This window comes from Rhinoderma darwinii, chromosome 1 (assembly GCF_050947455.1).
Source record: "Rhinoderma darwinii isolate aRhiDar2 chromosome 1, aRhiDar2.hap1, whole genome shotgun sequence".
In the NCBI taxonomy this organism is placed as follows: Eukaryota; Metazoa; Chordata; class Amphibia; order Anura; family Rhinodermatidae; genus Rhinoderma; species Rhinoderma darwinii.
This window is the reverse complement of record NC_134687.1, coordinates 246,231,669-246,303,757: the sequence shown is the minus strand read 5'-3', so window position 1 is coordinate 246,303,757 and position 72,089 is coordinate 246,231,669.

Genomic DNA, 72,089 nt, shown 5'->3' with positions numbered 1-72,089 from the left:
GCTGGTATTGTATATAAGTGCTGAGCTTGGTTCTGGTGATGTATTTATGTACTGAGCTTTGTTCTGGAGCTGTATATATGTACTGAGCTCGGTTCTGGAACTATATATGTCCTGAGCTTTATTGTGGTGCTGTATATATGTACTGAGCTTGTAAGGGATCATTAGCATGTATATTGTTTGCAAAAATATTATCCTTACATACATATTTACACTACCGTTCAAAAGTTTGGGGTCACCCAGACAATTTTGTGTCTTCCATGAAAACTCACTTATATTTATCAAATGAGTTGCAAAATGACTAGAAAATATAGTCAAGACATTGACAAGGTTAGAAATAATGATTTTTATTTCAAATAATAATTTTCTCCTTCAAACTTTGCTTTCGTCAAAGAATGCACCATTTGCAGCAATTACAGCATTCTAGACCTTTGGCATTCTAGCTGTTAATTTGCTGAGGTAATCGGGAGAAATTTCACCCCATGCTTCCAGAAAGCCCTTCCACAAGTTGGATTGGCTTGATGGGCACTTCTGGCGTACCATACGGTCAAGCTGCTCCCACAACAGCTCTATGGGGTTGAGATCTGGTGACTGCGCTGGCCACTCCATTACAGATAGAATACCAGCTGCCTGCTTCTTCCCTAAATAGTTCTTGCATAATTTGGCGGTGTGCTTTGGGTCATTGTCCTGTTGTAGGATTAAATTGGCTCCAATCAAGCGTTGTCCACAGGGTATGGCATGGCATTGCAAAATGGAGTGATAGTCTTCCTTATTCAAAATCCCTTTTACCTTGTACAAATCTCCCACTTTACCAGCACCAAAGCAACCCCAGACCATCACATAACTCGACCACGCTTGACAGATGGCGTCAGGCACTCTTCCAGCATCTTTTCAGTTGTTCTGCATCTCACAAATGTTCTTCTGTGTGATCCAAACACCTCGAACTTCGATTCGTCTGTCCATAACACTTTTTTCCAATCTTCCTCTGTCCAATGTCTGTGTGCTTTTGCCCATATTAATATTTTCCTTTTATTAGCCAGTCTCAGATATGGCTTTCTCTTTGCCACTCTGCCCTGAAGGCCAGCATCCCGGAGTCGCTTCTTCACTGTAGACGTTGACACTGGCGTTTTGCGGGTACTATTTAATAAAGCTGCCAGTTGAGGACCTGTGAGGCGTCTATTTCTCAAACTAGAGACTCTAATGTACTTGTCTTGTTGCTCAGTTGTGCAGCGGGGCCTCCCTCTTCTCTTTCTACTCTGGTTAGAGCCTGTTTGTGCTGTCCTCTGAAGGGAGTAGTACACACCGTTGTAGGAAATCTTCAGTTTCTTGGCAATTTCTCGCATGGAATAGCCTTCATTTCTAAGAACAAGAATAGACTGTCGAGTTTCACATGAAAGCTCTCTTTTTCTAGCCATTTTGAGAGTTTAATCGAACCCACACATGTAATGCTCCAGATTCTCAACTAGCTCAAAGGAAGGTCAGTTTTATTACTCCTCTAAACAGAAAAACTGTTTACAGCGGTGCTAACATAATTGCACAAGGGTTTTCAAGTGTTTTCTAATCAGCCATTAGCCTTCTAACACAGTTAGCAAACACAATGTACCATTAGAACACTGGAGTGATGGTTGCTGAAATGGGCCTCTATACACCTATGTAGATATTGCATTAAAAACCAGACGTTTGCAGCTAGAATAGTCATTTATCACATTAACAATGTATAGAGTGTATTTCTGATTAATTTAATGTTATCTTCATTGAAAAAAACTGTGCTTTTCTTTCAAAAATAAGGAAATTTCTAAGTGACCCTAAACTTTTGAACGGTAGTGTATATATATCAGTATATTACACAAAGAACTTGAATGTATGTAAAAATATGGAGTCTGCATAAGGAACACACCTATGGAAGACACCGCCCCTGGAATGCAAGAGGAGTGTACAGATGAACTCACAGCTGAATAGAGCCAATGGGGCTTAAGTACGTCCCACCTTCCTACAGAGAAGATTTTTTTGTAACCTCTTTGTATAATAAAAGTTTAGTTGTACTTCCTACTTCACTGAGGGAGGATCTCTACCAACATTTGTCTGTCTGGTATATCTCTTCCACGCATGCTGTAATGACGGGGTAGGGAGACAGACAGGTGAGCCATAATCAACCCGCCACTCAGTCCCTGCCTACTTGCACGGCCCATCCTAGGCGACGGCGTGCAACTGGGTGACGGTCCCTGCGCTCAATATGTGTACGACAGACAAACAGACAAGGGTACACAGAAGCTAAGGGAAATGGGGCAGTTGCCCACGGCAACACCGTGAGCAACAGGAGTAGTGAACGAGCCGAGTCAAACCAGGAGTGTACGAGGTACCAAGTGCAGAGCAGGAGCGTAGTCAGTAAAGCCAGGGTCAAAATGAAGCAAGGTCAATAATAATAGCAGGAGCAGCAGAGCCAGGAAACAGGAAAGAATCACAGGCAAAGACAAGCAGGAAATAAAGGTATAAATAGGCCGAGGGCGGAAGCTAGAACCGTCTGGCCAGGCTGTGATAGGTTCTCCCACTCCTGAGCCTACCAGCCTGAGTGTAAATACTGGAAAGACCCCAGCAGTTGGCAGGCACATAGTGAGTACAAAAAGAAACAAATGTGCTTGAGGCACACTGGAAGCCAATTTCCCAACTGCTGACTTGTGTTGTTAAAAAATAACTTTTATTAATTTTGCCGCTAAGAATGTCCATATGGACATGAACAATAGACACGAACGGTTAAAAGTTGTAGCCTCAGTTGCTTTAGCACACGCTGTGATTACACTCTATCTGCATGTATTGCCAAACAGAGCATAGAGTGCCAGAATTTATCAGGTGACAGGTCAGCAGCTGCAGACTGCCGAGCTATGTCAAGTTCAAAGTTAAATTCAAAGTTAAATTCAAAGTAATGAGCGTGCTAGGATTGCTAGTCAAACCAGGCTGTTTAAAACAATTTCAAAGGGGAGAGAAAAGACATGGACCGCACATCCACTGTATACTATGATAAATGCGGCTAGGCAAAATATTTAAATATGAACGAGAGGTTCTTAGTAACATTTTGATCAAATTGTATGCAAGCCCACTTGCCACTTCACGGCGACCTCTAAAAGTGGGTCCCTACTCTAGCGGTTACAGCACCGCATGGCGGCTACCGCCACCGCAGCACCGCTCCTGCAGAGGGAGCAACCCAGGGGCCCAAAAGCACCCATGCCTTCAGACCGTTCCAAGCCTCCTTGGCTCTGGGCCACGTCCCCCCACAAGTGCAGCACTACAGCAACAGACACCACCACACAGCACCACAACATGTGAACAGATGGAATGAGCTCACCTTGCCATGCACCCCCAGTGGCCGACTGAGAGTACAAGCAGGAGCAGGAACACTTATGAGGTCATTCCTAAATTAAAATCAGCTGGGCCAAAAGTGTGGAGTGCTGGTACCAAGTAAAACAAAACAACAGAGGGGATAGACTCTGTATAATATCAAAGGGGAGAGAAAAGACATGGACCGCACATCCACTGTATACTATGATCAATGCGGCTAGGCAAAATATTTAAATATGAACGAGAGGTTCTTAGTAACATTTTGATCAAATTGTATGCAAGCCCACTTGCCACTTCACGGCGACCTCTAAAAGTGGGTCCCTACTCTAGCGGTTACAGCACCGCATACCGCGTACTTGCATACAATTTGATCAAAATGTTACAAAGAACCTCTCGTTCATATTTAAATATTTTGCCTAGCCGCATTGATCATAGTATATAGTGGATGTGCGGTCCATGTCTTTTCTCTCCCCTTTGATATGATACAGAGTCTATCCCCTCTGTTGTTTTGTTTTACTTGGTACCAGCACTCCACACTTTTGGCCCAGCTGATTTTAATTTAGGAATGACCTCATAAGTGTTCCTGCTCCTGCTTGTACTCTCAGTCGGCCACTGGGGGCGCATGGCAAGGTGAGCTCATTCCATCTGTTCACATGTTGTGGTGCTGTGTGGTGGTGTCTGTTGCTGTAGTGCTGCACTTGTGGGGGGACGTGGCCCAGAGCCAAGGAGGCTTGGCATGGTCTGAAGGCATGGGTGCTTTTGGGCCCCTGGGTTGCTCCCTCTGCAGGAGCGGTGCTGCGGTGGCGGTAGCCGCCATGCGGTGCTGCAACCGCTAGAGTAGGGACCCACTTTTAGAGGTCGCCGTGAAGTGGCAAGTGGGCTTGCATACAATTTGATCAAAATGTTACAAAGAACCTCTCGTTCATATTTAAATATTTTGCCTAGCCGCATTGATCATAGTATATAGTGGATGTGCGGTCCATGTCTTTTCTCTCCCCTTTGATATGTTTAAAACAATTGATTTAGCCCCCCCCCCCCCCCCCCCCCGACATGTTTCGCTGTCAACACAGCTCACTAGCCCCGTTTTGATCCCCTGAGGACGCTGTGTTGACAGCGAAACATGTCGGGAGGGCTAAATCAATTGTTTTAAACAGCCTGGTTTGACTAGCAATCCTAGCACGCTCATTACTTTGAATTTAACTTTGAACTTGACATAGCTCGGCAGTCTGCAGCTGCTGACCTGTCACCTGATAAATTCTGGCACTCTATGCTCTGTTTGGCAATACATGCAGATAGAGTGTAATCACAGCGTGTGCTAAAGCAACTGAGGCTACAACTTTTAACCGTTATTTTTTAACAACACAAGTCAGCAGTTGGGAAATTGGCTTCCAGTGTGCCTCAAGCACATTTGTTTCTTTTTGTACCAGCCTGAGTGGTAGCAGATCGAGTCACTCTATCAGACCTAGGAGCAGGTGCAGACTGATTAACCACGGGCGTCGACACAGAAGCTGTGTCTGGCAGATCCTTTACACATGCCCTCAGTTTCCAATTTACAGAGGTGGTTATTCGGTGTGGAATAACAGGGAGAAGGAAGGAACCCTGACAAGCTCTGTTCTGGCGCTGTATATATGTACTGAGCTTGGTTTTGGTGCTGTATTTTATGTACTGAGCTTTGTTCTGGTACTGTATTTATGTACTGAGCTTGGTTCTGGTGCTATAATTTTATAGGATATTTATATAATAACAGAATTGCAGGGCAGATGGAATTGTTGCAATTCATTGTACATTTAATGGGAACCTGTCAAGTAGTTTTAACGCTTTGAACCGTCACCATGCGGTAATACATGACCTGACAATATTTTCAAACATTGCCATGTATGTTTTTTCAGATGCAGGAAAATCTATAAAATCAACTTTTTTTTTTTATAATTGTATGTTTTTATTTTCATTTGAGTCAACATAGAAATACAAAACAGTAGCAAATACAGACGTGTAGGTACGACGTGGATGAACAAAAGAAAAATTTGTACATTACATTGATCATCCATACATAGGTCAACACACTATTACCCCAATGTAGTACAAGGACTCAATGGGCGGACTGTCCAATGTCTATTTATACATTATGAAAACATTAATGAGGCTACTGTCCGCTCGGAATATGCAGTAAGTTATACGAAGCTTAGCTTTATGCCATTTCACTTCTGCATCCACCGCCTACACGAGTTAAGAGAAGATTCCAACAATAATAACATGACAATAGACAGATACACTAGGGTAGGGAGAAGGTAAGGTAAAGATGGATCTTAGGAGATATCATATTCTATACATTAGGCTTAAATGTACTTTGAGAGCAATGATCCCTATCATGGTGGTCTAGAGGAGTCATACATGTCCCAAAGCCTCCACACACTTGTAAAGCGATCTACGCAATTATTCAATGAGGCCGTCAGTGATTCCATTCTCTTGACTTCCCTAATTATGTTATGGAGGGTATTGAACGTAGGAGGAGTATTGCGTTTCCAATTGGCCGCAATAAGACACTTCGCAGCTGTAAGTATATGGAGAAGCAATCGGGACTGGACCTTCCCCCATCCCTTCGGTGGCACATTTAGAAGATAGGTCAAAGCTTGCCTCGGGGGTTTAACCCCCAAAACGCCCTGAATAAGGTCTCCCACTTCCCCCCAGAAGGGTCTTATTAGTTGACAGTCCCAAAAGATATGAGGAAGTGACCCCACGTCGCTGTGACATCTCCAACACCTATCCGATACCAAAGGGAAAATGCGATGGAGGAATTCCGGTGTATGATACCAATGCATCAAAATTTTATATTGGTTTTCTTTATAAGCCGCACATAGAGATGATTTCGCTGCCTGGGACCAGATGATTTGCCACAGCGACATGGGGACCTCCCTGCACAGGTATGCCTCCCACCTGGCCATATATCCATGTCTGGCCGTCTCCCGAAGAGGCGAATCAGCAAGAATAGCATATATCCCCGATATTAACCCCCTAGTTGAGACAGTCGTTTTACAGAGCCTTTCAAAGGCTGTGGGTTTAGAAAAACACGGTTCCGCTCGCATAGAGTTAGCAAAATGTGTGATTTGCATATAACTGAAGTAGGAGTTTTTTGGTAAGTTATATTTAGCTTGCAACGTCGAGAACGGTAAAATCGTTCGTTGACAGGGATCTACTATATCAGCAAAGTAAAATAAACCAGCTCTCGACCATGGCTGGGACATTTTTGTAGTAAGGCTCACAGGTAGGGAAGGATTATATAGGAAGGGTGTCATTAGGGATTTTGAGGAAGACAGTGCATACTTTGCTTTAGATATCCTCCAAATATTCCTAGTGAATGCCATTGTGTGTAGGAGGGGGGCCGCCAGGGTGTCCGCCGTTCCAGACCACAACAAAGCATTTGGGTGTGTAGGTGCGATCCATAATTTCTCAATCTCAGTCCATTTATTATATGCCCTTAGTGAGGTCCATCATGGGATCCTTCTCAAATGTACCGCCAGGTAATACCGATAAACATCTGGGACAGCCAATCCACCTGCCGTAACAGATGAGAGCATGACTAAGCTTGGGATTCTATGTCGTCTACCCGCCCAAATGTATTTCAAAAGAGTCGTTTGAAATTTGCACAGGTCTTTTCGTGGTATAGGGACCGGGAGGGTTTCCAAAAGGTATAGATACTTTGGTAGGATAGTCATTTTAACCGCCAATATTCTGCCGAAGAAAGACAAGGGCAGGACAGACCATCTGGATATGAGTTTGTTTATGTCTTGAAAGAAGGGGACATAATTATGTTTGTACAGGGAGGCATATGAACTAGAAATCTGAGTGCCTAAGTATTTTATTGTGTCTGTCTTCCAAGTATATTTAAAGGAAGACTGCAGGGTCGCTATAAGTGATGGGGCCAGATTAATCGGTAAGGCTTCTGTTTTAGAGTTGTTGATTTTATAACCCTAACTCTAATCGATCAAATGCTTTCTCAGCATCCAGACTCAAGAGTAGGCCCGATGTTTCTGATTTATTGAGAACATCTATCAGATCTATAGTTCTTCTAGTATTATCCCCCGCCTGTCTATGAATGACAAATCCCACTTGATCCTTTTGGATCAACCCGGGCAGAAGGGAACCCAGCCTATTGGCTAAAATCTTGGTGAATATTTTTAAATCTGCATTCAGCAGCGATATCGGTCTATAGTTAGAACAATCAGAATGGTCCTTCCCCGGTTTAGGAATAACCGTGATAAAAGAATGAAGCATTGAGGAGGGTATCCGCTCCCACAACAGGAAGGAATTAAAGAGGTCTATCATGTGTGGAGTTAGAGAATCTTGAAAGACTTTGTAGTAAAGATAAGAGAAGCCGTCAGGACCCGGCGATTTACCATTAGGGAGTTCTTTGATCGTGTCCTGTAATTCCTCTAACAAGATGGGTGCGTTGAGCATGTCAATGTCCGATGTTGTAAGAGTGGGGAGAGAGCAGGATTTTAGATATTCCAAGAGGCACTGGGTTCGGGCAGTGGGGTCGGTAGGGAGTTGAGACGGGAGGGAATATAGCTTTGTATAATATTGGTGGAATAGATCAGCCTGTTGCTTAGGGTCAAAGAGGAACTGACCTTGTGAATCTTTAAGCGCCGATGGGGTCGAGTGTAGTTGGTTGTTACGTAATTGCGCTGCCAGTAGTGAGTGTGCCTTATTTCCCCGCTCGTAGTACTTCTGTTTAGTATATAATAATAATCGTTCCACCTTGGCTATGGAGGGATCCTTCAATTTACCCCGCGCATCAATAATGCGACGGAGAGTGGATGTAGAGGGAGACATGGCCATTCTACGCTCTAGGGCAGTAAGAGTCGCTGTCAAGTCTATCTGTTGTTGTTTCGTGTCTCGCTTGAGATGGGAGGAAATGGAGATACAATGCCCCCGGAGAACTGCTTTATGGGCTTCCCATATTGTAGATAACGTAGGGACTGAGTTCCTGTTAAGGGTAAAATATGAGTCAATGTGGTTCTTAAGAGCATGCCTATGTATTGGGTATTTAAGCAGCCTTTCGTTTAGTCTCCAGTGGCATTGTCTTGTAGTCCGTAAATCTGAACGGAGGTCAAGCATGATCGGGGCATGGTCTGACCATGTGATAAGGCCAATGTCCGTTACCCAGAAAGAGGTCTATCCGTGTATGAGTATTGTGTGGATGGGAATAGAAAGTGTATTGTTTAGCCGAAGGGTTAGCAACCCTCCATAGGTCATATAGATTATATTTACGGATCAGGCGACGAAAGGCTAGGGTATGTCTGCGTTGGTATGATGATGGTGTGGGCGTAGTGAGGGATTGTCTGTCCCTTATGTCGGACACAGGGTGATTAAAGTCCCCACCTATGATGAGAGTGTTAGACGGGAGGTGTGAGAGTTTGGCAAACACTTTCTCTAGAAAAGGGATCTGCAAGGTATTCGGGGCATATATATTACATAGCGTGAGAGGGACACCTCTCATTGTCCCTACCAGGATAACATACCGACCCATTGGGTCCATAATGGACTTACTAACTTGCAGGGGGCAATCTCTAGAGACCAGAATCGCAACTCCCGCTTTTTTCTTATTTTGTGTCGCCGTGTATATCATAGGAAAATGGGGCAGGGCAAATTTAAAGGAGCCAGATCTGTCATGGTGCGTTTCCTGGAGAAATGCAATATCCGCTTTCAATCATTTTAATTCTTTGAGAGCTAATCTCCGTTTGACATTAGAGTTCAGGCCCTTAACATTTAGAGAAACTATGCGCGCCATGACAGATCTAGAGTCAGCAAATCAAACATGAATATAAACCCCCATGAGGGGCCCAACCTGCATCTATAGCGGGACGGTAAGAGACCGTAGTTCCTCTCCATCTCTCCAGAGCCATGTTCCCGAAGATATCTCCTAATAGATGACCAGATTCCAAGGAAAGAAAGGGGAGGATAGGGGAGACATAGACATAAAAACACGTAAAGTAAAAGCAATAAACATATACAGTAACAGTGCGCTATCAAGTCATACGATTGACTATGAATGGAAAGTACCTCCCATATGGAGACATAATAATTCAAGCGATTGTTATGCATAACGAACAGTGAAAATACTAGGTGCATAAAATGCACTAGGAAAAAGAGTCGTCTCCGTAGGGAATAAGTGCCCCTAGAAGTCGACGTAGCCGGAACCCATCCTAGCAACTTCTGCTCCAGGGTCAGCCAAATCTGGTGATTCGGTCTGGTAGCCCCCCACCACCACCTATATGGGTGTAATACAGTTTAAAAGAAATTAACACATAACATAAGAATAAAGAAAAAATTCTATGCGGCTTGTGCACTAGACAGTGCATATATACGAGTAGTAGCCTCCCGCAACAAACTCTTTTATCTTCGGATTGGAGACTTGCGACCTCTGTCGATAATAGGGTTCCCCGGTGTGGTGGATCTCTTTTTTTGTAGGACTTTGTGCCAGACGGGTGGAGGAGGTGGAGGGGGTAGAACAAGATCCCAACTAGGCAATTTCGGTGAAGGAATATCCAGTATGGCACAAAATGCTTGTACATCCATAGGCGACCTTAGGACTGCGGAGCGTCCATCTCTTCTGGCTGTAAGACTGAAAGGGAATCCCCAGCCGTACAGGATGTTAGCATCCCTCAGGATGGAGAGTAGCGGGCGCAGTTGGCGCCGCTTATGTAGGGTAATCCAAGATAGATCAGGTAGAAGTTGAATCGTAGCATTTCCATATTCAATGGCCCGTTGGGTTCTGACCTTGGTCATTATGGTTTCCTTCAGCTCAAAGTCCGTAACACAGCAGATGATATCTCTTGGCAGGGTGTTGGCCCCTTTTGGTCGTAGGGCTCTGTGAGCTCTGTCTAATTTAATAGGATGATCCATGGCTGCGCCTATAACTTTGTTAAAAATGGTTGTCAGGATCTGTTTCACATTTTCGTCTTGTTTAGGTTCAGGTACACCCCTGATTGTAATGTAGTGGCGTCGACCCCGATTATCAAGATCTTCCAGATGGTTATGGTAATCGCTGAGAGCCGTGTTTTGAGCCACTACCGTAGACTGTAGCTGGGAAATATATTGGCGGGTGGAGTCGTGATCGTCCTCTAACGTCTCCACTCTATTTGCTACATATTGTATGTCCTGCCGTACAGCTGCAATGGCGGCACTACATGTATCTTTTACCTCCGCTATAAGAACCTTAAAGTCCTCTCTAGTAGGAAGCTGGCAGAGGATGGAATGCCGGTCTGCCCTTTTAGGTGTGGGGCACTCGGAGTCAGAAGATGAGAGCTCTGCCTGGGAACCCAGGCCTCGGTCACACGAGGGTGATTGTGTCAAAATGGAGGGAGCTTCCAGCTCCGCGTCACGTGTCTCCCTTCTCCGGTCTCTAGAAAGTTTCGAGGAGGGGGAGGGGATCTCGTCCCTCAGAGGCCTCGGAGCCTTGGGTAAGAGCGGGAAATTCTCTAGGGTGAAAGGTAAGTCACCAACATGTGAGCCTTTATGCTTTGGAGAGACACTCGTCAGGAAAGCGTGCTGTCTCTCTGGGTGCGGTAAGGAGGTATCCAAAGATGGCTGGCTGTCGTCCACGTGTCTGTCTTCCCCTGGTCATGGCGTTGGTCAGCGGATACAGAGCCAGGTAGCTCCGGTGTCAGGGACTGTACCTGATCGGCAAGCGGGTCTCCCTCCAGGGATACTGATGGGCACCAGGAAGCCTGTGATGCTGTGTCTAAGGAGGGTGCCAATGATGGCACTTGTTCCGCCTGTGTATCTGCGCAAAGGATTGCGTCCAGATTCCCGGGATTCGGCACGCCGGAAGGTGCCAGTTTATTCTCTAGCTTCTTGGACATACATTTCACCATCTTGCGGGTGTATTGGGAGGCTAAATCCAAGATCAACCGCAGTTAATAGGGTGGTTAGTGGAGGAGCTCTGAACCGTGCGTCCTACTCCATCGACATCCGGTCACGCCCCCCCTAAAATCAACTTTTAAACTGGCGCACACCATAGGCTAATTACTCATTAAAGGGTCATGGGGCGGTGCCGCTATCCTGAAGAGTCACACAGTCCTGAATCCAAACCCACCTTTCCATGCTTGTTTGGCATCCCCCTGGCTGTTCTACATCACTACCAGTCTCCTCCAACTTTCTCGGATGCGCCATTGCCTTGTACTCCATGGGCATGCAACGTGCATGCAGCGGGGTATACTCTGCCCAGCTTTATTGCTGCACAGTGCATGCCAGGGAAGTACCAGACAATGGCGCATCCGCAAGACCTGGATGAGGCTGATAGTGATTTAGAACAGCCAGGGGGATGTCAATCTAGATCTGGGTGGTGCCATTTAAATTTTCACCTCAGGTGTCAACAGTCAGATGGGGAAAGGAGCATGCTGGGAGTACATGATATGTGTCCTCCCAGCATTCCTCTGTATGCAGATCAATTATAATAGTGATCCAATGGCAAGCAGGCATCAGATCACTATTGTCTGTGATCTGCATACAGACGAACACTTGGATAACACACATTGTGTTATTCCAGCTTCCTCTGTGGGGGCAGCCAGCTTTATTTTTATTTTTCATACTGCTAATTTTTGTTTTGCAGGTTCCGCTGGACCATTTGGACTATGTCGTAGATTCGTTGGACTACTTCGCTGATTTAAGCTTTATTTCTTTTTTTTTTTAATAAAATGGTTAAAGTGGATTGTGTGGAAGAGTTGTCATTTCAATAAAATAAATGTCTTTATGTCTCTGTTTTTTAATACTTCATTACCGCCTTAGTAATGGCAGCTGTCTGATTGAGAGCGTCCATTACTAAGAAGGGGCTTAGTGTTAGCCAGTAATAAGGCTATCACTAACCCCTATTATTACCCCGGTACCCACCGCCACCAGGAGTACCGGGAAGAGCTGGGTACGATCCAGCACCCGACTGTCTGAAGAGAAGGACGGGCACTGGCGTGGCCACAGGCTGGTACTATCAGGCTCGGAATGGCCAAAAACCATGGCCCTTCCCACCCTGGTAATGCTAGGCTGCTGCTGCTTTATTGTATCTGGCTGGTTATGAAAAATGGAGGGGATCTCACGTAATTTTTTTTTAAAGACGTGGGGTTCCCGCTATTTTTCACAACCAGCCAGATACAATAAAGCAGTTGCAGCCTAGCATCCCCAGGGTGGGAAGGGCCAAGTTTTTTATCCCTTCCCAGCCTGTGACCGCCCTGCTGCCTTACCGTCGCTTCAGATGGTCGGGTACTGGATCGTACTCCCCTCGCGGCAGTGAGAACCAGGGTAATAATAGGGGTTAGTGATAGCCTTATTACTGGCTAACACTAAGCCCCTTCTTAGTAATGGACACTCTCAATCAGACAGCAGCCATTTCTAAGGCCATAATAAAGTATTAAAAAAAACAGACAAGAAAAACTTTTATTGAAATCTAAACTCCCCCATGCAACCCTCTTTCACCATTTTTATTTTTTTTTAAAAAGTAAATCATCGGAGTAGTCCAATGAATCTACGACGTAGTCCAAACGCTCCAGCGGAACCTACCAAAAAAAAGAAGTATACAAATTTTAAAAACTTCAATTTGCCTCAATAGTCACTCAATATAACTATACTGTAATCACTTATATGGTCTGCAGATATCTTGTGTATAACTGGCAACTACCTCTATAAGGTGGTAATATTGGTCTATATATAGTGTGATTTATTCACTAACAGTATGGTGGGTTTTTTCTGACACAATGTTGTAGTAATATGTCATCATGGTTTGGTAGTTTTATTCAGTAACAGTATGAGTGTATTATTCAGTAACAGTATGGGGTATTATTAAGTAACAGTATGGAGGTATTATTCAGTAACAGTATGGGGGTATTATTCAGTAACAGTATGGGGGTATTATTCAGTAACAGTATGGGGGTATTATTCAGTAACAGTATGGAGGTATTATTCAGTAACAGTATGGAGGTATTATTCAGTAACAGTATGGAGGTATTATTCAGTAACAGTATGGAGGTATTCTTCAGTAACTGTATGGAGGTATTATTCAGTAACAGTATTGAGGTATTATTCAGTAACAGTATGGAGGTATTATTCAGTAACAGTATGGAGGTATTATTCAGTAACAGTATGGAGGTATTATTCAGTAACAGTATGGGGGTATTATTCAGTAACCGTATGGAGGTATTATTCAGTAACAGTATGGGGGTATTATTCAGTAACAGTATGGAGGTATTATTCAGTAACAGTATGGTTGTATTATTCAGTAACAGTATGGGGGTATTATTCAGTAACCGTATGGAGGTATTATTCAGTAACAGTATGGAGGTATTATTCAGTAACAGTATGGGGGTATTATTCAGTAACAGTATGGAGGTATTATTCAGTATCAGTATGGGGGTATTATTCAGTATCAGTATGGGGGTATTATTCAGTAACAGTATGGGGGTATTATTCAGTAACAGTATGGAGGTGTTATTCAGTAACAGTATGGAGGTGTTATTCAGTAACAGTATGGAGGTGTTATTCAGTAACAGTATGGGGGTATTATTCAGTAACAGTATGGGGGTATTATTCAGTAACAGTATGGAGGTATTATTCAGTAACAGTATGGGGGTATTATTCAGTAACAGTATGGGGGTATTATTCAGTAACAGTATGGGGGTATTATTCAGTAACAGTATGGAGGTATTATTCAGTAACAGTATGGGGGTATTATTCAGTAACAGTATCGGGGTATTATTCAGTAACAGTATCGGGTTATTATTCAGTAACAGTATGGGGGTATTATTCAGTAACAGTATGGGGGTATTATTCAGTAACAGTATGGGGGTATCATTCTGTAACAGTATGTGGATATTATTATTCAGTCACTGGTTATGGTATGGAGGTATTATTCAGTAACAGTATGGGGGTATTATTCAGTAACAGTATGGGGTATTATTGGTAATGTTGGTCTTACAATCTATGTAAATTACTGTGGTGGGGGCTGTGGGGAAGTGTGTGTGGCAGCAGATGATCAGGCTAAGAGACAGTCTGCAGAGTGGCATGTGATGTACTTTGACATGTAGGTGATACTTACGTGTAGGTTGTGGGCACATAACTTGTGTATAGCCCAGGGCCTAAGATCATATAAATCCACCACTGGCATCGAGCCAGCACAGGCAGCCCACAACAATACAGCAGGTAGAGCAAAGAAACATGCCGATGATGTGCCGCTTCAAAACAGCGCTAAGCGCGATCCGTCCTGGACTGGCCTGAATGTAATTGCAGAGAGTGACGGCGCAAATGAGACTGGCTGCCGAGGACATATATGGGGCCGTGCAGTGCAGACCGGACTATTTGCACTACACTGATTGGCAGTAAGAATAATTCCTTAAATATTTTCCATACTTCAAACAGCACTTTAAGGCTATGTTCACACGGAGTATTTTGCAGGAGGAATATCTGCCTCAAAATTCCGTTTGGAAGTTTGAGGCAGATTTTCCTCTCCCTGCACGCCGATTTTCGCGAAGTTTTTCCCAGCGTTTTTCGCCCGCGGCCATTGAGCGCCGCGGGCATAAAACACCATGAAATACGCTTTCTCTGCCTCCCATTGAAGTCAATGGAAGGTCAGAGGCGGAAGCTCCCGAAGATAGGGCATGTCGCTTCTTTTTCCCGCGAGGCAGTTTTACTGCTCGCGGGAAAAAGACGGCGACGCCTCCCATTGAAATCAATGGGAGGCATTTTCGGGCCGTTTTTGCCGAGTTTTGCGACGCGGTTTCCGCGTCAAAAAACTTGGCAAAATACTCCGTGTGAACATAGCCTAAGGCTATGTTCACACTGAGTTTTTTTGCAGGAGGAAAATTCTGCCTCAAAATTCTGTTTGGGATTTTGAGGCAGATTTTGTCCTTCCTGCACGTCGTTTGCCGCGATTTTCACAGCGTTTTTTGCTCACGGCCATTGAGTGCTACGGGCAAAAAACTCTGCGAAATTCCCTTTCTCTGCCTCCCATTGATGTCAATAGGAGGTCAGAGGCGTAAACGTGCGAAGATAGGGCATGTCCCTTCTTTCTCGGGAGGCATTTTCGGACGGTTTTTGCCGAGTTTTGCGGAGCGGTTTTCGTGTCCAAAAACTCGTCAAAATACTCTGTGTGAACAGGGCCTAACAAATAAACATCACACCAATGTTACACCATCACACCAATATCATCACCCCTTTGATATATTTAGCACAACTGTTGCTTCCTTGAAAGATACTGCAGAAACATCTCCAATAGTAATCTCCTAATCATTTTTTACAGTATAGACATCTCATTTTGCCACATTTAAAGCTCCCTTTATTCAGTGGCGTAGCTAGGTTCTCCAGCACCCGGGACAAAGATTCAGTTTGGCGCCGCCATCAACCTCTTTCCCGACATCTCCTTCCCCCTCGCCGTGTTTGTTTTCTCTACCAATCAATGACGTGTCATTTCTCTTCCACATTTCTTTTTATGTAACTCGAGCATAAAAACATTTGTCGATTTTACAAGCAATATAGTTCTATACACAAGACCAGAACCAAGCTCAGTACATATATACAGCACCAGAACAAAGCTCAGTACATAAATACAGCCCCAGAACCAAGTTCAATACATATATACAGCACCAGCACAAATACAGCTCAATTTAGTGCAACCCCTGCTGTACAGGTTTGTACGGCGTAAAACTACAGCTCCCAGCATGGCCCGAACAATGGTAAGGCTATGCTGGGAGTTGCTGTTTCACAAAAAATAAATCATATCATAATCATACCACCCATCATCTCGTTGCAGATCATACAGTGACTACAGTGCTGATTGAACATTTACATTAAGTGACTCACCGGTGACGTCTCAGATTCGAGTTCTTTTTCTCCATCCGGTCCAGACCTATATGATGACTTCTCCCGGTCACAGCACATTTCTGCAGTTTGCCGCTCAGATGTCTTCAGCTTCTCACTTTTCCAACATTTCTACACCTATAAATAAAGATAAAGTTATCATTATACCACACACTACGCCCCTAAATATAATAGCGCCATACACTGCACCTCTAATTATAATAGCACCATACATCGTGTCCCACACACACACACTCTGCCCTCTGTAGATAGTGTCTGCCATGGAGCCCCCAGTAGATAGTGCCCCCATAGAGCCCCCTGTAGATAGTGCCCCCATATAGCCCACCCCTGTATATAGTGTCCCACAAATAGCTCCCCCTATAGTGCTCTACAGATAGCCCACCCCTGTATATAGCCAAAATGATAGTTTTTTACCGCTCAGACGGTTGTAGATGTACAGTCTGAAGTGTCCATCAAGGGTTTGACCTTCCCCTCAGCTAGCATGCAGAAAGAATGATCCAAATTTCCACTGGTGTGTATATCTCGCTGGTACTTGTGGTTCCACACAGAAGTGAAACTGCAGAAATGCAACTGCTTGCTGTGTATATCCTCGTACGTGATGTTCTAAATCTCCAACAAGGGAGAAAAAGGAGATAGTGGACTACCTTTTGGAAACTGCAAATTCCACGACTTTATTCCATACTTACAAAAATGGATATAGATAAAAGCATAAGATAAGCTCTTGTAACACGCCAAATAATGCAACCCGACCCTGAGTTTCGCCCTTCTGGCTTCCTCTGGGGCATATGGGTGTGTACCATACATGTGTTTAAATAGCTGTTAGTCTTCTTAACATACAATAGTTTTAAATTGCTTATGTATATAAAACAGCCAATTTTAAAAACAACAATGATAAAATGACATGAAAAATAAAATCATTCACACAATAAGTGTAGTTTATAAATAAATTGAATAAAAAAATCTCATTATTTGTTGTAAAACTACGCTGCAGCATAATGAAATCTAATTGCATGACTCGTCTATGCTACTTAACTAAAAGCTGTGTGAATAAGGTTCAATCTCTCCAAGACATATACAAAAAACTACATAGAAGTACAACCAATACGATGCATTTTCCATGATGATCCCCACATTCCTTCCACCTATATGAATAACTATGCTCGATTATATAAAACACAATGATCCCCCTTATACAAATGACAATTTTGAAATATAGGTTATTACAACATTATGTGTTTATCTTACAATATTATATACCAATCTTACATCTAAGGGTATGTGCACACACACTAATTACGTCCGTAATTGACGAACGTATTTTGGCCGCAAGTCCCGGACCGAACACAGTGCAGGGAGCCGGGCTCCTAGCATCATACTTATGTACGATGCTAGGAGTCTCTGCCTCGCTGCAGGACAACTGTCCCGTACTGTAATCATGTTTTCAGTACGTGACAGTGGTCCTGCAGCGAGGCAGGGACTTCTAGCATCGTACATAAGTATGATGCTAGGAGCCCGGCTCCCTGCACTGTGTTCGGTCCGGGACTTGCGGCCGAAATACGTCCGTCAATTACGGACGTAATTAGTGTGTGTGCACATACCCTTATACATGTGGGTAAAATACCCTTTTTATTTTCTTTTTTCTTTTTTGGTTAGAAGGTGGCTACAAAAAAGAAAAAAAAAATTGATGTAGATGTGATTAGAGCTGTGATTTAGAGAAAACATTTTAATTCAAAGTCCAGGTTTAATCCCAAAGGGCATAGTGTTTTTAATTGATAGATCCAATAGGATTCTCTTTGGCTCATTTTTTTTAATATAATTATCACCACGCCAATGATTTTCAACAGATTCAACTCCATAGAATTTTGTTCCATTAGGATTTTTATTATGAAACTTCGCATAGTGTGCGGATACGCTATGGTCAATTTTTCCTTTTCTAATGTTGTTGCAATGCTCATCTAATCGTGTTTTCAGTTTTCTAGCAGTTCTTCCCACATACATAAGTCCACACGGACAGACTAGCATGTATATGACTCCTTTAGTGTCACAGGTAATAAAATTTTCGATGTTAAATTCTTTGGTCATGTTGGAATTAGTGAATTTTTTGAATACGCCTTTCACTTTGTTGTAGCCAACTTCTTTACATGCCTTGCATTTATTGCAGGAAAAAAAACCTTTTGCAGAAATAATTGCTCCCTTGCTAGATTTTATATAGCTATTTGTTAATGTGTCCTTAATGTTTTTAGCTCTACGATAAATGACAATCGGGTCTGATGGTAACAATGGTCCTATTGCAGGATCACTTTTTATAATATGCCAATTTTGTTTAAGAATATTTTTAATTTTTACTGCCCCTGAAGCAAAGGAAGTAATAAAAGGGACATGCATAAAATCTCCCTTTCTTTTATTTTCTTTTTTCTGGGTATCGGATTCTCCCCCATTGCAATCAGATTCTTCTTCAACCTCTTTTAATGCAGAGTTTACAATTTCAGGACTATAATTCCTTTCCTTGAGGCGTGATCGGATAATATCAGACTGAATATGAAAATCTGTTGGATTAGTGCAGTTCTTTTTTATTCTTTTAAACTGTCCTTTAGGGATGTTATTAAGTCATGGTTTATAATGGCAGCTAGTATATTCAATGTAACTATTGCAATCCGTTTTTTTAAAGAAATTTTTTGTGTTCAATTTATTTCCATCTATAAAGACTTCCAGATCCAAAAAACTGATTTTTTTATAGCAATGTTCCGAGGTAAATTTGAGATTTTTAGTATTTATATTCATGTATTTGATAAATGACACTAAATCATCCTCGCTTCCTTCCCAAATGATGAAAATATCGTCTATATAGCGTTTGTATATTTTAATAGACTTTGAAAATACATTTTTATTTTAATATATATGATCATCTTCCCAAACGGTTAGATATAAATTGGCATAGCTGGGAGCGAATTTAGCTCCCATCGCCGTGCCTGCAATCTGTAAATAATATTGAGAATCGTACCAAAAATAATTTTTTTCCAGACCAAATTTTATCAATTTTAAGATGAAATCTTTTTGTTCTATTTTCATCTCATTATCTGCATTAAATATGTTTTGTATTGCATCTATACCCAAATTATGTGGTATGCAAGTGTATAAGGACTGTACATCACATGTGCAGAGAATGGTTTTGTCATTAACATTTAAGTCCTTTAATTCATTTATGAGATGAGTGGAATCTCTGAGGTACGACTTACCATTTATTACAAACTTCTGTAGAAATGAATCGATATATTCAGATATGCGACTTGTTACGGAATCTATGCCTGCAACAATTGGGCGTCCTGGTGGATGTACTTTGTTTTTATGTATTTTGGGTAAATAATATATCACCGGAGCTTTGGGGTATTTAATGTTCAGGTATTCAAATTCTTTTTTATTTAATATGCGTGAGCTGTTAGCCTCTGTTAAGGGACAGTTTAATTGTTTTTTATATGTTTCTACTGGATTGTTCTTTAATTTTTTATATGTATTTTCATCTGATAATAACCTCTTCATCTCAGTATTATAATCTGTCAAATTATCCCCCCCCCCCTTTGTCTGCTGATTTTATAATTATATTTTTGTGTTTTTTTTAAATCTTTAAGTGCCATTTTTTCATCAAAGGTAAGATTATTTTCTCTTATATTTTCCCATGATATGCTATCTAATTTATTAAGTATAATTTTTTTAAAAGTCTCTATATAATGATTATTACCAATAGTCGGCATGAATGCAGACTTTTCTCTCAAACTTGTGTGAAAAAAGGGATCTATCTGATCTGCAATGGGTATAATACTCTCTTTTTGTCCTATTTCTTTATTTGCAGAAAATAATTTTTTTATGTTCAATGAACGAATATTTCGTTTTTTATGTTCAATGAACGAATATTTTGTTCATTGAACATAAATCGATTCATTTCTACAGAAGTTTGTAATTGATAAAATTTGGTCTGGAAAAAAATTATTTTTGGTACGATTCTCAATATTATTTACAGATTGTAGGCACGGCGATGGGAGCTAAATTCGCTCCCAGCTATGCCAATTTATATCTAACCGTTTGGGAAGATGATCATATATATTCAAATAAAAATGTATTTTCAAAGTCTATTAAAATATACAAACGCTATATAGACGATATTTTCATCATTTGGGAAGGAAGCGAGGATGATTTAGTGTCATTTATCAAATACATGAATATAAATACTAAAAATCTCAAATTTACCTCGGAACATTGCTATAAAAAAATCAGTTTTTTGGATCTGGAAGTCCTTATAGATGGAAATAAATTGAACACAAAAAATTTCTTTAAAAAAACGGATTGCAATAGTTACATTGAATATACTAGCTGCCATTATAAACCATGGCTTAATAACATCCCTAAAAGACAGTTTAAAAGAATAAAAAAGAACTGCACTAATCCAACAGATTTTCATATTCAGTCTGATATTATCCGATCACGCCTCAAGGAAAGGAATTATAGTCCTGAAATTGTAAACTCTGCATTAAAAGAGGTTGAAGAAGAATCTGATTGCAATGGGGAAGAATCCGATACCCAGAAAAAAGAAAATAAAAGAAAGGGAGATTTTATGCATGTCCCTTTTATTACTTCCTTCTCTTCAGGGGCAGTAAAAATTAAAAATATTCTTAAACAAAATTGGCATATTATAAAAAGTGATCCTGTAATAGGACCATTGTTACCATCAGACCCGATTGTCATTTATCGTAGAGCTAAAAACATTAAGGACACATTAACAAATAGCTATATAAAATCTAGCAAGGGAGCAATTATTTCTGCAAAAGGTTTTTTTTCCTGCAATAAATGCAAGGCATGTAAAGAAGTTGGCTACAACAAAGTGAAAGGCGTATTCAAAAAATTCACTAATTCCAACATGACCAAAGAATTTAACATCGAAAATTTTATTACCTGTGACACTAAAGGAGTCATATACATGCTAGTCTGTCCGTGTGGACTTATGTATGTGGGAAGAACTGCTAGAAAACTGAAAACACGATTAGCTGAGCATTGCAACAACATTAGAAAAGGAAAAATTGACCATAGCGTATCCGCACACTATGCAAAGTTTCATAATAAAAATCCTAATGGAACAAAATTCTATGGAGTTGAATCTGTTGAAAATCATTGGCGTGGTGATAATTATATTAAAAAAATGAGCCAAAGAGAATCCTATTGGATCTATCAATTAAAAACACTATGCCCTTTGGGATTAAACCTGGACTTTGAATTAAAATGTTTTCTCTAAATCACAGCTCTAATCACATCTACATCAATTTTTTATTTTTTTTATTTTTTGTAGCCACCTTCTAACCAAAAAAGAAAAAAGAAAATAAAAAGGGTATTTTACCCACATGTATAAGATGTAAGATTGGTATATAATATTGTAAGATAAACACATAATGTTGTAATAACCTATATTTCAAAATTGTCATTTGTATAAGGGGGATCATTGTGTTTTATATAATCGAGCATAGTTATTCATATAGGTGGAAGGAATGTGGGGATCATCATGGAAAATGCATCGTATTGGTTGTACTTCTATGTAGTTTTTTGTATATGTCTTGGAGAGATTGAACCTTATTCACACAGCTTTTAGTTAAAGAGGCTCTGTCACCAGATTTTGCAGCCCCTATCTGCTATTGCAGCAGATAGGCGCTGCAATGTAGATTACAGTAACGTTTTTATTTTTAAAAAACGAGCATTTTTGGCCAAGTTATGACCATTTTCGTATTTATGCAAATGAGGCTTGCAAAAGTACAACTGGGCGTGTTGAAAAGTAAAAGTACAACTGGGCGTGTATTATGTGCGTACATCGGGGCGTGTTTACTACTATTACTAGCTGGGCGTTGTGTATAGAAGTATCATCCACTTCTCTTCACAACGCCCAGCTTCTGGCAGTGCAGCACTGTGACGTCACTCACAGGTCCTGCATCGTGTCGGCACCAGAGGCTACACTTGATTCTGCAGCAGCATCAGCATTTGCAGGTAAGTAGCTACATCGACTTACCTGCAAACGCCGATGCTGCTGCAGAATCATCTGTAGCCTCTGGTGCCGACACGATGCAGGACCTGTGAGTGACGTCACAGTGCTGCACTGCCAGAAGCTGGGCGTTGTGAAGAGAAGTGGATGACACTTCTATACACAACGCCCAGCTAGTAAAAGTAGTAAACACGCCCCGATGTACGCACATAATACACGCCCAGTTGTACTTTTACTTTTCAACACGCCCAGTTGTACTTTTGCAAGCCTCATTTGCATAAATACGAAAATGGTCATAACTTGGCCAAAAATGCTCGTTTTTTAAAAATAAAAACGTTACTGTAATCTACATTGCAGCGCCTATCTGCTGCAATAGCAAATAGGGGTTGCAAAATCTGGTGACAGAGCCTCTTTAAGTAGCATAGACGAGTCATGCAATTAGATCTCATTATGCTGCAGCGTAGTTTTACAACAAATAATGAGATTTTTTTATTCAATTTATTTATAAACTACACTTATTGTGTGAATGATTTTATTTTTCATGTCATTTTATCATTGTTGTTTTTAAAATTGGCTGTTTTATATACATAAGCAATTTAAAACTATTGTATGTTAAGAAGACTAACAGCTATTTAAACACATGTATGGTACACACCCATATGCCCCAGAGGAAGCCAGAAGGGCGAAACTCAGGGTCGGGTTGCATTATTTGGCGTGTTACAAGAGCTTATCTTATGCTTTTATCTATATCCATTTTTGTAAGTATGGAATAAAGTCGTGGAATTTGCAGTTTCCAAAAGGTAGTCCACTATCTCCTTTTTCTCCCTTGTTGGAGATTTAGAACATCACGTACGAGGATATACACAGCAAGCAGTTGCATTTCTGCAGTTTCACTTCTGTGTGGAACCACAAGTACCAGCGAGATATACACACCAGTGGAAATTTGGATCATTCTTTCTGCATGCTAGCTGAGGGGAAGGTCAAACCCTTGATGGACACTTCAGACTGTACATCTACAACCGTCTGAGCGGTAAAAAACTATCATTTTGTCTCTGTTTTTTGTGGTGTTGAGGATTTCACCTCTTTTTTTCCCTGCTCCAGTTGTTCATCTCCTTGTTGAGATATTTCAGTGAGTAGAGAGCTGAGTTGCATATTTGCCTGTATATAGCCCCCTGTAGATATAGCCCCTGTATATAGTGCTCCACAGATAGCCCACCCCTGTATATAGCCCCCCTGTAGAAATAGCCCACCCTGTATATAGTGCTCAACAGATAGCCCACCCTTGTATATAGCCCCCTCTAGATATAGCCCACCCCTGTATATAGTGCTCCACAGATAGCCCACCCCTGTATATAGCCCCCTGTAGATATAGCACACCCCTGTATATAGTGCTCCACAGATAGCCCACCCCTGTATGTAGTGTTTCACAGATAGCCCACCCCTGTATAAAGCCCCCCTGTAGATATAGCCCACCCCTGTATATAGTCCCCCTGTAGATATAGCCTACCCCTGTATATAGTATCCCACAAATAGCTCCCCCTATAGTGCTCCACAGAAAGCCCACCCCTGTATATAGCCCCCCTGTACATATGGTCCACCCCTGTATATAGTGCTCCACTAGATAGTCCACCCCTGTATATAGTGCTCCACAGATAATAGTGCAGTACTATATAGTGGAGCACTATATACAGGGGTGGACTATATGTACAGGGGGGGGCTATATACAGGGGTGGGCTTTCTGTGGAGCACTATAAGGGGAGCTATTTGTGGGATACTATATACAGGGGTGGGCTATATCTACAGGGGGACTATATATATTCAAACTCACCTTCATCCCGTTCCCACGCCGGCCGGCAGCAATGGAGACCTGCTCTCTCCTGGGGGGTTGAACGAAGCATCTATGAAAGGCGCTAATTGGCTGGGCAGGATGACTTTGCCTGTCATTCAGCGCCTTTCAGCGACGGAAGCTTCACTGGTACAAAAGGTATCAGTCGCTTCACTGGTACAAAAGCGCTGAATAGTGGTATGATTATGATATGATTTATTTTTTGTGAAACAGCAACTCCCAGAATAGCCTTACCATTGTTCAGGCCATGCTGGGAGCTGTCGTTTTACGCCGTACAAACCTGTACAGCAGGGGTTGCACTAAATTGAGCTGTATTTGTGCTGGTGCTGTATATATGTATTGAGCTTGGTTCTGGGGCTGTATTTATGTACTGAGCTTGGTTCTGGTGCTGTATATATGTACTGAGCTTGGTTCTGGTGTTGTGTATAGAACTATATTGCTTGTAAAATCTACAAATGTTTTTATGCTCGAGTTACATAAAAAGAAATGTGGAAAAGAAATGACACGTCATTGATTGTTAGAGAAAACAAACACGGCGAGGGGGAAGGAGATGTCGGGAAAGAGGTTGGAGGGGGGCGCCAAACTGAATTTTTGCCCCGGGTGCTGGAGAACCTAGCTACGCCTCTGCAGGGGGCCAATACATTTTTCAAAGTGGGAGCTCATCGAAATGTCACTAGGGGTTTAGTGGGAAGTGTATCTTCCAGGTATGGATCAAGTTGCAAGACATGCCAGTGTTTCATTAGAGTATTACGTATTTTACTGTGTGCCATATTAAATGTGGTTATAAAATTCAGTTTCTCCTCAATTTTTGGGGAGTTCTTCTAAATTACATTGATTAGTTAAGGATTTCTTTGGGGCCAGGCAATCTTCCTGAGTTACATTTTTTGTTTTATTTATAGCATCAGTTAGTAATAATCGGGGATAGCCCTTCTCTTTGAACCGTTTTTTGAGAATTTCTGATTGTAACTTGAAATTGTTGTCTCTAGTGCAGTTTTTTCTGATTCTTTTAAACTGACTATAGGGGATGCTTTTTATCCATTTGTGGTGGTGGCCACTGGAAAAATCAAGGTAATTGTTAGTGTCTACTTTTTTTTAAGAAAGTCTGTGTGATAAAATTATTTCTTTCATAAGACACATGAAGATCGAGAAACTCTATTTCTACCTGGATTATAGTGCTGGTAAATGTGAGACCCCAACTATTGGAATTTAATGATTCATAGAAAAGGGTTGCTTCCTGCATACCCCCCTTCCATAAAAGGAAAAGGTCATCAATATATCTTTTGTACAGAAAAATGTGAGATTCCCACTAAACCCCTAGTGACATTTCGACGAGCTCCCACTTCAAAAAATTGATTGGCCCCCAGTAGAGTCCGACAATGGACTAATCACCCTATGACATCAAATAAATGGAGTTTTAAATGTGGCAAAATGAGATGTCTATGCTGTAAAAGTATTAAGCACAAAATTACATCCTTTTCTTCAGTTCATTCCGGGAAAACCTTTGATATTGAGCATAAACTTACATGTAAATCTAAATTTGTCATTTACCTATTACAATGCTCCTGCCCATTTCAATATGTTGGGAGAACAACACAACCGCTACACTGCAGACTAAATAAACATCGCTCAAACTGCATGAAAGGGTTCATGCAACACAGTGTATCGAGGCATTGTATACTGCAACATGATAAAGACTTCCACTGTTACACCATCACACCAATAGACTATGTGGACCCAACTACAATTAATAGCATGGACACCCTAAACAAACGTGAAGTGTTCTGGATGTATAAATTAAATACTTTTAGTCCTATAGGTCTCAACATTATTACAGAAACTATTATCTAGCCCCTATTATCTAGTTTAATTATTAGATCACTTCAGTCACGATATATCGTCCTACTATCTGATTGACAAGTTCAACCAAATAATTAAGCATTATTTTTGTATATGTTAAATGCTGACATCTGTATTTAACAGAGTATACCAATCAATGATCACTCCTAATATATTTGTGTCCCGTGTTGCCCTACAGTAATTTGACAGCGCAAGTAATACTACAGAGGAATGTGTTTTCTCTCTCACTTACCTACCTTAGCGACAGGTGCTCTATCTTGGAAAGACAGCTCCACCTTGCTTTAGTTTTTAGATGTCCAATTGACTATATTCTCCCCTTCCATATATTTTTTTCTCTGTCTGAGGTGCCTCCCGTAATGCCATATTATGTACTCTGGAGCCAATTGTGGCTCGTTTGAGATAACTTATGATCTATATCTCTGTTCAGTAAGTGGCTGAGATAACGCTGTGTCCCCTTTGATATATTTAGCACAACTGTTGCTTCCTTGAAAGATACTGCAGAAACAACTCCAATAGTAATCTCCTAATGATTTTTTATCGTTGATATAAAGTTCCCCCAGAGACGCTGGGATCTCTAAACTGATATAAATTTAGTTAGCTCATGTATATCCTTCCATTATGCTAGTTGAATATAATTCCTTTTATCTTAAATTATAGATTTTAGAAAATGTATTTATTATGACTTTCTATTTTTACGTAACTCATTCTATTACCGCATGCTAGTATGTATAGTTCACATAGAACGCTTTCTATATGTTAATATCTAGACCTCCTGTTTAGCCACTCTGAGAAAATCAAAATGGCTCATAATGACGTATGCTTTCACCTAGCTTTTCTAATACTATTTTTAATCACAGTGTCGGCTGGTGTAATGGCAGGAAGGAGGTGAAGGGAAAGTGAGCCCTAATCTACCCACCGCCCTGTCCCTGCCTACTTGCAACGACCCGCCCTAGGCGACGAGGTACAACTGGGCGGCGGTCCCTACACTGGCTAAGTGCACAGGAAGACAAACAGGGAACACGCAAGGGAAGGGGCAGTAGCCACGGAACGCCACGAGGAAACGGGGCGGCGAACGAACAGTCAGGACCAGGACGAAGTGAGTACACCCGAGCAGGCACAGAGACAGAAGCAAGCCAGGGCAAGCAAGCAGGTCAAGCAGAACTGCAGCAAGGCAGAAGCACGGCAGAAGCAGGCTGGAGCAAGCAGCAGAGGCCAGGAATCCAAAAGAATTACAAGCACTGAGGGAGAGCACAGGGCAGGTAATAAAGGGCAGGGGGCGGAGCTAACTCCGAGAGACCAGGCCGCGATAGGCTCTCCCACTCCTGAGCCTGCCACCCTGGTTGGTGGGAGATGGTGTCAGTCGAGCAGGTCTGGCCTCTGGTGTGGATTGATTAATCCCAGGAGTATAGCTAGATGAAGTACCTGGCAGATCCCTAACAGTACTCCCCCTTTTATGAGGGGCCACCGGACCCTTACTAAGGGGACCCGGTTTAGTGGGGAAGAGGAGGTGGAACCTCCTGATCAATACCCCAGCATGAACATCACGGGCAGGTACCCAAGTCCTCTCCTCCGGCCCGTATCCTCTCCAATGGACCAGGTACTGGAGGGAGCCCTGGACCATCCTACTGTCCATAATCTTGGCCACCTCGAATTCCACCCCCTCAGGGGTGAGAACGGGAACAGGAGGTATCCTCGAGGGGGACCAGGACGGGGAGCAGCGTTTAAGGAGGGAGGCATGGAAGACGTCATGTATGCGAAAGGATGGGGGGAGCTCCAGACGGAAGGATACAGGGTTGAGGACTTCAATGATCTTATAAGGTCCAATAAATCGGGGAGCAAACTTCCTGGACGGGACCTTAAGGCGCAAGTTCCTGGACGACAACCAGACCAAATCCCCGACGACAAACCGGGGGTTAGCAGAACGTCTACTATCCGCCTGAATCTTTTGTGCGCTCTGGGACGCCTCTAGGTTCTTCTGAACCTGGGCCCAGACAGTGCACAGTTCCCGATGAACCTCCTCTACCTCAGGATTATTGGAACAACCAGGGGAGACGGAGGAGAACCTTGGGTTAAACCCGAAATTACAGAAAAACGGGGAGACCCCTGACGAGTTACTGACCCGGTTATTCAGGGAAAATTCAGCAAGGGGAAGGAATGAGACCCAATCGAATTGACAGTCAGAGATGAAACACCTTAAATATTGTTCCAGGGATTGGTTGGTCCTTTCCGTTTGGCCATTAGTTTCGGGATGGAAGGCGGAGGAGAAGGACAGATCAATCTCCAACTTTTTACAAAAAGCTCTCCAAAATAAGGAAACAAATTGTACCCCTCTGTCAGAAACGATATTGACTGGGGCCCCATGGAGACGCAGGATGTGTTTCACAAACAAAGAAGCTAACGTCTTGGCGTTAGGTAGCTTCTTAAGGGGCACAAAGTGGCACATCTTGCTGAAGCGGTCGACTACCACCCACACCACCGACTTGCCCTGAGATGGAGGCAAATCGGTGATAAAATCCATGGAGATATGGGTCCAAGGTCTCTGGGGAATGGGCAAGGAACATAGTAGGCCCGCAGGTCGGGACCTAGGGGTTTTGGACCTAGCGCAAACCTCACAAGCGGCGACGTAAGCCCTAACATCTTTAGGCAACCCAGGCCACCAATAGTTTCTGGTAATGAGGTGCTTGGTGCCCAAGATGCCAGGATGACCAGATAGAGCGGAGTCATGGTTTTCCCTGAGTACCCTCAGCCGGTATTGCAGGGGAACAAACAGTTTGTCCCCAGGGGCGTTCCCGGGAGCTGCACCCTGATCAGCCGCGATATCAGAAGCTAAATCAGAATCCGTGGCAGAGACGATTATACCAGGGGGTAAAATACAAGCGGGATCCTTCTCGGAAGGAGGATTGGCCATGAAACTACGTGACAGAGCGTCAGCCTTAATATTCTTGGACCCAGCCCTATAGGTAACCAAGAAATTAAATCTGGTAAAGAATAGTGCCCACCGAGCTTGTCTAGGATTAAGCCTCCGGGCCGATTCTAGGAAAACCAGATTCTTGTGATCCGTAAGGACCGTTACCTGGTGTCTGGCCCCCTCCAGGAAGTGCCGCCACTCCTCAAAAGCCCATTTAATGGCTAGAAGTTCGCGGTTACCAATATCATAGTTACTCTCCGTGGGCGAAAACTTCCTAGAGAAGTAAGCACAGGGGCGGAGATGGGTGAGGGAGCTGGTACCCTGGGACAAGACGGCCCCTACTCCCACCTCGGAAGCGTCAACCTCCACAATAAATGGCTCCTCTTGGTTGGGCTGAATCAGCACGGGGGCCGAGATAAAGCACTTCTTGAGAGTCTCAAAGGCCTGGACGGCCTCAGGGGGCCAATGGAGGACATCGGCACCCTTGCGGGTAAGGTCCGTAAGAGGCTTAGCGACGACCGAGAAGTTGGCAATAAATCTCCTGTAATAGTTGGCGAACCCTAAAAAACACTGTAACGCCTTAAGGGAGGCAGGTTGGACCCATTCCGCCACAGCTTGAACCTTGGCAGGGTCCATGCGGAATTCATGAGGAGTGAGGATTTGCCCTAAAAATGGTATCTCCTGTACCCCAAAGACACATTTTTCAGTCTTAGCAAACAGATTATTCTCCCGAAGGACCTGGAGCACCTTCCTGACATGCTCCACGTGGGAGGACCAGTCCTTGGAAAACACCAGTATGTCATCAAGGTACACAACAAGAAAATTACCCAGGTACTCTCTCAGGATTTCATTAATAAAATTCTGGAAGACAGCAGGGGCATTACACAACCCAAAGGGCATGACCAGGTATTCGAAATGACCCTCGGGTGTGTTGAACGCAGTTTTCCACTCATCCCCCTCTTTGATGCGGATAAGGTTATATGCCCCCCGTAGATCGAACTTAGAAAACACATCGGCGAAGTCCTGAACAAACTCAGGAAGCGTGTTTACCTCCTCCCGGGGAGAAATAGAGTTAACAGAAAGACATGACATAAGACATTCATTACCCCATTTGGTGAGATCCCCAGTATTCCAATCAAATGTGGGATTATGCAACTGCAACCAGGGAAGACCTAATACCAGATCAGACGATAATCCCTGCATCACCAGTACAGAGCACTGCTCCAAATGCATGGAGCCAACCAGGAGTTCAAAAACAGGAGTATGCTGAGTAAAATAACCATTAGCAAGGGGGGTTGAGTCGATTCCTACTACAGGGATGGGATAAGGTAAATCAATACAAGGCATCTTTAGAGACATAGCAAAATCCACAGACATGATATTAGCAGATGAGCCAGAATCCACGAAAGCACTGCCCGTGGCAGACCGGCCAGCAAACGAGACCTGAAAGGGAAGCAAAATTTTATTGCGTTTCACATTAACGGGAAATACCTGTGCGCCCAAGTGACCTCCCCGATGATCACTTAGGCGCGGAAGTTTTCCGGCTTCTTATTCTTGCGCCTGGGGCAGGTGTTCAGTAGATGCTTGTCGTCCCCACAGTAGAAGCAGAGACCATTCATTCTGCGAAACTCTCTACGTTGTCGAGGGGACATGGAGGCCCCGAGTTGCATAGGTACCTCCGAGTCCTCCGTGGAGGGGCGAGGAGACGGGACCTCGGGGGGAATCACAGAAAAGTCAGAGGGGAGCACACTGAAGCGTTCTAGCTTACGTTCCCTGAGACGTCGGTCAAGTCGTACTGCTAGGGCCATAACCTGGTCAAGGGAGTCAGGCGAGGGGTAGCTAACCAGCAGATCCTTCAGGGCGTCAGATAATCCTAACCTAAACTGGCACCTTAGGGCCGGATCGTTCCACTGAGAAGCTACGCACCACTTCCTAAAATCAGAACAGTATTCCTCAACCGGTCTCCTACCCTGACGTAAGGTCACCAGCTGACTCTCGGCTAAAGCAGTCCTGTCAGTCTCGTCGTAAATGAGTCCAAGGGCAGAGAAAAAACGATCAACAGAGGAAAGTTCAGGGGCGTCAGGAGCCAAGGAGAAGGCCCACTCTTGGGGCCCTTCCTGGAGTCGGGATATGATGATACCCACCCGCTGGTTCTCGGAACCTGAGGAGTGGGGCTTTAGGCGGAAATACAGTCTGCAACTCTCCCGGAAGGAGAGAAACGTCTTACGGTCCCCTGAAAACCGATCAGGTAACTTGAGGTCGGGTTCTAGAGGTGAGGTGAGGGGTACTACTAAAGCAGCGTCACCCTGATTGACCCTTTGGGCCAGGGCCTGGACCTGTAGGGAGAGGCCCTGCATCTGCTGGGTCAGGGTCTCAAGGGGGTCCATGATAGCGTCAGCGTAGGAGAAATGGTAGACTAGGTAAGGGCTTGTAATTATGTAATGGCAGGAAGGAGGTGAAGGGAAAGTGAGCCCTAATCTACCCACCGCCCTGTCCCTGCCTACTTGCAACGACCCGCCCTAGGCGACGAGGTACAACTGGGCGGCGGTCCCTACGCTGGCTAAGTGCACAGGAAGACAAACAGGGAACACGCAAGGGAAGGGGCAGTAGCCACGGAACGCCACGAGGAAACGGGGCGGCGAACGAACAGTCAGGACCAGGACGAAGTGAGTACACCCGAGCAGGCACAGAGACAGAAGCAAGCCAGGGCAAGCAAGCAGGTCAAGCAGAACTGCAGCAAGGCAGAAGCACGGCAGAAGCAGGCTGGAGCAAGCAGCAGAGGCCAGGAATCCAAAAGAATTACAAGCACTGAGGGAGAGCACAGGGCAGGTAATAAAGGGCAGGGGGCGGAGCTAACTCCGAGAGACCAGGCCGCGATAGGCTCTCCCACTCCTGAGCCTGCCACCCTGGTTGGTGGGAGATGGTGTCAGTCGAGCAGGTCTGGCCTCAGGTGTGGATTGATTAATCCCAGGAGTATAGCTAGATGAAGTACCTGGCAGATCCCTAACAGCTGGGCTCTTTGCCCTCTCTGGACCGCTTATATCTAATATTGATAAACTGTTATTATTATAAATGTCATTGTTTTTATGCATATATAGAAATTATTTTTTATTGTTTAAGTTTAACCTCTGTGTGAACTCTGACCCAAAGCCTCTTAGTGGACTCATAATGGGTTATATAGCTGCTGTCAAAGCAGTTGATCGTAATTGTGTTTTTTTCCCTAGCCTGATGAAGAGACCGGTCCGGTTTCAAAACACGTAGCAGTTACTTTCAAATGTATTATTTATTTTAAAAAAACCACAATAAATAATCAAGATTTACCTTGCATCCGTCGTGGATTTATCAATGCCCAGCCAGAGGCTTTAGATCCAAGGAGCTTGCCTTTTCTTTGATTTCACAGTCAGGAGGATCAGCGCCGTACAGTGGGAATCTTTTACCTTCATCGTACATCTATAATTCAAACAACGAAACCCCACGGGTCACTGGAACTATCCCGGGCTGCAGATCCTCTCCACTACACTGTCTACCAGGACGTTGTGCTCCTAGCACAACGCCACCAGGTGAGCACTGTTCTCATCATATAATCCAGTTTGAGTACCTTGGCTGATGCACCATGTGCGCCGTGTATCTTTTTTCTCTTTTCACAGTTAATAATCAGCGACCCTATTGAGTGGGATTCGCTCGGGTTTGTTCCATAGATCCCTTCCGTGGCTGCAACTGTGGGCATCTCCTTCAAAGAAATTCGTCAATCTATATCTATGAGATTGACTGCTTCACTCAAGAATTGACGTTAATTCTGATTTCAATTTTAATTTCAACCTTGCTTTCTACCTTTAATTTATTGTCCACCAGTGTCCCTATCTAATTATGGATCACTTTAAACATAGAAAAGAATCAAGAGACAGACTTGTTATGCAATATACATCTAGCAACATTTTTTCCAAATACCCTTTTGGAATACTCAGAAGAAGATTCTAAATGCATGTCTACTATTTTCAATGAACTTGAAAATAATCTCAAGAAAGAACTTCAGCATCATATTGATATCATTTTTTTAAACATTTATCTCAATGAAAATATCTCCCCCAGGGGCCTAGGGATGACTTTTGAGTCTCCCTCTAAAGAAGATATCGCTTTTACAAGTGATTGGGAGAAATATATGGAGGAATGCTCCAAAGGCATAATAACTAGACTCCTTCACAAACGAGAGCATTGCTGCCGAGAGCTGGTAGAAGACATTGAAAAAATAATATATCGACTTCATATATATAACCAACACCCAGATTATCGGCATATAAACCTCAACATTACCAATAGTATCTTTAAAATCGAACAAAAAAGACAATCCTAAGACCGAAGGGGATCTTTCAGAAGATTCAATATCTCAACCCCCCCGCCAATGCTAACAAAGTACAGAAACCACACTTCAGAGCCTACTTACACCTAAAACTGTGCGCCCAAAGACACAGATAACGGGCAATAGATTATTTTTGAATAGTAAATTGTAATGACAGGGATAGGGAAACAGACAAGTGAGCCCTAATCTACCCGCCACTCAGTCCCTGCCTACTTGCAACGACCCCGCCCTAGGCGACGGGGTACAACTAGGCGACGGTCCTTACACTCAATAAGTGCACGACAGACAACAGACAAGGAAACACAGAACAAAGGGAAACGGGGCAGTTGCCCACGGCAACACCGTGAGCAACAAGAGTAGTAAACGAGCCGAGTCAAACCAGGAGAGTACGAGGTGCCAAAGGTAGAGCAGGAGAGTAGTGAACAAGCTGAGTCAAACCAGGAGTGTACGAGGTACCAAACGCAGAGCAGGAGAGTAGTCAGTAAGCCAGGGTCAATACGAAGCAGGGACAAGTAGTTCAAGAAGCTGCAGCAGGGCCAGGAAACCAACAGAGAAGAATCACAAGCAAGGAGGAACAGGAAAGGCAGGTATAAATAGACAGAGGGCGGGAGCTAGCTCCGTCTGGCCAGGCTGTGATAGGCTCTCCCACTCCTAAGCCTGCCATCCTGAGTGGTGGAAGATGGAGTCAGTCTCACAGACATAGAAGCAGGTGCAGACTGATTACCTATGGGCGTGGATACAGAAGCTGTGCCTAACAGATCCTTAACATAAATACAATAAATCCAAAGCTATATCTGAAACTGTACCTAATAATCTAATTCTGCCCCTGACAACACTTGGGGACTCCCCTAATTGTCTTTCAAAGGACCCTGTAAAATATTTAGCCAATCCAAAACAAATAGAGCTAACTATTTCTAACACATCATGCATTGGAGAGGACAACCACTCTATTACCCAAGTACTTTAATCCGCGACACCGACAGACTTGTTAGAGTTGTCTATATTTACAGTACATGAAGATCCCTCCCCAGACTCATCCCCCAAACTAACCATAGGAACTTTACTGTCTCTCTCTACCACCTTCAAGTCCCATTCTTATTGATAATACCAATGTTGATAATACAGCTTTAGTTCCATTCCTAACATCTTTAGTTGCGCCTACCCATGTCGTGCAGGATGCAGAAACATATCTATCCAATTCAAACGGTAATCCTTTTTTAGAGAAAGGCTCCGTCGATCACAATATCTTGCTATTACCACCCAAGAAATTCGTACACACCCTTTCCCAATGAGATCAGACAATGAAAGATTTCTTTCCTATAAAGAACTGGAAAAAAAGAAAAAACTAGGAAATAGAGGAGGCAAAAAGAAAAAAAGAGTAAATCAGTCACCCACTGATAATATTCCGATTTTTAATCTATCCAAACACACTATCAAACCTGAGGAACTGTCACTATTATCTAAAGGTGTAAAGGATCTGCCAGGCACAGCTTCGGGGTTAACGCCCATAGATAATCAGTCTGCACCTGCTTCTATGTCTGTGAGTCTGACTCCATCTTCCACCACTCAGGGTGGCAGGCTTAGGAGTGGGAGAACCTACCACAGCCTGGCCAGACGGAGCTAGCTCCCGCCCTCTGTCTATTTATACCTGCCTTTCCTGTTCCTCCTTTGCTTGTGATTCTTCTCGTTTGGTTTCCTGGCCCTGCTGCAGCTTCTTGTACTATTGTCCTTGCTTCATATTGACCCCGGCTTGCTGACTACTCTCCTGCTCTGCGTTTGGTACCTCGTACACTCCTGGTTTGACTCGGCTTGTTTACTACTCTTCTGCTCTGCATTTGGCACCTCGTACTCTCCTGGTTTGACTCGGCTTGTTCACTTCTCTTGTTGCTCACGGTGTTGCCGTGGGCAACTGCCCCTTTCTCCCCCTAGCTCTGTGTACCCTTGTCTGTTTGTCTGTCGTGCACTTGTTGAGCGTGGGGACCGTCGCCCAGTTGTACCCTGTCGCCTAGGGCGGGTCGTTGCGGGTAGGCAGGGACTGAGTGGCGGGTAGATTTGGGCTCACTTGTCTGTCTCCCCACCCCCGTCATTACATAATCACAAGCCCATACCTAGTCTACCCTGGTCCCTGACACCACTATGGACCCCCTTGAGACCCTGGCTCAGCAAATGCAGGGTCTCTCCCTACAGGTCCAGGCCCTGGCTCAGAGGGTCAACCAGCCTGATGCTACCATGGTAGTCTCCCTCACCTCACCTCTTGAACCCCACCTCAAGTTGCCTGACCGGTTCTCAGGGGACCGGAAGACTTTTCTCTCCTTTCGGGAGAGTTGTAGGCTCTATTTTCGTTTAAAGCCCCACTCCTCAGGTTCTGAGAGCCAGCGGGTGGGTATAATTATGTCCCGGCTCCATGAAGGGCCCCAAGAATGGGCCTTCTCCTTGGCTCCTGACGCCCCTGAACTTTCCTCCGTTGATCTTTTCTGCTCTCGGACTCATCTATGACGAGACTGACAAGACTGCTTTTGCCGAGAGTCAGCTGGTGACCTTACATCAGGGTAAGAGACCTGTTGAGGAGTATTGCTCTGACTTTAGGAAGTGGTGCGTAGCTTCTCGGTGGAATGCCTTAAGGTGCCAGTTTAGGTTGGGTCTGTCGAACGCCCTGAAAGATCTGCTAGTTAGTTATCCCTCTTCTGACTCCCTAGACCAGGTTATGGCTTTAGCGGTACGACTTGACCGACGTCTCAGGGAATGACGACTTGAACGTCTTGATGTTTTCTCCTCTGACTCCCCCATGATGCCTCCCGAGGTTCCGTTGCTTCGTTCCTCCCCGGAAGACTCGGAGGTACCTATGCAACTCGGGGCCTCCGTGTCCCCCCAACAACGCTGAGATTTCCGCAGGAAGAATGGTCTCTGCTTCTACTGTGGGGATGACAAGCATCAAGTGAACAACTGTCCTAAGCGTAAGAATGCAGCCGGAGAACTTCCGTGCCTAAGTGATCATCGGGGAGGTCACTTGGGCGCACAGGTATTTCCCGTAAATATGAAACGTAATAATATCTTGCTTCCCTTTCAGGTCTCTTTTGGTGGTAGGTCTGCTACCGGCAGTGCCTTCGTGGATTCAGGGTCTTCTGCTAATATCATGTCAGTGGAATTTGCAATGTCTCTAGCTATGCCTTTGATTGATTTGCCTAAACCTGTCCCGGTAGTGGGTATCGACTCCACTCCTCTTGCTAATGGTTATTTTACACAGCATACCCCTGTTTTTGAACTCCTTGTTGGCTCCATGCATTTGGAGCAGTGCTCTGTACTGTTAATGCAGGGATTATCGTCCGATTTGGTTTTAGGCCTTCCCTGGTTGCAGTTGCATAATCCCACGTTTGACTGGAATTCTGGGGACCTTACCAAGTGGGGTAATGAATGCTTGAAGTCATGTTTTTCTGTTAATTCTATTTCTCCCCCTGAGGTGGTGAACACGCTACCTGAGTTTGTTCAGGACTTCGCCGATGTTTTCTCTAAGGAGGCCTCCTCATAGAGAATATGATTGCGCAATCAATTTGGTACCAGGAGCTAAGCTCCCTAAGGGTAGGATATTTAATCTCTCTTGTCCCGAACGTGAAGCCATGAGAGAGTATATCCAGGAATGCCTGGCCAAGGGTTACATTCGCCCCTCTACTTCTCCGGTAGGTGCTGGCTTCTTCTTCGTAGGGAAGAAGGATGGTGGTCTTAGGCCATGCATTGACTACCGAAGCTTGAATAAGGTCACTGTAAGGAACCAGTATCCCCTTCCTCTGATTCCTGATCTCTTTAATCAGGTTCAGGGGGCCCAATGGTTCTCTAAGTTTGATCTACGGGGGGCGTATAACCTTATCCGCATCAAAGAGGGGGATGAGTGGAAGACTGCGTTTAACACGCCCGAAGGTCATTTCGAATACCTCGTCATGCCCTTTGGGTTGTGTAATGCTCCCGCGGTCTTCCAGAATTACATAAATGAGATTTTAAGAGACTACCTGGGGGTATTTCTTGTAGTGTACCTTGATGACATACTTGTGTTTTCCAAGGACTGGTCCTCCCACATTGAGCATGTCAGGAAGGTGCTCCAGGTCCTTCGAGAAAACAAACTGTTTGCGAAGACCGAAAAATGTGTGTTTGGGGTGCAGGAGATACCATTTTTGTGTCAAATCCTCACTCCTCATGAATTCCGCATGGACCCCTCCAAGGTCCAGGCTGTGGCGGAATGGGTCCAACCTGCCACCCTGAAGGCGTTACAGTGCTTCCTGGGGTTCACTAATTATTACAGGAGGTTTATTGCTAACTTCTCGATCATCGCTAAGCCTCTTACGGATCTCACTCGCAAAGGTGCTGATCTCCTCCACTGGCCTCCTGAGGCTGTCCAGGCTTTTGAGGTCCTTAAGAAGTGCTTTATCTCGGCCCCGGTGCTGGTTCAGCCCAACCTAATGGAGCCATTTATCGTGGAGGTTGACGCGTCCGAGGTGGGAGTGGGGGCTGTCTTGTCCCAGGGTACCAGGTCCCTCACCCATCTCCGTCCCTGTGCCTACTTCTCCAGTAAGTTTTCACCCACTGAGAGTAACTATGATATTGGCAACCGCGAACTCTTAGCCATTAAATGGGCATTTGAAGAGTGGCGCCACTTCCTGGAGGGGGCTAGGCACCAGGTAACGGTCCTTACCGACCACAAGAATCTGCTTTTCCTAGAATCTGCCCGGAGGCTAAACCCGAGACAAGCTCGTTGGGCGTTATTTTTTACCAGATTCAACTTTGTGGTTACCTATAGGGCTGGGTCTAAAAATGTTAAGGCTGATGCACTGTCACGTAGCTTCATGGCCAGCCCTCCTTCGGAGGAAGATCCTGCTTGTATTTTGTCTCCAGGTATAATCATTTCCGCTATTGATTCTGATTTAGTCTCTGAAATTGCGGCTGATCAAGGTTCAGCTCCCGGGAGCCTTCCTGAGAACAAGCTGTTTGTTCCCCTGCAATTCCGGCTAAGGGTACTTAGGGAAAATCATGACTCTGCACTATCTGGCCATCCAGGCATCCTGGGTACCAAGCACCTCATTGCCAGAAACTATTGGTGGCCTGGGTTGCCTAAAGACGTTAAGGCCTACGTCGCCGCTTGTGAAGTTTGTGCTAGGTCCAAGACTCCCAGGTCCCGACCAGCGGGCTTACTATGTTCTTTGCCCATTCCCCAGAGACCTTGGACCCATATCTCCATGGATTTTATCACCGATTTGCCTCCATCTCAAGGCAAGTCGGTGGTGTGGGTTGTAGTAGACCGCTTCAGTAAGATGTGCCATTTTGTGCCCCTCAAGAAACTACCCAATGCTAAGACGTTAGCTACCTTGTTTGTCAAACACATCCTGCGTCTCCATGGGGTCCCTGTCAATATTGTTTCTGATAGAGGGGTACAATTTGTTTCATTGTTTTGGAGAGCCTTATGTAAAAAGTTGGAGATTGATCTGTCCTTCTCCTCTGCCTTCCATCCTGAAACTAATGGCCAAACTGAGAGGACTAATCAGTCTCTAGAACAATATTTAAGGTTTTTTATCTCTGACTGTCAATATGATTGGGTCTCATTCATTCCCCTCGCCAAATTTTCCCTTAATAACCGGGTCAGTAACTCGTCAGGGGTCTCCCCCTTTTTCTGTAATTTTGGGTTTAATCCATGGTTCTCTTCCGTTTCACCTGGTAGTTCCAAAAATCTCGAGGTAGAGGTCATTCATCGAGAACTGTGCACAGTCTGGGCTCAGGTTCAGAAGAACCTAGAGGCGTCCCAGAGCATACAAAAAACTCAGGCAGATAGAAAACGTTCTGCTAACCCCTTGTTTATGGTCGGGGATCTGGTGTGGCTATCGTCTAAAAATTTGCGCCTTAAGGTCCCGTTCAAGAAGTTTATATGGCCGTACAAGGTCATTGAAGTCCTCAATCCTGTCTCCTTCCGACTGGAGTTGCCCCCATCTTTTCGAGTACACGACGTGTTCGATGCCTCCCTCCTTAAACGCTGCTCCCCGTCCTTGGCTCCCTCGAGGAAACCTCCGGTCCCTGTTCTCACCCCTGAGGGGGCAGAATTCGAGGTGGCCAAGATTGTGGACAGCAGGATGGTCCAAGGCTCCCTCCAGTACCTGGTCCATTGGAGAGGATATGGGTCTGAGGAGAGGACTTGGGTACCCGCTCGGGATGTTCACGCTGGGATATTGGTCAGGAGGTTTCACCTTCGTTTCCCCAGTAAACCAGGTCCACTTAGAAAGGGTCCGGTGGCCCCTCATAAAAGGGGGGGTACTGTAAAGGATCTGCCAGGCACAGCTTTGGGGTTAACGCCCATAGATAATCAGTCTGCACCTGCTTCTATGTCTGTGAGACTGACTCCATCTTCCACCACTCAGGGTGGCAGGCTTAGGAGTGGGAGAACCTATCACAGCCTGGCCAGATGTTGCTAGCTCCCGCCCTCTGTCTATTTATACCTGCCTTTCCTGTTCCTCCTTTGCTTGTGATTCTTCTCGTTTGGTTTCCTGGCCCTGCTGCAGCTTCTTGTACTATTGTCCTTGCTTCATATTGACCCCGGCTTGCTGACTACTCTCCTGCTCTGCGTTTGGTACCTCGTACACTCCTGGTTTTGACTCGGCTTGTTTACTCATCTTCTGCTCTGCGTTTGGCACCTCGTACAGTCCTGGTTTGACTCGGCTTGTTCACTTCTCTTGTTGCTCACGGTGTTGCCGTGGGCAACTGCCCTTTTCTCCCCCTAGCTCAGTGTACCCTTGTCTGTTTGTCTGTCGTGCACTTGTTGAGCGTGGGGACCGTCGCCCAGTTGTACCCCATCACCTAGGGCGTGTCGTTGCGGCTAGGCAGGGACTGAGTAGCGGGTAGATTGGGGCTCACTTGTCTGTCTCCCCACCCCCGTCATTACAAAAGGACTATCTTTCTGCCCTGACTCCACGGCTATTTGTTTTAATTTGTTTTTAGATCTCCACAAATTTACTAGAAAACTCACCCTGAAAAGACATTTTAAACTATTATCTACAAAAAGAAATGTAGCTATAAGTACTGCTAATTATCTAGCCTCCCCGACCAAAGAAATGGATTATTTCAGACACACTGACCTCAAACCTAAATCTAAGTTCTATCCGATAGAAAACCAAAGCAATTTAATTTCCACCGTTCACCAACCAGTAGCTAAGGATCTAGACCAACTTGAACACTACAAGATCCCACACAGGGATAACCTTACAAAAAAAGAACGTTCAGTCATTAAATCCCTTAAAAATAATAAGAATATCATCATTCAATCGGCCGATAAAGGAGGGGGTACGGTTTTACAAAATACTACAGATTATGAAAAAGAATCCCTGAGAATATTATCAGATACAAATTATTACACTATAATATCTAATGACCCTACAGGCACAATTACAGATAAAGTGAAAACCATGGTCAATTCAGTTCACACCACTTCGATTTTGAACAAAAAAGAAAAAAATTATCTTGTTCCCTGAAACACGCAGATACCGTTTTTTTTACCATCTACCAAAAGTACACAAAACTCTAATAAATCCGCCTGGCCGACCAATCATTTCAGGAATTCATTCCCCTACCTGCCGTTTATCCCACTATCTAGATTTACAACTACAGAAATACGTGATAGAATTACCCAGCTATCTCAAAGATTCCACCTAACTGATCAATATACTCAATAAACTCAATTATGAATCTGATCTAATTTTCATTACTCTGGATGTAGGAGTACTCTAATATAAAACATGATCTAGGGTAATCCAGTTTAAAAGCTATATTGGCCAGAGACCCTGAGATGAAAACTCCACAATCTGAGTTTATTCTCAACCAGTATGAAATTGATTCTTGAAAATAATGTTTTCACCTTCAAAAACACATTATATCATCAAACTAGGGGTACAGCCATGGGGACAAGGGTAGCACCTAGTTATGCTAACTTATTGATGGGAGAGTTTGAAAATTCCCATATCCTCAACTCTACTTGGGCAAAATCTCACATTTTTCTGTACAAAAGATACATTGATGACCTTTTCCTTTTATGGAAGGGGGATATGCAGGAAGCAACCCTTTTCTGTGAATCATTAAATTCCAATAATTGGGGTCTCACATTTACTAGCATTATAAACCAGGTAGAAATAGAGTTTCTCGATCTCCATGTATCTTATGAAAGAAATAATTTTATCACACAGACATTCTTCAAAAAAGTAGACACTAACAGTTACCTTGATTTTTCCAGTGCCCACCACCACAAATGGATAAAAAGCATCCACTATAGTCATTTAAAAAGAATCTGAAAAAAATGCACCAGAGACAGCGATTTCAAGTTAAAATCAGAAATTCTCAAAAAACGGTTCAAAAAGAAGGGCTATCCCTGATTATTACTAACTGATGCTATAAATAAAACAAAAAAATGTAACTCAGGAAGATTGCCTGGCCCCAAAGAAATCCTTAACTAATCCATGTAATCAGAAGAAATCTCCAAAAATTGAGGAGAAACTGAATTTTATAATCACATGTAATATGGCACACAGTAAAATACGTAATACTCTTATGAAACACTGGCATGTCTTGCAACTTGATCCATACCTGGAAGATACACTTCCCACTAAACCCCTAGTGACATTTAGACGAGCTCCCACTTTGAAAAATGTACTGGCCCTCTATAGAGCCCTACAATGGACTAATCACCCAGTCCCTAGGACATCAAATAAAGGGAGCTTTAAATGTGGCAAAATGAGATGTCTATGCTGTAAAAGTATTAAAGAGGCTCTGTCACCAGATTCTTAAATCCCTATCTCCTATTGCATGTGATCGGCGCTGCAATGTACAAGGTGGGCCATTTATATGGATACACATAAATAAAATGGGAATGGTTGGTGATTTTAACTTCCTGTTTGTGGCACATTAGTATATAGGAGGGGGGAAACTTTTCAAGCTGGGTGTTGACCATGGCGGCCATTTTGAAGTTGGCCATTTTGTATCCAACTTTAGTTTTTTCAATGGGAAGAGGGTCATGTGACACATCAAACTAATCGAGAATTTCACAAGAAAAACAATGGTGTGCTTGGTTTTAACGTTACTTTATTCTTTCATGAGTTATTTACAAGTTTCTGACCACTTATAAAATGTGTTCAAAGTGCTGCCCATTGTGTTGGATTGTCAATGCAACCCTCTTTTCCCACTCTTCACACACTGATAGCAACACCGCAGATGAAATGCTAGCACAGGCTTCTAGTATCCGTAGTTTCAGTTGCTGCACATCTCGTATCTTCACAGCATAGACAATTGCCTTCAGATGACCCCAAAGATAAAAGTCTAAGGGGGTCAGATCGGGAGACCTAGGGGGCCATTCAACTGGCCCACGACGACCAATCCACTTTCCAGGAAACTGTTCATCTAGGAATGCTCGGACCTGACACCCATAATGTGGTGGTGCACCATCTTGCTGGAAAAAATCAGGGAACGTGCCAGCTTCAGTGCATAAAGAGGGAAACACATCATCATGTAGCAATTTCAGATATCCCGTGGCCTTGAGGTTTCCATTGATGAAGAATGGCCCCACTATCTTTATCAGAAACTTGTAAATAACTCATGAAAGAATAAAGTAACGTTAAAACCAAGCACCATTGTTTTTCTTGTGAAATTCTCGATAAGTTTGATGTGTCACATGACCCTCTTCCCATTGAAAAAACTAAAGTTGGATACAAAATGGCCGACTTCAAAATGGCCGCCATGGTCAACACCAAGCTTGAAAAATTTCCCCGCTCCTATATACTAATGTGCCACAAACAGGAAGTTAATATCACCAACCATTCCCATTTTATTTAGGTGTATCCATGTAAATGGCCCACCCTGTAGATAACAGTAACGTTTTTGTTTTTTTTAAATGTTCATTTTTGGCCAAGTTATAAGCTATTTTATATATATGCAAATGAGGTTTGAAATGGACAACAGAGCGTTTTTTTTTTTCGTTATGTCCAACTGGGCGTGTATTGTGTTTTTAACTGGGCGTGTTTACGTGTATGACGTTGACCAATCAGTGACCAGTTAGCATCATACACTCCTCTACATTTATTTACACAGCAGCGATGTGCAGCCACATAAACAGAGATTAACGTTAATCAAGTGTCCTGATGATCAAAAAGGCCCAAATGTCAAATAATCACATTTCTGATAGTGAAATTGAAACATTTAAAGGCAAGTTAAAGTGTATGTTCACAAATGCCAGAAGTCTAGCAAGCAAAATGGGGGAGCTGGAGGCCTTAATACTGGAAGAAGATATAGATATAGTTGGTGTTGCTGAAACATGGCTGGACTCTTCACATGACTGGGCTGTAAATCTACAGGGTTTTACACTGTTTCGGAAAGACAGGGCAAATAGGAAAGGTGGTGGTGTATGTCTGTATGTGAGAAGCGATATGAAGGCGAGTGTGAATGAGACATTAGAGGGTGAAGATTGTGAGGAGGTTGAAACCTTGTGGGTGGAATTACAAAGGGAAGTAAACACTGAAAAAATTACTTTTGGTGTAATCTATAGACCCCCCAATATAACTGAAGAGATAGAAGGTCAAATATATAAACAGATGGAGCGGGCTGCACAGGCGGGTACTGTAGTGATAATGGGAGATTTTAATTTCCGGGATATTAATTGGTGTCATGGTTCGGCTTCAACTGCAAAGGGGAGACATTTCCTCAACCTGTTGCAGGAAAATTTTATGGGCCAGTTTGTGGAAGACCCGACTAGAGGTGAAGCTCTGTTGGATCTGGTCATTTCTAATAATGCAGAGCTTGTTGGGAATGTCAATGTTCGTGAAAACCTCGGTAACAGTGATCATAATATAGTTATATTTTACCTATACTGTAAAAAACAAACGCAGGCTGGGAGGGCAAAAACATTTAATTTTAAGAAAGCCAATTTCCCCAGGATGAGGGCAGCAATTCAGGATATAGACTGGGAAGAACTAATGTCAAATAATGGGACAAATGATAAATGGGAGATTTTCAAATCTACCTTGGGTAATTATAGTGCAAAATGTATTCCTACAGGTAACAAGTATAAACGACTAAAATTAAACCCCACATGGCTTACACCTTCTGTGAAAGGGGCAATACATGACAAAAAAAGGGCATTTAAAAAATACAAATCTGAGGGTACATCTGCAGCCTTTGTAAAATATAAAGAGCTTAATAAAATCTGTAAAAATGTAATAAAATCAGCAAAAATACAAAATGAAAGGCAGGTGGCCAAGGATAGTAAAACAAATCCTAAAAAATTCTTCAAGCATATAAATGCAAAAAAGCCAAGGTCTGAACATGTAGGACCCCTAGATAATGGTAATGGGGAGTTGGTCACAGGGGATCAAGAGAAGGCAGAGTTACTAAATGGGTTCTTTAGCTCTGTATATACAACAGAAGGAGCAGCTGATGTAGCCGGTGCCAGTGCTGTTAATATATCAGTTGATATACTGAATTGGATGAATGTAGATATGGTCCAAGCTAAATTAAATAAAATAAATGTACACAAGGCCCCGGGACCAGATGGGTTACACCCTAGAGTTCTTAAAGAGCTTAGTTCAGTTATTTCTGTCCCCCTCTTCATAATATTTAGAGAGTCTCTCATGAGTGGTATAGTGCCAAGGGACTGGCGCAGGGCAAATGTGGTGCCTATTTTCAAAAAGGGCACTAGGTCTTCGCCGGGTAATTATAGACCAGTAAGCTTAACATCAATTGTGGGGAAAATGTTTGAGGGGCTATTGAGGGACTATATACAGAATTATGTGACAATAAATAGTATTATAAGTGACAGCCAGCATGGTTTTACAAAGGACAGAAGCTGTCAAACCAACCTGATTTGTTTTTATGAAGAGGTAAGCAGAAGCCTAGACAGAGGGGCCGCTGTGGATATAGTGTTTTTGGACTTTGCAAAGGCATTTGACACTGTCCCTCATAGACATCTAATGGGTATATTAAGGACTATAGGTTTAGAAAGTATAGTTTGTAATTGGATTGAGAATTGGCTCAAGGACCGTATCCAGAGAGTTGTGGTCAATGATTCCTACTCTGAATGGTCCCCAGTTATAAGTGGTGTACCCCAGGGTTCAGTGCTGGGACCACTATTATTCAACTTATTTATTAATGATATAGAGGATGGGATTAATAGCACTATTTCTATTTTTGCAGATGACACCAAGCTATGCAATATAGTTCAGACTATGGAAGATGTTTGTGAATTGCAGGCAGATTTAAACAAACTAAGTGTTTGGGCGTCCACTTGGCAAATGAAGTTTAATGTAGATAAATGTAAAGTTATGCATCTGGGTACGAAAAACCTGCAAGCATCATATGTCCTAGGGGGAGCTACACTGGGGGAGTCAATTGTTGAGAAGGATCTGGGTGTACTTGCAAATCATAAACTAAATTTCAGCATGCAGTGTCAATCAGCTGCTTCAAAGGCCAGCAAAATATTGTCGTGTATCAAAAGAGGCATGGACTCGCGGGACAGGGAGGTAATATTACCACTTTACAAAGCATTAGTGAGGCCTCATCTAGAATATGCAGTCCAGTTCTGGGCTCCAGTTCATAGAAAGGATGCCCTGGAGTTGGAAAAAATACAAAGAAGAGCAACGAAGCTAATAAGGGGCATGGAGAATCTAAGTTATGAGGAAAGATTAAAAGAACTAAACCTATTTAGCCTTGAGAAAAGACGACTAAGGGGGGACATGATTAACTTATATAAATATATGAATGGTGCTTACAAAAAATATGGTGAAATCCTGTTCCATGTAAAACCCCCTCAAAAAACAAGGGGGCACTCCCTCCGTCTGGAGAAAAAAAGGTTCAACCTGCAGAGGCGACAAGCCTTCTTTACTGTGAGAACTGTGAATCTATGGAATAGCCTACCGCAGGAGCTGGTCACAGCAGGGACAGTAGATGGCTTTAAAAAAGGCTTAGATAATTTCCTAGAACAAAAAAATATTAACTGCTATGTGTAGAAATTTTTTACTTCCCCTTTCCTATCCCACTTCCCCTTTCCCATCCCTTGGTTGAACTTGATGGACATGTGTCTTTTTTCAACCGTACAAACTATGTAACTATGTAACTATGTAACTATCAATACAAATGAAATCCAGCCTGGACGTCATGTGTATTCAGAATCCTGACACTTCTGAATCTTTTCTGTGAGATTTCCAGCAAGTGAAACGAAATCTCGTTTACCTCCGTAATCTCACGAGATTTTGTTTCCCTTGCTAGAAATCTCATAGAAAAGATTCAGAAGTGTCAGGATTCTGAATACACATGACGTCCAGGCTGGATTTCATTTGTATTGATCATCAGGACACTTGATTAACGTTAATCTCTGTGTATGTGGCTGCAGACGCGATGCTGCTGTGTAAATGAATGTAGAGGAGTGTATGAAACTGACTGGTCACTGATTGGTCAGCGTCATACACGTAAACACGCCCAGTTAAAAACACAATACACGCCCAGTTGGACATAATGAAAAAAACACGCCCAGTTGTCCATTTCAAACCTAATTTGCATATATATAAAATAGCTCATAACTTGGCCAAAAATGAACGTTTAAAAAAAAACAAAAAAACACGTTACTGTTATCTACATTGCAGCGCCAATCACATGCAATAGAAGATAGGGATTTCAGAATCTGGTGACAGAGCCTCTTTAAGCACAAAATTACATACTTTTCCTCAGTTCATTCCGGGAAAACCTTTGATATTGAGCATAAACTTACATGTAAATCCAAATTTGTCATTTACCTATTACAATGTTCCTGCCCATTTCAATATGTTGGGAGAACAACACAACCGCTACACTGCAGACTAAATAAACATCGCTCAAACTGCATGAAAGGGTTCATGCAACACAGTGTATCGAGGCATTGTATACTGCAACATGATAAAGACTTCCACTGTTACACCATCACACCAATAGACTATGTGGACCCAACTACAATTAATAGCATGGACACCCTAAACAAACGTGAAGTGTTCTGGATGTATAAATTAAATACTTTTAGTCCTATAGGTCTCAACATTATTACAGAGACTTTTATCTAGCCCCTAATATTTAGTTTCATTATTAGATCACTTCAGTCACTACAGTAATTTGACAGCGCAAGTAATACTACAGAGGAATGTGTTTTCTCTCTCACTCACCTACCTTAGCGACAGGTGCTCTATATTGGAAAGACAGCTCCACCTTGCTTTAGTTTTTAGATGTCCAATTGACAATATTCTCCCCTTCCATATATTTTTTTCTCTCTCTGAGGTGCCTCCCGTAATGCCATATGATGTACTCTGGAGCCAATTGTGGCTCGTTTGAGATAACTTATGATCTATATCTCTGTACAATAAGTGGCTGAGATAACGCTGTGTCCCCTTTGATATATTTAGCACAACTGTTGCTTCCTTGAAAGATACTGCAGAAACAACTCCAATAGTAATCTCCTAATCATTTTTTATCGTTGATATAAAGTTCCCCCAGAGACGCTGGGATCTCTAAACTGATATAAATTTAGTTAGCTCATGTATATCCTTCCATTATGCTAGTTGAATATAATTCCTTTTATCTTAAATTATAGATTTTAGAAAATTTATTTATTATGACTTTCTATTTTTACGTAAATCATTCTATTACCGCATGCTAGTATGTATAGTTCACATTGAACGCTTTCTATATGTTAAAGAGGCTCTGTCACCAGATTCTCAAACCCCTATCGGCGCTGCAATGTAGATAACCGCAACATTTTTGTTTTTTTAAAACGTTCATTTTTGGCCAAGTTATGAGCTATTTTATATTTATGCAAATGAGCTTTGAAATGGACAACTGGGCGTTTTTTTTCGTTATGTCCAACTGGGCGTGTATTGTGTTTTTAACTGCGCGTGTTTATGTGTATGACGCTGACCAATCAGTGACCAGTCCGCATCATACACTCCTCAACATCTGCATGCTCCTCTCCTGAAATATTCTGTGCTGCTGTGAACTCTGCTCTTACCATTACGTAGCTCTCAGTCTGTTACCTCTCCTCCACTCCTGTCCTCAATAACACCTTCACATGATTGGTAAGTCACCACCCCGCACAAGATCCTACTGCACGGCTGACAGCCGTCAGCTGTATAGCTAACAGCACGGTTGTGTTGGAAGCGCGCCCTGCTGTGTCTCACTTAGCAGCTGGGTGTGTTCGCCTCATCTAGCTGCTACGTTCTATCCTGGCCGCCGGTGAATTCTCCGTGCGGTCTTCGCAGTGCTGCTACCCCGTTTACCTACGGGAGCAGAATGCGGCTCCTGAAATACTCTGTGCTGCCTTAAACTCTGTGGACAGGTCAGGATCCTGTTTTTTTTAAATGCTGCTGGGGAACCGCTCGATCCACTATATAAGGCTGCGCCTCCATCCTCTTCTGCCCCAGTCACTTATTCCCAAGCACTGTAAACTTTCAGATTGGTTGCGCTGTGAATATTCGGAGAACGTGATTGGTTTATGTGCAGGGTAATGAACATACAGACAAGCATACATACAGCGCCGATCACATGCAATAGGAGATAGGGGTTTGAGAATCTGGTGACAGAGCCTTTTTAATATCTAGACCTCCTGTTTAGCCACTCTGAGAAAATCAAAAGGGCTCATAATGACGTATGTTTTCACCTAGCTTTTCTAATACTATTTTTAATCACAGTGGCGGCTGGGCTCTTTGCCCTCTCTGGACCGCTTATATCTAATATTGATAAACTGTTATTATTATAAATGTCATTGTTTTTATGCATATATAGAAATGATTGTTTTTTGTTTACGTTTAACCTCTGTGTGAACTCTGACCGAGAGCCTCTTTGTGGACTCACAATGGGTTATATAGCTGCTGTCAAAGCAGTTGATCGTCATTGTGTTTTTTTCCTTAGCCTGATGAAGAGACCGGTCTGGTTTTGAAACGCGTAGCAGTTACTTTCAAATGTATTATTTATTTTTTAAAAAACACAATAAATAATCAAGATTTACCTTGCATCAGTCGTGGATTTATCGATGCCCAGACAGCGGCTTTAGATCCAAGGAGATTGCCTTTTCTTTGATTTTACACTCAGGAGGATCAGCGCCGTACAGTGGGAATCTTTTACCTTCATCGTACATCTATAATTCAAACAACGGAACCCCACGGGTCACCGGAACTATCCCGGGCTGCAGATCCTCTCCACTACACTGTCTACCAGGACGTTGTGCTCCTAGCACAACGCACACCAGGTGAGCACTGTTCTCATCATACAATCCAGCTTGAGTACCTTGGGTGATGCACCATGTGCGCCGTGTATCTTTTTTCTCTTTTCTCATGTATATCTTTTTGGCTGTCTTTTACTAGATTCTCTAGTTTTGTTATTTTTGATGTCACATTGTTATTATATATTATTTACATTTGACTTATGTGACGTTACTTATGCACTAGACACGTGCCTACATTTTGGTGGTATTTTATTTGACTTACTAATGCCATCATATCGTTTGCACATATGCTTATGTCTTCATTATATATAATTGGGTATAATTTGTACATTACTTATTGGTTATAGTTAGGGTGTGTTCACATGCAGAGTCAAAAACGTCTCAAAATACGGAGCTGTTTTCAAGAGAAAACAGTTCATGATTTTCAGCCGTTTTTTGTGAAACTCGCGAGATAAAGACAAGTGCGTAATCAAGACAATAGGAAGCATGCTATAGATAAATTAGCACTCTCTTAGGAAGGTATATACCAATCATTAAAACGTATCCAAAGTACATACAAACCACATATAGGACTATGTACTTAGCATATACTGTACATGTATTAATAATAGTGAAAAGGTAAGCAACAGTAATCCTATCAGAAAGAACACCATGAGAATATGGCATAAGATAAATTTACAATATGAAACCTCTATTACATTTGTTATTTTAATCCCAATAAATATTGGTTACTACAAAAGAAAATCATCATTGACCGACTTCTAAGCACTCTACTAGTAGCAAAATTACTTTAAAGGGGTTTTGACAAAATCATAAATTATCACCTATCCACAGAATAGGTGATCATTTTATGATCGCTGGGGGTCCCACTGCTGAGACCCCTACCAATCGTGAGAATGGAGGTCCTGAACCACCAGATCCTCCTAAATGCGGGGAGCTTGAATGGAGCTGTACTCGGCTGTTTCCATCCTTCCTATAGACATTGAGTGGAGCAGCAGCGCGCATGCTCAACCACCACTTCATTCAATGTCTTCCTCACTGCAGTGGAGCAGTGAAGAGGATCTGGGGGTTCGGGACCACCGTTCTGATGATTGGTGGGGATCCCAGCGATCATAAAATTACCTACCCTGTGGATACATGTCTTTACTAGTTATCCCATGGCATAGCCAGTCTTAAATAAATTAATATCATGGTTCTTATGCACCACACCATTGCTAGTGCTTACCTACAGTGTATATACATGTTGTGGATTTAAATGTGCTAGACCAATCTATGGTAAATTTGTCGTCATAGGAAACCATGACTTTATTAAAGGTGAACTGATAAAAAGCAATTTAAGCAAAAACATGATATCCCCTGAATATGTAGTCAATCAGTGGGTGTTGGTCCTCTGCCGGTCTCTGTACACCCAAGGCCTCCAGCAATGTTGTGTCATCACATGTGAACACTGCACCCTGTGGCTGTATGCCGCGATCACATGTTAACTTGACACATGATGAGGGAATCATTGCCACTGAGCGTAAGGTGAGGTGAACATAGTTTCTTTTTTAACTTTACATTTATTTTACTATCTGAACTTGCGGATTTCATAGCGGATCCACAGGTAATCCGCAGCAAAATCCAAAACAAATGGGTTTTGTTGTGAAGTTTGACTTTCCCATTGTGCTCAATGGGAAAATATACAACAAATACTCAACCAATTCCTGACAGGAATTAACATGCTGCGAATTTAAAAGTCCACACCTCAGGTCATTTTTTTTGTATGGAAATTTTTGGATTTGTTCCATTCTCATTCAATTTGCTGCTACTGTATTCCGCTGCACATTTTCCGTCCACAAATCATGAAAAATCCGCAGCAAATCCGCCATGTGTGAACATTTCAGTCATTCGCTGTACGTTGTTTGAGCATTTCGCCACATATTTTTTGCAGCAAAAATGCTGCGGTCAGATGTTAGCTGGAAGTCAATAGGGAAATATAGAGCGTACAACAAACATTGCGTTTTTTTAGGTGGCTTTTATTTTTTTCCATTTTTGTGTCAGTGGGGCTTGTTCAAGATCGCAGCAAGGCTGGCATTTTTTTTTTTTAACTAATCTGGTGTGCGTTTTTTTCCAATAGACCTCTTAAAAAAATTTGCAAGTGTCAATGTTTATTGCTTTTTTTATGGCGTTTTTTAGAATTTATTATGTGTTAAGATGTGTTTTTTGTGAAGCCTATGGGTATATCCACATGTAGTTTTCCATGTAGCATATCAGCTGTGGATTTTCTATCCGGATTTGCATGTGGAAAATCCACAGCGTATTAGTAGCAGCAAAATAAATGAGATTTATACACACATAAGGTTTGCTTTAACCACTTCAGGACTTAACCTGTTTTGGCCTTCAGGACGAAGCCGAGTTTTTCAAATCTGACATGTGTTACTTTATGTGGTAATAACTTTTGAATGCTTTTACTTATCCAAGTGATTCTGAGATTGTTTTCTGGTGACATATTGTACTTTATGTTAGTTAAAAAAACTGGTCGATAAATTAAATATTTATTGGTAAAAAAAACACCAAGATTTAGAGAAAATTATCAAAAATTACCATTTTTCTAAATTTAAAGGGAATGTGTCGCTAGAATTTTTTATTTTTTTTTAGTTAAACAGTTAGTGTATGAATGCTTAAACACTGTCCAAATTTTTTTAATTTTTTTCACGAGTCAGGAAATATTATAAATTAGATTCTAATTTATAACATTTCCCAGTGATGGTCACTAGATGGAGCAATTCCCAAAATTGCAGCATTGCATGTGGTAAAGCAACCATATTGCTTTATGCTGCAAATTTGGTGTAAACACACTCGCTCTAGTGAGCTCACAGAATCCCCCCTCCTTTATCCTGGCTAGTGCCAGGAGAAAGGAGGGGATTGAACTGTCAAACCTCCTACACTGTGTGTCGCCATTTTTTGAGCTAACACACAGTGTAGTAGGTTTACATACAGTAGTAAACACACAGTAAAACATGTACATACACAGACCTAACTTACCTGCTCCAGCCGCCGCCGCTCCCTCTGGTCCGTCCGCTCCGGTCTGCTCCCTCCGCTCCTCGTGCTTGCTTCAGAACACAAGTCCGAAAGCCGCGACCGGAAGTCGTCATCTCACAGTCTGGCCGCGGCTACCGGTCGACATGAACATGGCGCCGGATTTCGCTCTAGCGAAGACCTGACTTTTGGTCTGTGTGGGAGCGGCGCAATGCGCCGCTCCCACACAGACCGCGTACGCTATAGTGGATGGAACGGCTCCCGTTCGCATTCACTATGGGGATGTGTGTGCCGTATTCCATCACTGTATGTGTCGTTAATCGACACATACAGAGATGGCAAAAAAAATGGCAGGCCCCATAGAGAAGAAAAAGTTACAAAATATAAAAAAGTAAAACACAAACACACACATAAATAAAAGATTTTATAATAAAACACTAAATGCAAATTGATATCAAAATTATTTTTTTCGTGATACTCGTCCTTTAAATGTATCTGCTTGTAAAACAAGTAGTAATACCACACATAATAGTTACTAGTTTACATTTCCCATATCTCTACTTTACGTTTGCATAATTTTTTGAACATTCTTTTATTTTTCTAGGATGTTACAAGGCTTAGAACTTTAGCAGCAATTTCTCATATTTTCAAGAAAATTTCAAAAGGCTATTTCTTCAGGGACCAGTTCAGTTCTGAAGTGGCTTTGCGGGCCTTATATATTAGAAAGTCCCCATCAATCACCCCATTGTGAAAACTGCACCCCTCAAAGTAATCAAAACAGCATTCAGAAAATGTTTTAACCCTTTAGGCATTTCACAGGAATTAAAGCAAAGAAGAGGTGAAATGTACAAATTTTATTTGTTTTTTTGCCAAAATTCATTTGTAATAAAAAAAAAATCCTGTACCATAGAAGGTTTTACCTAAGAAATGAAAATCAATATTTATTGCCCAGAGTCTTCAGTTTTTTTTAATATCTCACGTGTGGCCCTAGTGTGCAAATGGACTGAAGCACAGGACTCAGAAGCAACGGAGCACCTAGTGGATTTTGGGGCCTCCTTTTTTTTAGAATATATTCTAGGCATCATGTCAGGTTTGAAGAGATCTTTGTGGTGCCAAAACAGTAAAGACCCCTCAAAAGTGACCTCATTTTGGAAACTACACCCCTCAAGGAATTTATCTAGGGGTATAGTTAGCATTTTGAACCAACAGTTTTTTTGCTAAAATTATTTTAATTACTATGTAAAAATGTACTTTTTTTTCTGAAAAAAACGTAGAAATTGTTTTTTTTTACAAGGAATAAAGGAGAACAAACACCCCAACATAAGTAAAGCAATTTCTCCCGATTATAGAAAAACCCCATGTGTGGTAAAAAAAAGCAAAAAAACCTGCTGTTTTGACCCACATCATGGGGTCAGAAGAGAAGGATCACCATTTGGATTTTGGATTTCTGATTTTGCTGGAATAGTTTTCAGTGCCGTGTCGCGTTTGCAATGTGCTGGAGGGACCAAAACAGTGGAAACCCCCCAAAAGTTACCCCATTTTGGAAACTACACTCCTCAAGGAATTTTTCTAGGGGTAAAGTTAGCATTTTGACTCCACAGTTATTTTGCTGAATTCATTGGAATTAGTCTGTAAAGGTGAAAATCTACTTTTTTTTCTGAAAAAACGTAGACATTTTTAATTTTTACAAGGAATAAAGGAGAAAAAGCACCCCAACATTTGTAAAACAATTTCTCCCGATTACGGAAATACGCCATATGTGGTAATAAACTGCTGTTTGGACCCACAGCACGGCTTAGAAGGGAAGGATCGCTTTTTGGCTTTTGGAGCTCAAATTTAGCTGAAATGGTTTTCGGGTGACATATAGAATTTGCAAAGCCCCTGAGAGGCCAAAACAGTGGAAACCCCCTTAAAGTGACCCATTTGGGAAACTTCAATACTTAAGGAATCTATCTAGGGGTATAGTGAGCATTTAGACCCCACAGGACTTTTGCAGAATTTATTAGAATTAGGCCGTGAAAATGAATATCAACATTCTTTCCACTAAAATGTTGAATTTTTTCAATTTCACAAAGGATAAAGGAGGAAAAAGCACCCCAACATTTGTAAAGCAATTTCTCCCGAGTTACGGATATACCCCACATTTCATTAGAAATGAATTAACCTTTTCCGGCGTGATCCATTTTTTGCTTTTTCTTTTTCGTTTTTCCCTCCCCGCTTTCCAAGAGCCATAACTTTTTTATTTTTCCGTCAATAGAGTGGTGTGAGGGATTATTTTTTGCGGGATGAGCTGTAGTTTTTATTGGTATAATTTTTTGGTACATACAACTTTTTGAGCTCTTTTTATTACATTTTTTGGTAGAGAAAAGGTGACCAAAAAACAGCGATTGTAGCGTCCATGGCCACGGGACATCGGGTTTACTCACCTCCCGACGCCCGCAGCCATGGTTCCGTGAGCGCCAGTCCCCATCTCCTTCCTAGGAGATGCCAGCGCTCACTTCCGCTCCGTTCTGCTTTATCCCGTAGGGTGCGCGCGCACGCTCGTGCCCGGTCTTAAAGGGCCAGTGCGTGCACAAAGAAAGTCGTCATCATCATCAACTGCCATGATTTCCTGGTCTATAAGAAGGCCCCAGGCCTTATGATCCTTGCCTGAGCGTTGTTAGTTTTCCCAGTCTGTCTTGCAAATGGTCACTTAGTGTTTCCAGTTCCAGTTGTTACCCGTGCCATGTTACCTGCTCCTGTATCCCGTGCTGTTCTTGTTCCTGTGCCAACTAGTGTCGGAGTCATCTGCCACGTCCGAAGGAACTCGCCATGTCTGGTGCAACCTGCGGCACTTGTGTCATCCACCATGTCTGGCGTTACCTGCTGCGCCCTTCCCCATCCATCCCAGATTCCCTTGTGCGGGACATTGTATTGCTGGGGTTTCCTGTTATTTGGCCAGCTGCCTCCCCGCTACGGCGGTACGGCCTAGTGGGTCCATTGACCTGCTTCGTGACAGTATACTCAGGCCAGGATCATAAGGCCTGGGGCCTTCTTATAGACCAGGAAATCATGGCAGTTGATGATGATGACGACTTCCTTTGTGCGCGCTCTCTACTGGACACAGCAGAACAGAGCGGAAGTGAGCGCTGGCGTCTCCTAGGAAGGAGATGGGGAGCAGCACTCACGGATCCATGGCTGTGGGCGTCGGGAGGTGAGTAAACCCGACGGCCCGTCGCTATGGATGCCACAGTATCCCCCTTCTTAAGATAGGCAGAAACTTGATGTTAGGGATCTGCCAGGTACTTCATCTAGGTATACTCCTGGGATTAATCAATCCACACCTGAGGCCAGACCTGTTCGACTGACACCATCTCCCACCAACCAGGGTGGCAGGCTCAGGAGTGGGAGAGCCTATCGCGGCCTGGTCTGTCGGAGTTAGCTCCGCCCCCTGTCCTTTATTACCTGCCCTGTTCTCTCCCTCAGTGCTTGTAATTCTTTTGGATTCCTGGCCCCACTGCTGCTTGCTCCAGCCTGCTTCTGCCGTGCTTCTGCCTTGCTGCAGTTCTGCTTGACCTGCTTTGCTTTGCCCCTGGCTTGCTTCTGTCTCCTTGCCCGCTTGGGTGTACTCACTTCGTCCTGGTCCTGACTGTCCGTTCGCCGCTCCGTTTCCTCGTGGCGTTCCGTGGCTACTGCCCCTTCCCTTGCATGTTCCCTGTTTGTTTTCCTGTGCACTTAGACAGCGTAGGGACCGCCGCCCAGTTGTACCTCGTCGCCTAGGGCGAGTCGTTGCAAGTAGGCAGGGACAGGGCGGTGGGTAGATTAGGGCTCACTTTCCCTTCACCTCCTTCCGGCCATTACATAATTACAAGCCCTTACCTAGTCTACCATTTCTCCTACGCTGACGCTATCATGGACCCCCTTGAGACCCTGGCCCAGCAGATGCAGGGCCTCTCCCTACAGGTCCAGGCCCTGGCCCAAAGGGTCAATCAGGGTGACGCTGCTTTAGTAGTACCCCTCACCTCACCTCTAGAACCCGACCTCAAGTTACCTGACCGGTTCTCAGGGGACCGTAAGACGTTTCTCTCCTTCCGGGAGAGTTGCAGACTGTATTTCCGCCTAAAGCCCCACTCCTCAGGTTCCGAGAACCAGCGGGTGGGTATCATCATATCCCGACTCCAGGAAGGGCCCCAAGAGTGGGCCTTCTCCTTGGCTCCTGACGCCCCTGAACTTTCCTCTGTTGATCGTTTTTTCTCTGCCCTCGGACTCATTTACGACGAGACTGACAGGACTGCCTTAGCCGAGAGTCAGCTGGTGACCTTACGTCAGGGTAGGAGACCGGTTGAGGAATACTGTTCTGATTTTAGGAAGTGGTGCGTAGCTTCTCAGTGGAACGATCCGGCCCTAAGGTGCCAGTTTAGGTTAGGATTATCTGACGCCCTGAAGGATCTGCTGGTTAGCTACCCCTCGTCTGACTCCCTTGACCAGGTTATGGCCCTAGCAGTACGACTTGACCGACGTCTCAGGGAACGTCAGCTAGAACGCTTCAGTGTGCTCCCCTCTGACTTTTCTGCGATTCCCCCCGAGGTCCCGTCTCCTCGCCCCTCCACGGAGGACTCGGAGGTACCTATGCAACTCGGGGCCTCCATGTCCCCTCGACAACGTAGGGAGTTTCGCAGAATGAATGGTCTCTGCTTCTACTGTGGGGACGACAAGCATCTACTGAACACCTGTCCCAGGCGCAAGAATAAGAAGCCGGAAAACTTCCGCGCCTAAGTGATCATCGGGGAGGTCACTTGGGCGCACAGGTATTTCCCGTTAATGTGAAACGCAATAAAATTTTGCTTCCCTTTCAGGTCTCGTTTGCTGGCCGGGCTGCCACGGGCAGTGCTTTCGTGGATTCAGGGTCATCTGCTAATATCATGTCTGCGGAATTTGCTATGTCTCTAAAGATGCCTTGTATTGATTTACCTTATCCTATCCCTGTAGTAGGAATCGACTCAACTCCCCTTGCTAATGGTTATTTTACTCAGCATACTCCTGTTTTTGAACTCCTTGTTGGCTCCATGCATTTGGAGCAGTGCTCTGTACTGGTGATGCAGGGATTATCGTCTGATCTGGTTTTAGGCCTTCCCTGGTTGCAGTTGCATAATCCCACGTTTGATTGGAATACTGGGGATCTCACCAAATGGGGTAATGAATGTCTTATGTCATGTCTTTCTGTTAACTCTATTTCTCCCCGGGAGGAGGTAAACACGCTTCCTGAGTTTGTTCAGGACTTCGCCGATGTGTTTTCTAAGGAGGCCTCCGAGGTGTTGCCCCCCCATAGAGATTACGATTGCGCTATCGATTTGGTGCCTGGTGCCAAGCTTCCTAAGGGGAGGATATTTAATCTTTCATGTCCTGAACGTAAAGCTATGAGGGAATATATCCAAGAATGCCTGGCCAAGGGTTTCATTCGCCCCTCGACTTCTCCTGTAGGTGCTGGCTTCTTCTTCGTGGGGAAGAAGGATGGTGGTCTTAGGCCGTGCATTGATTATCGTAACCTGAATAAGGTCACCGTAAGGAACCAGTACCCACTTCCTTTGATTCCGGATCTTTTTAATCAGGTTCAGGGAGCCCAATGGTTTTCTAAGTTCGATCTACGGGGGGCATATAACCTTATCCGCATCAAAGAGGGGGATGAGTGGAAAACTGCGTTCAACACACCCGAGGGTCATTTCGAATACCTGGTCATGCCCTTTGGGTTGTGTAATGCCGCTGCTGTCTTCCAGAATTTTATTAATGAAATCCTGAGAGAGTACCTGGGTAATTTTCTTGTTGTGTACCTTGATGACATACTGGTGTTTTCCAAGGACTGGTCCTCCCACGTGGAGCATGTCAGGAAGGTGCTCCAGGTCCTTCGGGAGAATAATCTGTTTGCTAAGACTGAAAAATGTGTCTTTGGGGTACAGGAGATACCATTTTTAGGGCAAATCCTCACTCCTCATGAATTCCGCATGGACCCTGCCAAGGTTCAGGCTGTGGCGGAATGGGTCCAACCTGCCTCCCTTAAGGCGTTACAGTGTTTTTTAGGGTTCGCCAACTATTACAGGAGATTTATTGCCAACTTCTCGGTCGTCGCTAAGCCTCTTACGGACCTTACCCGCAAGGGTGCTGATGTCCTCCATTGGCCCCCTGAGGCCGTCCAGGCCTTTGAGACCCTCAAGAAGTGCTTTATCTCGGCCCCCGTGCTGATTCAGCCCAACCAAGAGGAGCCATTTATTGTGGAGGTTGACGCTTCCGGGGTGGGAGTGGGGGCCGTCTTGTCCCAGGGTACCAGCTCCCTCACCCATCTCCGCCCCTGTGCTTACTTCTCTAGGAAGTTTTCGCCCACGGAGAGTAACTATGATATTGGCAACCGCGAACTTCTAGCCATTAAATGGGCTTTTGAGGAGTGGCGGCACTTCCTGGAGGGGGCCAGACACCAGGTAACGGTCCTTACGGATCACAAGAATCTGGTTTTCCTAGAATCGGCCCGGAGGCTTAATCCTAGACAAGCTCGGTGGGCACTATTCTTTACCAGATTTAATTTCTTGGTTACCTATAGGGCTGGGTCCAAGAATATTAAGGCTGATGCTCTGTCACGTAGTTTCATGGCCAATCCTCCTTCTGAGAAGGATCCTGCTTGTATTTTACCCCCTGGTATAATCGTCTCTGCCACGGATTCTGATTTAGCTTCTGATATCGCGGCTGATCAGGGTGCAGCTCCCGGGAACGTCCCTGGGGACAAACTGTTTGTTCCCCTGCAATACCGGCTGAGGGTACTCAGGGAAAACCATGACTCCGCTCTATCTGGTCATCCTGGCATCTTGGGCACCAAACACCTCATTACCAGAAACTATTGGTGGCCTGGGTTGCCTAAAGACGTTAGGGCTTACGTCGCCGCTTGTGAGGTTTGCGCTAGGTCCAAAACCCCTAGGTCCCGACCTGCGGGCCTACTACGTTCCTTGCCCATTCCCCAGAGACCTTGGACCCATATCTCCATGGATTTTATCACCGATTTGCCTCCATCTCAGGGCAAGTCGGTGGTGTGGGTGGTAGTCGACCGCTTCAGCAAGATGTGCCACTTTGTGCCCCTTAAGAAGCTACCTAACGCCAAGACGTTAGCTTCTTTGTTTGTGAAACACATCCTGCGTCTCCATGGGGCCCCGGTCAATATCGTTTCTGACAGAGGGGTACAATTTGTTTCCTTATTTTGGAGAGCTTTTTGTAAAAAGTTGGAGATTGATCTGTCCTTCTCCTCCGCCTTCCATCCCGAAACTAATGGCCAAACGGAAAGGACCAACCAATCCCTGGAACAATATTTAAGGTGTTTCATCTCTGACTGTCAATTCGATTGGGTCTCATTCCTTCCCCTTGCTGAATTTTCCTTGAATAACCGGGTCAGTAACTCGTCAGGGGTCTCCCCGTTTTTCTGTAATTTCGGGTTTAACCCAAGATTCTCCTCCGTCTCCCCTGGTTGTTCCAATAATCCTGAGGTAGAGGATGTTCATCGGGAAATGTGCACCGTCTGGGCCCAGGTTCAGAAGAACCTAGAGGCGTCCCAGAGCGCACAAAAGATTCAGGCGGATAGTAGACGTTCTGCTAACCCCCGGTTTGTCGTCGGGGATTTGGTCTGGTTGTCGTCCAGGAACTTGCGCCTTAAGGTCCCGTCCAGGAAGTTTGCTCCCCGATTTATTGGACCTTATAAGATCATTGAAGTCCTCAACCCTGTATCCTTCCGTCTGGAGCTCCCCCCATCATTTCGCATACATGACGTCTTCCATGCCTCCCTCCTTAAACGCTGCTCCCCGTCCTGGTCCCCCTCGAGGATACCTCCTGTTCCCGTTCTCACCCCTGAGGGGGTGGAATTCGAGGTGGCCAAGATTATGGACAGTAGGATGGTCCAGGGCTCCCTCCAGTACCTGGTCCATTGGAGAGGATACGGGCCGGAGGAGAGGACTTGGGTACCTGCCCGTGATGTTCACGCTGGGGTATTGATCAGGAGGTTCCACCTCCTCTTCCCCACTAAACCGGGTCCCCTTAGTAAGGGTCCGGTGGCCCCTCATAAAAGGGGGAGTACTGTTAGGGATCTGCCAGGTACTTCATCTAGGTATACTCCTGGGATTAATCAATCCACACCTGAGGCCAGACCTGCTCGACTGACACCATCTCCCACCAACCAGGGTGGCAGGCTCAGGAGTGGGAGAGCCTATCGCGGCCTGGTCTGTCGGAGTTAGCTCCGCCCCCTGACCTTTATTACCTGCCCTGTTCTCTCCCTCAGTGCTTGTAATTCTTTTGGATTCCTGGCCCCACTGCTGCTTTGCTGCTTGCTCCAGCCTGCTTCTGCCGTGCTTCTGCCTTGCTGCAGTTCTGCTTGACCTGCTTTGCTTTGCCCCTGGCTTGCTTCTGTCTCCTTGCCCGCTTGGGTGTACTCACTTCGTCCTGGTCCTGACTGTCCGTTCGCCGCTCCGTTTCCTCGTGGCGTTCCGTGGCTACTGCCCCTTCCCTTGCATGTTCCCTGTTTGTTTTCCTGTGCACTTAGCCAGCGTAGGGACCGCCGTCCAGTTGTACCTCGTCGCCTAGGGCGAGTCGTTGCAAGTAGGCAGGGACAGGGCGGTGGGTAGATTAGGGCTCACTTTCCCTTCACCTCCTTCCGGCCATTACACTTGATGCATCCTCTCGCCGGATACTAGGGTCACAGGAATAGTCAACTTTGAACAGAATGCTTTATTAGGTACCATTCCACCTAGGGTTGTCTCTCCAACCAATCCTAGGCAATGGGGTCTCTCTGGCCTCTGGGGACACAGACGCGCAATATGGCATCCGAGGCCGCAAAACAAACAAAGTCAAGAAGTGCGTCTGCGTTGTTTCTCCTGGGTAGACAATTTCACATAGTTACTCTGCATAGGATCCTCTGGTGGGACGACTGAGGAGGATTGCTGGAAAGTAGAAGCTAGCTGTAAAGGATCTGCCAGGCACAGCTTCTGTGTCAACGCCCATAGGTAATCAGTCTGCACCTGCTTCTATGTCTGTGAGACTGACTCCATCTTCCACCACTCAGGATGGCAGGCTTAGGAGTGGGAGAGCCTATCACAGCCTGGCCAGACGGAGCTAGCTCCCACCCTCTGTCTATTTATACCTGCCTTTCCTGTTCCTCCTTGCTTGTGATTCTTCTCGTTTGGTTTCCTGGCCCTGCTGCAGCTTCTTGAACTATTTGTCCCTGCTTCATACTGACCTTGGCTTACTGACTACTCTCCTGCTCTGCGTTTGGTACCTCGTACACTCCTGGTTTGACTCGGCTCGTTCACCACACTTGTTGCTCACGGTGTTGCCGTGGGCAACTGCCCCATTTCCCTTAGCTTCTTTGTACCCTTGTCTGTTTGTCTGTCGTGCACTTATTGAGCGTAGGGACCGTCCCTGTCGCCTAGGGCGGGTCGTTGCAAGTAGGCAGGGACTGAGTGGCGGGTAGATTAGGGCTCACTTGTCTGTTTCCCTACCCCCATCATTACATAATCACAAGCCCATATACCTAGTCTACCATGGTCCCTGACACTACTATGGACACCCTTGAGACCCTGGCTCAGCAAATGCACGGTCTCTCCCTACAGGTCCAGGCCCTGGCTCAGAGGGTCAACCAGCCTGATGCTACCATGGTAGTGCCCCTCACCTCACCTCTTGAACCCCACCTCAAGTTGCCTGACTGGTTCTCAGGGGACCGGAAGACTTTTCTCTCCTTTAGGGAAAGTTGTAGGCTCTATTTTCGCTTAAAGCCCCACTCCTCAGGTTCTGAGAGCCAGCGGGTGGGCATAATTATGTCCCGGCTCCAGGAAGGGCCCCAAGAATGGGCCTTCTCCTTGGCTCCTGACGCCCCTGAACTTTCCTCCGTTGATGTTTTCTTTTCTGCTCTCGGACTCATTTATGACGAGACTGACAAGACTGCCTTTGCCGAGAGTCAGCTGGTGACCTTACGTCAGGGTAAGAGACCTGTTGAGGAGTATTGTTCTGACTTTAGGAAGTGGTGCGTAGCTTCTCGGTGGAATGACCCTGCCTTAAGGTGCCAGTTTAGGTTGGGTCTGTCGAACGCCCTGAGAGACCTGCTAGTTAGCTATCCCTCTTCTGACTCCCTAGACCAGGTTATGGCTTTAGCGGTATGACTTGACCGACGTCTCAGGGAACGACAACTTGAACGTTTTTGTGTTTTCTCCTCTGACTCCCCCATGATGCCTCCCGAGGTTCCGTTGCTTCGTTCTTCCACGGAAGACTCGGAGGTACCTATGCAACTCGGGGCTTCCGTGTCCCCCCAACAACGTAGAGAGTTCCGCAGGAAGAATGATCTCTGCTTCTATTGTGGGGATGACAAGCATCAAGTGAACAACTGTCCTAGGCGTAGGAATAAGCAGCCGGAAAACCTGCGCGCCTAAGTGATCATCGGGGAGGTCACTTGGGCGCACAGGTATTTCCCGTAAATATGAAACGTAATAAAATCTTGCTTCCCTTTCAGGTCTCTTTTGGTGGTAGGTCTGCTACCGTCAGTGCCTTTGTGGATTCAGGGTCTTCTGCTAATATCATGTCTGTGGAATTTGCTATGTCTCTAGCTATGCCTTTGATTCTTTGATTGATTTGCCTAAACCTGTCCCGGTAGTGGGTATCGACTCCACTCCTCTTGCTAATGGTTATTTTACACAGCATACCCCTGTTTTTGAACTCCTTGTTGGCTCCATGCATTTGGAGCAGTGCTCTGTACTGTTGATGCAGGGATTATCATCCGATTTGGTTTTAGGCCTTCCCTGGTTGCAGTTGCATAATCCCACGTTTGACTGGAATACTGGGGATCTTACCAAATGGGGTAATGAATGCTTGACGTCATGTTTTTCTGTTAATTCTATTTCTCCCCCTGAGGAGGTGAACACGCTACCTGAGTTTGTTCAGGACTTCGCTGATGTTTTCTCTAAGGAGGCCTCCAAAGTGTTACCTCCTCATAGAGAATACGATTGCGCTATCGATTTGGTACCAGGAGCTAAACTCCCTAAGGGTAGGATATTTAATCTCTCTTGTCCCGAGCGTGAAGCCATGAGAGAGTATATCCAGGAATGCCTGGCCAAGGATTACATTCGCCCCTCTACTTCTCCGGTAGGTGCTGGCTTCTTCTTCGTAGGGAAGAAGGATGGTGGTCTTAGTCCATGCATTGACTACCGTAACTTGAATAAGGTCACTGTAAGGAACCAGTATCCCCTTCCTTTGATTCCTGATCTCTTTAATCAGGTTCAGGGGGCCCAATGGTTCTCTAAGTTTGATCTACGGGGGGCGTATAACCTTATCCGCATCAAAGAGGGGGATGAGTGGAAGACTGCGTTTAACACGCCCGAAGGTCATTTCGAATACCTCGTCATGCCCTTTGGGTTGTGTAATGCTCCCGCGGTCTTCCAGAATTTCATAAATGAGATTTTAAGAGATTACCTGGGGGTATTTCTTGTAGTGTACCTTGATGACATACTTGTGTTTTCTAAGGACTGGTCCTCCCACATTGAGCATGTCAGGAAGGTGCTCCAGGTCCTTCGGGAAAACAAACTGTTTGCGAAGACGGAAAAATGTGTGTTTGGGGTGCAGGAGATACCATTTTTGTGTCAAATCCTCACTCCTCATGAATTCCGCATGGACCCCTCCAAGGTCCAGGCTGTGGCGGAATGGGTCCAACCTGTCTCCCTGAAGGCGTTACAGTGCTTCCTGGGGTTCGCTAATTATTACAGGAAATTTATCGCTAACTTCTCGGTCATCGCTAAGCCTCTTACGGATCTCACTCGCAAAGGTGCGGATCTCCTCCACTGGCCTCCTGAGGCTGTCCAGGCTTTTGAGATCCTTAAAAAGTGCTTTATCTCGGCCCCGGTGCTAGTTCAGCCCAACCAAATGGAGCCATTTATCGTGGAGGTTGACGCATCCGAGGTGGGAGTGGGGGCTGTCTTGTTCCAGGGTACCAGGTCCCTCACCCATCTCCGTCCCTGTGCCTACTTCTCCAGGAAGTTTTCGCCCACTGAGAGTAACTATGATATTGGCAACCGCGAACTCTTCGCCATTAAATGTGCATTTGAAGAGTGGCGCCACTTCCTGGAGGGGGCTAGGCACCAGGTAACGGTCCTTACCGACCACAAGAATCTGGTTTTCCTAGAATCTGCCCGGAGGTTAAACCCGAGACAAGCTCGATGGGCGTTATTTTTTACCAGATTCAACTTTTTGGTTACCTATAGGGCTGGGTCTAAAAATATTAAGGCTGATGCACTGTCGCGTAGCTTCATGGCCAGCCCTCCTTCGGAGGAAGTTCCTGCTTGTGTTTTGCCTCCAGGTATAATTATTTCCTCTATTGATTCTGATTTAGTCTCTGAAATTGCGGCTGATCAAGGTTCAGCTCCCGGGAACCTTCCTGACAAGCTGTTTGTTCCCCTGCAATTCCGGATAAGGGTACTTAGGGAAAATCATGACTCCGCACTATCTGGTCATCCAGGCATCCTGGGTACCAAGCACCTCATTGCCAGAAACTATTGGTGGCCTGGGTTGCCTAAAGACGTTAAGGCCGCTTGTGAAGTTTGTGCTAGGTCCAAGACTCCCAGGTCCCGACCAGCGGGCTTACTATGTTCTTTGCCCATTCCCCAGAGACCTTGGACACATATCTCCATGGATTTTATCACCGATTTGCCTCCATCTCAAGGCAAGTCGGTGGTGTGGGTTGTAGTAGACCGCTTCAGTAAGATGTGCCACTTTGTGCCCCTCAAGAAACTACCCAATGCTAAGACGTTAGCTACCTTGTTTGTCAAACACATCCTGCATCTCCATGGGGTCCCTGTCAATATTGTTTCTGACAGAGGGGTACAATTTGTTTCATTGTTTTGGAGAGCCTTCTGTAAAAAGTTGGAGATTGATCTGTCCTTCTCCTTGGCCTTCCATCCTGAAACTAATGGCCAAACTGAGAGGACTAATCAGTCTCTAGAACAATAGGGCGGGTCGTTGCAAGTAGGCAGGGACTGAGTGGCGGGTACATTAGGGCTCACTTGTCTGTTTCCCTACCCCCATCATTACATAAGCCTAGGGAGTTCCCTCTCCCGGAGAACCTCTTGGGAACGCTCCGGGACCCTCATGTCAACACGGGACGCGAGTAGGATAAGATCGTTCAGGGTAGATGGCAGATCGCGAGCAGCCAGCTCGTCCTTAATCCCTGAAGACAGTCCCTACCAGAATGTGGCCACCAAAGCCTCGTTGTTCCAGGTCAATTCAGCAGCCAGGATACGGAACTGAATGGCAGAGAGGTCTCCCTGGTGTAGGGTCAGCAAGGATGCAGCAGCCGAAGAACCTCTCCCAGGTTCCTCAAAGATCGAGCGGAAGGTCTGTAAGAAGCACTGCAAGTCATGGGTCTCTGGTCCCTGATGTTCCCACAGAGGATTAGCCCATGCAAGGGCTTTGCCAGTAAGGAGAGAGATGATGAAGGCGATCCTGACGTCATCCGAAGAGAAGGACCTGGCATGTAGTCTGAAGTGGATCAGGCACTGATTCAAAAATCCCCTGCAGGTCCTCGGGTCTCCGTCATAGCGTGGAGGTAGCGGCAGGAAGCACAGGGGATCGGTACCGGTACAGACAAGAAGTGTAGCAGGAGGAACACCAGGAATGGGCGCGGTGACGACCATGGTTGGAACAAGCAGCCGATGTGCTATGGCGTTCACCGACAGGAGGAGTTGGTCTTGTCGTGACTAGAAATCCTCCATCTCGGCCAGCATGTCTTGTGTCGTCAAGGTCTCAGGTTGACCAGCGGGGTCCATGGCCTGAGCGTACTGTCACGTAGCGGGTTAGTGGACCCACTAGGCCGCACCGCCGTAACAGGGAAGCAGCTGGCCAAACAACAGGAACCCCAGAATACAAAGTCCCGCACAAGGGTACCTGGATAGTCCAGACAGTGGCCGCAGCTCTGGCACTGATGGAGATGGATGCATCAGGTATCGCCAAATGTGGCGGATGTCACAGGTGCCGCAGGTTGCGCCAGACATGGCGAATTCCTCCGGATGTGGCAGAAGACACAGAATGTGGCGGATGACACAGATGCCGCAGGTTGTGCCAGACGTGGCGAATTCCTCCTGGACGAGGCAGAAGACACAAGACGTGGCGGACTCCGACGCTAATAGGCACAGGAACAAGAACAGCACGGGATACAGGAACAGGTAACGGCACGGGTAACAACTGGAACGGGAAACACTAAGGGACTATTTGCAAGACAGACTGGGAAAACTAACAATGCTCAGGCAAGATTCAGAAGGCCTGGGGCCTTCTTATAGACCAGGAAATCATGGCAGTTTATGAAGATGATGATTTCCTCTGTGCGGGACACAGCAGACCGGAGTGGAAGTGAGCGCTGGCGTCTACTAGGCAGGAGATGGAGACCAGTGCTCACGGATCCATGGCTGCGGGCGTCGGGAGTTGAGTAAACCCGACGGCCCGTGGCCATGGACGCTACAGACGTCAAGGACTTCTGAAGCGGAATCTCCAGCGCTGTGGCCGGGGATTACGCTCCAGGAGAAGTCCCTGCCTTCACTATCCATATATGGACACAGTGACGTCAGGGACTTCTGAAGCAGAATCCCCACTGCTGTGGCCGGGGATTCTGATCCCATATATGGACAGTGAAGTGAGGGACTTCTCCTGGAGCCGTCCCCTACAGGAAGGTAGGGGGGGTGCCATCTATGGGGGCTGACTATGTACAAGGGGGCTGTGTAGAACTACTTACAGGGGGGGTTGTGTGGAATTACCTACAGCGGGGCTGTGTGGCATTACCTACAGGGGGGCTGTGTGGCATTGCTTACAGGGGGCAGTGTGGCATTACCTACAGGGGCTGTGCGGCATTACCTACAGGGGGGCTGTGGGGCACTACCTTCAGGGGGGCTGTGTGGCACTACCTACAGGGGGGCTGTGTGGCACTACCTACAAGGGGGGCTGTGTGGCACTACCTACAAGGGGCTGTGGCAGTATCTACAGAGGGCAGTGTGTGGCAATATCTACAGAGGGAAGTGTGTGTCAAAAAATGTACAAATGAATTTCATTCGATTTTAAAACGGACAGGGAAAAAAACTGATTCAAAACGGGTCAAAATCGTCCGTTGAAAACGGAAACACGGCCCGGAACGAATGCAAAACAGCTGGGAAAAATGGGCGTATTTATCGGCCGACACTCAGACCTTTTCATGTGAATAGAGCCTTAGCCATCAATATCTGATTGGTGGTGACCCATCTCACCGCAGCCCCGCCGATCAGCTGTTTTGAAGGTGCCGCGATGCTCGTACCATCGTCGCTTCCCATTCATTTCCTTTACTGCTCACACTGTGAATCGCGGACACACTTGTAGTGGCGGTTCACAGTATTACAGTATACAGTTGAATGGTAGAAGGCTGTAATACTGTGAACCGCTGCTACAAATGTATCTGCGATTCACAGTGTGAGCAGTAAAGTAAATGATGTGGAAGCAGCGCTCATATAAGCACTGTGGCCCCTTCAAAACAGCCGATCGACGGGGGTGCCGGGTGTCAGTCCCTGACCGATCAGATATTGATGGCCTATCCTGAGGATAGGCCTTCAGTTTTTGTGGACTGGAAGCGCCACAACATCTGTAATGGTCGTATGGTGTCAGCGAACCAACTTTGAATTTTTTTTCTCTAAAAGCCAGTTTGCGCACCATTCTTTGTAAGCGACACCTTGCGCCCAGCGTGTAAGAAATGCACACATATTTGGTATCGTTGAAGTCGGTAGAAGTTGCCAAATATGTATTCAGGTGTGTTTACCCAGTGGCATGCACAAGATGTAAAAAAAAAAAAAATCACCTAAAATCACACATTCACATTTTTTTCAACTTTATTTTCCATTTTTCCTTCCATATTTAAAATAAAAGTAAAATATATCTTATTATTTTTTTTACACAATACGGAAGCCCAATATGTTCTGAAAAAAACAAGACCAAATACATGTAGGTTGGAAAAATAATAGAACAACAACTTGCTTTTAAATTGGCACATGGCTAAAATGGGCCTGGTCAGGAAGGAGGGTAAAGCTCCTGGTCACCAAGTGGATAGAGAGAACCTTTCACCTCCCTATACATCTGCAGCGGAGTGCAGCATGTAATGGGCAGGGCTGCACAAACCCTGGGGCACTTTACATTTTTTCCTACTCTCCTCCGCTACTTAGATATCGGTTCCGTTATATTTGGCGCACGATATTTAAATAAGCCCCTGAACTGTCAATGGGGCGTGTAATGGCAAGGGGGCGTGTTACTATGGCTGTGACAATGTCCAATCAGATATGGACAGTGTTACAGCAAGAGCGAGGATAGAGGAGCGAGTGTGTGCGAGCGCGCGCGCATGCTCTCACTCTTCAGCTTTCAAGATCAGTCTTCTGCCGAACTGGCAAGGGGTTGTGTCACTGCTACGGCCAGTGTAAGTGCTGTGGAGAGGAGAGCGCGGATGCGCGCTCTCATCTCTTGCGAGAGATCAGTCTTGTACTTTGTCTGCCGAACTGGCAAGGGGGCGTGTGTAATGTCCGTGGCTGCGGGCTGTCAGCTCCAACCTCCCCCTGACAGCCGCAGCCACGAGTTGGCAAGTGCTGGCCCCAGCCTCCTCCTCAGGAGACGCCAGCGCTCGCATCCACTCACCTCTGCCGGATCCCGTAGGGTGCGCACGCACGCTCGTGCCTGCTCTTAAAGGGGCAGCGCACGCGCTGGACCTCATGGACGAACTTTGACCCGTGAGTACCCTGGACTATAAGAGGGGTCCAGCCCCCTAGTTCTATGCCTGAGCGTTGTTGTGTTCCCTATAGGTTGTCTATGTGATGGCCTCCTAGTGTGTTTCCTGTTCCAGTCCCTGTCCCTGTACCTATACTTGTTTCCAGTTCCTGTACCTAGCAATCCATACATTCCTGGTCTAGCACGGAGCTGTGCCAAAGTCATGCTGCGCTACATCCACGTCTGACCTGCTTCACCTCGCCTGACGTCCGCCTGCTACCTAAGTCCCAGCCGAGCCTGCGCTGCTGCTGTCTGAGCTGCCACAGGTACCTATAGAACTATAGACAGTCACCTGCTCCCTGTTGGCCAGCTGCCTTACCGCCAAGGCGGTATGGCCCAGTGGGTGCACAAACTCTTCGTGACAGTACGCTCAGGCCATGGACCCTGCTGGTCGATTCAAGACTATGACGACGTCACAGGAGATGCGAGCGGATATGCTGGACCTCCGGTCCCGACAGGACCAACTCCTCCAGGCGTTGAACATTCTTGCACGTCGGCAGGAGGAACAAGCTGCCATTCCTCCTACTACACCTCCTGGCAATGTGGATCCTCAGTCTACACCTCTTGGCAGTATTGACCCACGTATTTCTTTGCCACTTCCTGACCGCTATGATGGAGAAGCAAGTACCTGTTGTGGTTTTCTTAATCATTGCCAGATCCATTTCAGCCTGTATGCTAGGACTTTTTCGTCTGATGGTGCCAGGGTCGCTTTCATCTTTTCTCTTTTCTCTCCTCACTGGCAAGGCTCTTGCATGGGCCAACCCTATCTGGGAGAGACAAGGACCAGAGACCCGTGAATTCTCTGCCTTCCTCCGGACTTTTCACATGGTGTTTGAGGAGCCGGGACAGGTCTCATCTACAGCGGCATCTTTGATTAACCTACGCCAAGGAGACACCTTACGCCATCCACTTCCGCACCCTGGTGGGAGAGCTCTTATGGATCAATCAGGCTCTGGTGGCTGCATTCTGGCATGGACTATCTTCCAGAATTAAAGACGAACTTGCCGCCCGGGATCTGCCATCTACCCTGGATGACCTAATCCTTCTGTCTCTGTTGATATACGGATTCGTGAACACCTCCAACGGGAGAGAGCCCTTCCTAGTCTGGTTCCTACTTTGCAGCAACCCCTGCTGTCCCCCGATGTCGATCCTCATAAGAAGTCAGTAATAACGAACCAGTGTAAGTTATCTACTCAAGAGAGACAACGCAGACGCACATCTGGACTCTGTCTTTATTGCGGTCTCGATGGTCATCTGGTGCATCCAGTGCCCCCAAAAATACCAAAACCTAGGGTTGCTTGGAGTGACGACCTTGGGTAAAGATGGACTTCCGTCTAAATTGTCCATACCTATGACCATAGTGTCCGGCGAGAAAACGCATCAGGTCTCTGCGTATCTGGACTCTGGATCCACTGCTAATTTCATCCGCAGAGATCTGGTGGACCTTCTGCAATTACCCACCACCCCTTTGGAGAGCCCGTTGACAGTTGCTTCAGTAAATGGACTACCCCTGCCAGACCCTGTTATAGCCGTGACCAAGCTGCTGAGGCTCCAAGTGGGAGTCCTTCACTCCGAACTTCTGTCGTTCTATGTCCTGCCCAGAGCTGTTAACCCTGTGTTGCTGGGCCTGACTTGACTCCGACTGAATGCCCCAGTTCTGGACTGGAATTCTGGAGAGGTTCTCCAGTGGGGCCCTCAGTGTCAAGGTCGATGCCTGGTGCGGATTCGTTCGGCTAAGCCTTCTCTGCCGTGGACATTGGCAGGTCATTATGCTGCCTTTTCGGATGTCTTCAGCAAGAGTGAGGCGGAGACATTGCCCCCACATCGGGCGTATGACTGCCCCATTGAACTGATCCCTGGTGCATTCCTTCCCCGTGGTAGGGTGTATTCTCTCTCCTTGCCAGAGACTCTGTCCATGTCCTCCTATGTGAAAGAGAACTTAGAAAGGGGCTTCATATGAAAGTCTTCCTCCCCGGCAGGAGCTGGGTTCTTCTTCGTCAAAAGAAAGATGGCTCTCTTAGTCCTTGCATCGCCTACCGTGGTCTCAACCAGATCACGGTGAAGAATAAATATCCGTTGCCACTGATCTCTGAACTGTTTGATCGTATACGTGGTGCAAAAATTTTTTCTAAACTAGACCTGCGTGGGGCTTACAACCTATTCCGGATTCGCCAGGGTGATGAATTGAAGACTGCATTTAACACCCGTGATGGACACTATGAGTATCTAGTAATGCCCTTCGGCCTGTGTAATGCCCCTGCGGTCTTCCAGGAGTTTGTTAATGACATTTTCCGTGACCTCCTCTATGTTTGTGTAGTAGTCTACCTTGATGATATCTTGATTTTCTCCCCAGATCCTATGACGCACCAGAGACATGTCCGTCAGGTTCTGCTACGGTTAAGGGAGAATTGTCTGTACGTCAAGTTGGAGAAGTGCGTATTTGACAAGGATGCTCTACCCTTCCTGGACTACATCGTCTCGAATCGTGGTCTCGAGATGGACCCTGAAAAGGTAAAGTCTGTCCTGGAGTGGCCACGCCCTCAAGGTTTGAGGGCCATACAGTGCTTTTTGGGATTTGCTAATTTTTACAGGCAGTTTATTCCGAACTTCTCCTCACTGACTTCTCCCATTTCTAACCTTACTAAGAAGGGTATGAACGTCAAGGTGTGGACTCCCGAGGTACCTATAGAACTATAGACAGTCACCTGTTCCCTGTTGGCCAGCTGCCTTACCGCCAAGGCGGTACGGCCCAGTGGGTCCACAGACCCTTCGTGACAGCGTGTCACTGCTACGGACAGTGCAAGCGCTCCCCAACTCTTACACTGTCCGCAGCAGTGACACGCCCCTTTGCTA